Source organism: Lathyrus oleraceus, chromosome 2 (assembly GCF_024323335.1).
Source record: "Lathyrus oleraceus cultivar Zhongwan6 chromosome 2, CAAS_Psat_ZW6_1.0, whole genome shotgun sequence".
Lineage (NCBI taxonomy): Eukaryota > Viridiplantae > Streptophyta > Magnoliopsida > Fabales > Fabaceae > Lathyrus > Lathyrus oleraceus.
Window position 1 is genome coordinate 388374409 of NC_066580.1, and position 72089 is coordinate 388446497.

Below are 72089 nucleotides of genomic sequence, written 5' to 3' on the forward strand. Positions count from 1 at the left end.
TTTGTTTTTGTGTGGGTGCCAACAAGGTGGACTTTGACTTTTCTTGTAACTGTCAACCTGGGTTGGACTATTGGTTAGTGGAAGGATCTGACTTCCCGACACTCGATAGTTGATGATGTGATGATCGTATAAATGAATATGGATACTCTCGGTGCCCCGAGTTTGTTCTCTTGTTAATATGTTGTGTTTTTGTCTTTGAGAAGATCTCGTCTCTTCTTCTGAGATGTCTGGTTAGCATGTAACTGAGCATAGCGACATGATCAACGCATGATGATCATGCCTTGTCATGTCCTAAGGATTCTTGTCAACATATGATGTTGTACTGGGATGAACTTTTAACATTTTGGTTGTTATCTCTGACGGTTTCTAGTGTCTGACACAGTCTGCTTGACTGACTTGAAGATATGAAGGGAATTTGCCCCTTGCAACTTGTATTGCCCCTGATTAGCCTTTGAGGGACTTTCCCCATATGGGTTGAGTATTGAAGTGCTTTTCCTCCCTGATCAACCGATGCTTGGAGATTTGTCTTATGTTGGTAAAACCTTAAGTCAACCTAATCATTAGATTGCCCCTGATCCATAGAATTATGAGGTGGTTTCGATTTGTGTCAGTACCAAAGATCAAATACCTCTCGAATTTCCCCTTGTTGGAATTTCCTCGATGTCAAGTACTGACTGATAGTTAAGAATTGTTATTAAATAAATGGTGATTTTAATGCAATAGTCATGCAAGTTTTGAAAAATAATCATTCATTTGGAGTGTTGTGGTAGTGTGTGGCGAGTGGACCATGAGTCCAAACGCGGTGCTTGATTTTGCTAGCGTGTGAGTGATATAGTGAGAATAGAATATTAGCAAATCTCTGGGAGTCAGTTTACACAACCTTGTTACAGTATGCTTTCAGGATAAACCTTACTTCAATTAGGTCTTTTGAGGGTTGTAACGTGGCTTGGTTATCGGTTATTAAAACAAAAGGATAAAAGGCTCAAAGTTTATTTTAACCCACCCCTTCTTCATGATGATCTCCAATCCTACGTTCAGTTAATTCGACACACACTTACTATTGCGAGAGTTCAGCAGTGCAATATCCCTTGAAATAACAGTCATCTTATTTTGTTCTTCATGGATATTGGTGACCCTTTGATTTTGGTATGGTGGTCATGGATTCTTATTTTGTTGAGGAATTTTATTTTCTCTTTTGACTTTTGTCTTGATCCCTAACTTTGCATGGACCGCCTTGTTGAAGCTTTAATCCACCGGGATTGCCCCAGTTTTTGCCTAAGTCTCCTTTTTGGGTGTTGGACTTAGCGGGCTCTTTCTTTGATTTTTTTTTTAAAATTGTGACTGCCAAGTCATTGGTCATTGAAGAACAACCAACATAACTTTTGGATTTTGTATGGTTCCTTCGAAACTTCAGGATATGTGCGAAGAATATCATGTGATTGATCCTTGTGTGGGATATTTTATCTTGTAATTTGAATGCGTAGTCAGATTAACTGAACACTACCCTGCCCCAGGTTAAGCGTAAGGGTTTTTTAGATCCGAAAGAAACTCCTACTTCTAGGCTCGAAGTTGTTGACTAGGGATTAACTCCTTATCTCACCAGTGTTTGGGATTCTGAAACAATGCATGTACATCATCAGCAGGATTTTATTTGAAAGCATTCAATCAGCAATTATGAGTATTTTGTTTTCGTCATCCTCCTTCCAACATTTACTAATAAAAGTGCGATAAAGAAGGTGAAGTGGAAAAGTATGTGTTTGCGCTTTGCAAATGTGATAGATGAGTGAATATGAAAGATTGATTCAAAGCATGCATAATCATCCTATTAATAAGACCAAATACAAGTAACAATGTTTAAAGCATACAGTACTTAAACAAACAAGAACAAATTACAAGAATGCAAAATGGTAAAAAAAATGGCATAATGATTGCCTTCATTCAAAGAAACGGGCCTTCATCTCTTGATTCTTTGTTGGGAGTTGTTCTTCTTTTTCAGGTCAGTGAGAAGCTTTATCTTCGATCTTCACTTTGTTCCGCATGCGCTGGCATGGGGTTTGTTGCAACGTTTGGCCTAACTGGCATGAAGGTAACTACCTTACTATCAATAAGGTCCTGGACCTTGTGCTTGAAGGCCTTGCAATTTTCTACTGTGTACCCTGGGGCACCCATATGATACTCGCAATGAGCATTGGCGTCATAGCCTGGTGGATAGGGTGGAGTTGCAGGTGTTAGCTCCTTAAAAACAATTGATCCATCCTTTAGCAGGTAGGGAAGGATCTTGCTGTATGGTACTGGCAACAGATCAAAATGTCTTTCTGGCCTCTTTGCCCTCTGCTGGTTAGGTTGACGTTATTGTGGAGCACGTTGCTGTTGATTCTGATGTGGCTGCTGATAAGTTGGCTGTTGATAAGGCTGCTGATATTGTTGCTGATATGGTTCCTGATATGGTGGCTGATACAGTGTTGGGATGACAGCGTCAACCGGATGATAAGGCATAGGAACATATGGGTGTGTCCTATATCCTCCTCCTCCCATTATGGCGTTGTTCTGACCTTCTGGCTTCTTTGGGAGATTAGGATAGGGTTTCTTCATCCCACTTGAAGCATTGGTAGCGCAAGGTAACTTTCCCTTCTTGATCTGGCTCTCGATTCGTTCTCCCACGGAGACAACCTTAGCAAAAGTTGGGAAGCTAGATCCTACTATTTTCTCCATATATTGAGTATGAAGAGTTCCCATAAACATATCAATCAGCTCCTTATCAAGGAGAGGAGGTTGGACACGAGCTGCTAGCTCTCTCCAACGCTGGGAGTATTCCTTGAATGACTCATTGTTGCGTTGAGTCATATCTTGCAGTTGTGTGAGATTAGGTGCTAGATCAGTATTGTACTGATAATGCCTGAGGAAAGCTTCAGCAAGGTCTCTCCATGACTGGATCTTTCCTCTCTCTAGCTGTATATACCACTCCAAGGATGCCCCACTGAGGCTATCTTGGAAGTAATGAATCAGGAGTTGATCATTACTGATATGGGCAGCCATCTTGCGACAGTAAGCTCTGAGGTGAGTTCTTGGGCAGCTAATCCCTTTGTACTTGTCAAAATCTGGGACTTTGAATTTTTGTGGAACCATGAGGCCTGGTACCAAACACATATCGAAGGCGTCCAAACCGGGAGTAATGTGAACCTCCAAGGACTTGAAAATGACACTTGGATCTAGGAGACCTCAAACAACAGGTTTGACGGGTTGTGGCATGAAGAAAGCATCATACGGATCTTCATCACCCATCATAGATCCGTGTCGAGCAGATGTAGTAGAAATCCCATGGGAGTTCACGTTAACTAGGGGAACAGGAATGGGGATGGGTCTTCCTTTAGGATGGGCATGATTACCATCAAGGTTAGTTACTTCAGGGATGCTAAGCGATGGTGATCCAAACTGAGCAGCAACTTTCCTGGCTTCAGCGCTAGTCTTAGCATCTTTTTCCTTCTGGGCCAAGAGTAACATAGTCTCAAGCAAACGATCCATCTTAGCCTGCATGGAGTCAATGTCGGTCCTCATCGAAACCTGTTTTGCTTCAAGCTGTTCGAGTGTCATCTTGTAGTTACGGTGTGTCTGGTACCGGTGTCGAGTAGTCAGCGTTACTGGACAAAGAATAGAGTATGATGTAAGTTTTTGTTTCTGGACAATGTTATGCAATGCATGTTGATGATATGCAAATGCATGAAATTCTGCCATGTTTTTTCGCAAAGGAGCACCAACACTAAAGATCATTCATACGTCATGTACATCAGGATAATAGGAAGGAGCCCGGTTTTCTCTGATTAGAAATTCCCAAGGTAGGTTCTAAAGTTATGTTTTCAAGGAAGGAACTTAGACTCACGGATCATGTTCAAAGCTTCCTCGCAATAATGGGCTAGCCACATTGTGATGGGAGTTATGAACTGGTCTAATCTAAGTGGGATTCTCGTATTGTTCGAACAAGGTGTAGACCCTTCGGTTCAATACTACATAATCGCCAATCACGAAAACAAAACTTGGGTTTAAGGCGAGGTTCCCAGAGTCACGGATCGTATTTAAAATTTCCCCACAATAGTGTGCTAGCCATATTGTGATGGAGACTCCAAACATATCTACTCTAGGTGGAGTTTTTGTATTGTCCCAATGAGGTGTATACCCCTCGGTTCAATACTACACAAATCTAGGTTCTAAGTTCTTCTCAAAGCTCGGGTATGAAGCTTATCTCACAGCATCCATCATGCCCCATATCATAGCATCAAAACAAATTATATACAACACAAGCAATCCGAATAAGGTACAGAGAATCAACATGGAACAAAAGAATATTTTCTAACATTCATAGAAAAATCAGACTAAGTTAGGCTATACTCTCTCTTGCTTGGAGCAGGGTCCCCAGCAGAGTCGCCATCTGTCGCACCTCAAAAAAATGTGATCTCTCGCGATGGATGCGGAAAAATGTTGTTCGAACAGAGTCGCCACCGAACTTTATTTCTTCCAATGAAGGAATAGGAAAATATCGATAAAACCTTTGAGAAAATAGAATAATGGTCGTCGCAACCATATTTGAGTTCGGGAGTCGATTACGCAAGGGGAAGGTATTAGTACCCCTTACGTTCGTTGTACTCAACCTGTTATTTGCTTTCTTCCAGTGATAAAGATTATAGATATGGACGAAGACCTTAGAAGGGGAGAGGGAGGTTTTTTATTAGTGTGCTCTCAAAGATACATCAATCTCCTGCCTACGTATCCTTATGGTGCAATAAGGAAAACAGATCATTCGTAGTTCGGGCACTACGATTTGGTTGGTGTGTTTTGTTTTATGAATGACTATGTAGGTCGGTGTTCTAAAAGCTAAACATGAAGGAGAAGGGCAATCCAAAACGGAGCGGAATTTAAAATTTCTCCTTTAGTGATCCTCACGAATGGGCATGATTAGTGATAGAACTGTTACCTCTTGTGGCCATTGTAACCTTTGATGCAGATCTACGGAGCGATCACGAACGTTGAACGATGACAACGCCTCTACTCAGTCCACACGAACGGATTCCTTCAATCTCAGTACTAGCTGCTACGAATGAAGGCTTTGAGTGAGTGAGAGAGAGAAACGAAATTGCAACTGCACAAATGCTTCTACACAAGGGTTCTATTTATAGAACCACTTGTGTGGGCTGTAAGCTAAAAAGCCCACTCAAGTGAATGTGGCCCATATCTTATGATATGCCAAAATCACTTAAGCGCGTGGTACCTAACCATATTTCGTATTCTACTTAAGTACACCGTACCTTACGATATTCTACAATTCACTTAAGGGCACCGTACATTACAGTATTACTTAATTACTCTATCTCTCATCAATCCGTCCTTTTATGTGTGATCCTATAGGTTTTCGCGACATTGGCAATTATATTAAATCACGTATTTAACATAATAAATAGTGAGCGGTATCTAGCAACACATCATTGCTACCAAAGACACGAAAATGTCATGTGATCTGACAAATCCTTTTGTGATAATACTTATATGTACAATTACCCTTTTGCCCTTATGTCTATATTTAATACAAGGCATAGACCGTGTCATCCTTGTCCAGTTCAATATTGGGCCCGTAGACATTTATCCTATTACGCATGATGGGCAAATTCCATCTAGGTCACTCATGTCCCTTAGCAAGCTTCTTGGAGTACCCATTATCTGTCTTTATGGTCATCTAGTTATGGACAATGTTTGATCAACAATAAGTCACTCGACTCTACATCTAGGGTCCATAGTGGTTTCAGATCGAAGAGTGGTATACACCATTATCACCATGAGAATAACTTATGACACTTTGCATAACATTCTATATAGTATTCTCATAGCGGGTCAATTCAGTATAAATATTACTCTTAATATTCATACCTATGTTTAAGACTTGATAACTCCTTATCCATGATCCATGAGATGTGATCACCAGTCTATATACATAATAGTCTTAATGCTTTAATGTTATCCCACTTCACAATAAAGCTCGACTATGGATACTTTAAGAATAATGCCCTTATGTTTAATGTGATCTCATGATTAAGTCTCACTTGGTACATTAAACGGACTATCTATTCTAGGGACTTTATTAGACAAACATAATAAAGAAAAAATCCTTTTATTATTAATAAATAATTCGATACAAGTACCAAAAGTATTGGCCTCTAGGGCTTACACCAACAATCTCCCACTGGCACTAGATCCAATAAGGCATACCTCTAATGGCCATAGATCTAGTATGGCCATCATGCTTTTGCTGCGCAAGAGGCTTGGTCAGTGGGTCAGCAATATTGTCAAGTGTAGGTACTCTTCATATTTTCACATCTCCTCTATCTATTATCTCTCAAATGAGGTGATAAAGCCTAAGTATGTGTTTGGATCGTTGGTGAGATCTAGGCTCCTTAGATTGTGCGATGGCACCATTGTTATCACAATAGAGACCAATGGGATCCACATTGCTAGGAACTATGCCAAGTTCACTAATGAACTTTTTGATCCAAACAGCTTCCTTTGTTGCACTTGAGGCAGCAATATACTCGGCCTCGATTGTAGAATTAGAAACTGTGTCTTGCTTTGAACGTTTCCAGCTCACAGCACCACCGTTTAAGCAAAACACATAACCAGATTGCGATCTAAAGTCATCCTTATCTGTCTGGAAACTAGCATCGGTGTATCCAATTACAGCCAACTCTTCCTGACCTCCATATATCAAGAATGAGTCCTTAGTCCTTCTCAAATAATTAAGGATATTCTTGACAGCTACCCAATGAGCATCACTAGGATCAGATTGGTACCTACTCGTTGCACTTAAAGCATATGAGACATCTGGTCGAGTACATAACATGGCATACATGATAGATCCTATTGCAGATGCATATGGAATCCTATTCATGCAATCCCTTTCTTCCTTAGTTGAAGGGGATTGTCTTTTTGATAGACACAGAACATGTTGCATAGGTATGAATCCTTTCTTGGAATCATGCATATTAAAGCATCTCAACACTTTGTCTATGTACGTACTCTGACTTAGGCCAAACAGTTTTTGTGATCTATCTCTATAGATTCTGATTCCTAATATATAGGCTGCTTCACCTACGCCCCTCATAGAAAAGCATTTCCCCAACTAAGACCTTACTTGTTGTAGGGTAGGGACATCGTTTCCAATGAGTAATATGTCATCTACATATAATACCAGGAAAACGATCATGCTCCCATTAACCTTCTTGTAGACACAAGGCTCATCTTCGTTCTTGATGAATCCATATTGCTTTACCATTTCATCAAAACGAAGATTCCAGCTTCTAAAAGCTTGCTTCAATCCATAGATTGATCTTTGTAACTTACATATCTTTTGGGCTTCTTCTGGTATGTCAAATCCTTCAGGTTGTGTCATGTACACATCCTCAAGAAGATTCCCATTAAGGAAAGTAGTTTTGACATCCATCTGCCATATTTCATAATCATGATATGCAGCGATAGCAAGTAAAATCCGAACAGATTTAAGCATTGCAACTGGTGAAAAGGTTTCATCATAGTCAACCCCAAGAATTTGTTTATATCCTTTTGCAACCAGTATTGCCTTATAGGTATGTACCTTACCATCCATGCTAGTCTTCTTTTTGAAGACCCACTTGCATCCTATAGGGTTAACTCCTACAAGAGGCTCTACCAAGGTCCAAACTTGGTTTGTGTACATGGAATCCATTTCACATTTCATGGCTTCTAGCCACTTCTCAGACTCGGGACCAGTTATGGCCTCTTGGTAGGTCACAGGCTCATCTTGATCCATGAGTAATACATCACCTTGATCAGTTATGATATATCCATATCCCTCAATTTGGTGACGTATCCTGCTTGACCTACGCTGGTCTTGTTCTACTTGAGCAGGTTTCTCTTCCATAACTACTTGTGTTTCATACTATAATTCCTCCATAATTGTATCGATGCTTTGTGATTCTTGAATTTCTTCAAGCTCTACTTTCTTCCCACTGATTCCTTTGAAAATAAAATCCTTTTCTAGGAAAACTCCAGTTCGAGCGACAAACACTTTGCCCTCAGAAGGATTGTAGAAGTAATACCCTATTGTTTCTTTAGGATACCCCACAAATAAGCATTTGTCAGATTTGGGCTCAAGCTTAGTTGAAATTTTTCGTTTCACATAAACTTCGCAACCCCAAATCTTCATGTAAGACATATGTGGTTTCTTACCACTCCATATCTCATATGTGTCTTCTCAACCTTTTTGGATGGAACATGGTTAAGTGTGTAAGCTGCTGTCAATAGTGCATGTCCCCAAAAGGAGTTTGGAAGATCGACGTGACTCATCATGGATCGGACCATGTCTAACAGGGTTTGATTTCTTCTCTCAGATACACCAATCCATTGGGGTGTTCCAGGAGGAGTAAGTTGGGATAGGATCCCACACTCTTTCAGATGGTCATCAAACTCTAGGCTTAAATACTCACCACCTCGATCTGATCGAAGAGTTTTAATATTCTTACCTATTTGGTTTTGTACTTCATTCTTGAATTCCTTGAACTTTTCAAAGGACTCTGATTTGTGTTTCATTAAATACACATAACCATATCTACTGAAATCATCAGTAAATATGATGAAGTACTGAAAACCTCCTATGGATGGTATGTTCAGTGGTCCACATACATCAGTATGTATGAGGGCCAAAAGATCATTAGCTCTTTCACCTTTTCCTATGAATGGAGACTTTGTCATCTTTCCAATTAAACAAGATATGCATGTCTCATATGATTCATAATCAAAAGAGTCCAAGAGTCAATCTTTATGGAGTTTGGAAATGCGTTTCTCATTTATGTGGCCTAATCGACAATGCCAAAGGTAAGTTGGATTTAACTCATTAGGTTTCATCCTTTTAGTATTAATGTTATAAATAGGCATTTCAAGATCAAGGACATATAGTCCATTGTTCATTGTGCAGTAGCATAGAATATATCATTCAAATAAATTGAGCAACAATTGTTCTTTATTATAAATGAAAAACCAAACTTGTCCAAACAAGAAACGTAAATAATATTCCTGCTAATTACAGGTACATAATAACAGTTCTCTAACTGAATTATTAAACCACTAGGTAAAGTCAATACATAAGTTCCTATGGCTAAAGTAGCAACCTTTGCTCCATTGCCAACTCGTAGGTCAACTTCACATTTTTCCAAATCTCTACTCCTTTCTAGCCCCTGCACATTGGTACAAATCTGAGAACCGCATCCAGTATCTAATATCCATGATGCAGAAGTAGATAAGTTAATTTCAATAACAAAAATACCTGAAGTTGAAGTCTCTACTCCATTCTTCTTATCTTCCAGGTACTTTGGGCAGTTTCTCTTCCAGTGTCCGGTCTTACTGTAATGGAAGCAGGTGCCTTCCTTTGCTATGCCTCCACTAGGCTTCAAAGCAGCAACAATGGGTTTGGGTTTGGCAACTTCCTTGCCTTTCCCTTTATCACCCTGCTTGGTGGGTCTTTTGTTTTGTCTCTTACCATTTCCGATCATCAGAGTGGACTTCCCTTTTGAGTTCAGATTCTACTTAGAAGTTCTTAACATGGCTAGCAGTTCAGGAAGAGATTTGTCTATATCATTCATATTGAAATTTAGGAAAAATAGACTGAATCTATCTGGCAACGATTGTAAGATTAAATCAGTCGCAAGTTCCTTTCCGAGGGGAAAACCCAACCTCTCAGGGTTCTCCACATACCCAATCATCTTGAGCACATAGGGACCTACAGGGGCTCCCTCAGCTAACTTTCCTTGAAAAAGGGCTTTTGAAACTTCAAACCTTTCATGCCTTGCTTGCTCTTGATAGAGCATCTTCAGGTGTTCGATCATATCGAACGCTGCCATGTTCTCATGTTGGTTTTGCAACTCTGAGTTCATGGTAGCTAGCATGAGACAAGCAGTTTCATTGGCATCATCGAAATGCTTCTTATAAGCATCTCTTTCTGCCTTAGGTGCAGAACTAGGAGGTTCCTCTTCAAGAACAGGTTTCTCCAAGACATACAGCTTTCTATCATGTTTGAGGACAATCCTCAGAGTTCGGTGCCAATCCAGAAAATTTGTCCCAGATAATTTTTCCTTGTCAAGGATTGATCGCAAAATGTTGTTAGAGGTGTTTGTTGTCATGGTAATCTACATGAAAATAATGAAAATATAAGTATAAATAACATATTTAATTAGGCCTTTAATTAAATATGCTCCCACTATTTTACTCAAAACAAATGATCCTCGCCATTTGATTCGGAAAATCCCGTTGGAAGATTTTCTAGTGGGTCAAGATCCACATTTCACTTTGTTTTAAGTCCGCGTTGACGGATTACACAAAACTAGGTTATTTAGGTAGGAACTCCTTCCAATTGTATCTAATACAACTCTCGAATATTTTAGTTGGGTGAATAACTCCTTATTCCAATCCATCACATGGATCATTTCCAACTCTTGCTTCTAAACATATATAATCTTATTATAATTTGTTTAGTTAAGTTTGACCCATTAATTTAGCAATTGGATATTACAATTATCCCATCGCACCTTACTAATATAGAACATGCACCTCGCGTAGGCGAAACCTATATTATCCGATACTAGTCTTGATGAGTGCTAAACCTTGGAAAGCATAAACTTAATATTTAATTTGAGGGAATTTGCAATGATTCTGATCTCACCGGCTTATTTATCACATAAATCGTCTCTCACATGCATCAATATACATTCACATGCATCAACATACATAATGAAACAGTTATAGCCCCTAGCGCAATTGTTCTCCCAGGCCAATGAGAGAACCTAAGCTAACCTAACAACGATCTAAGCTTCTCCAAGCAATATCTTCAAGGTTGTCCTCCTTTGATATTGAATTTTTCTCTTTCTTCATAACATTACATTACATAAAAGAAACTCGTTTTACATACGAGGGAATGATATGAGAAAAGAAGTTACATTAAGAGATTAAAAGAGAGGCACGACACGCAGGTCGTATTTTAAAAACCCAAAACAAAATAAAGGAAAACTAAGGCCATAACCGATCACCACAAGACAATCATAATAAACACATTATTATTATTAATTTTAATTCTTTTAATTAATTAAAACCAAATTAAATTTCAGCGACCAATCACACTACACAGAGTTAGCCAGGGGTCCGCTGCCCGGTCAACGGGAACGGGGGTCCAAAACTCAGCGGAATTTAAAATTTCTCCTTTAGGGATCCTTGCGAATGGGCATGATCAGTGATAGAATTGTTACATCTTGTGGAAATTGTAACCTTTGATGCAGATCTACGGAGCGATCACGATCGTTGAACGATGATAACGCCTCTACTTAATCCACATGAATGGATTCCTTCAATCTCAGTGCTAGTTGCTACGAACGAAGGCTTTGAGTGAGAGAGAGAGAGAGAGAGAGAGAGAGAGAGAGAGAGAGAAACGATATTGCAATTGCACAAATGCTTCTACACAAGGGTTCTATTTATAGAACCACTTGTGTGGGTTGTAAGCTAAAAAGCCCACTCAAGCGCGTGGTACCTTACCATATTTCGTATTCTACTTAAGTACACCGTACCTTAGGATGTTCTACAATTCACTTAAGGGCACCATACATTATGGTATTCCTTAGTTACTCTATCTCTCATCAATCCGTCCTTTTGTGTGCGACCCTGTAGATTTTTGCGGCATTGGCAATTATATTAAATCACATATTTAACATAATAAATAGTGAGCGGTATCTAGCAACACATCACTGCTACCCAAGACACGAAAATGTCATGTGATCTGACAAATCCTTTTATGATAATACTTATATATACAATTACCATTTCGCCCTTATGTCTATATTGAACACAAGGCATATATCGTGTCATCCTTGTCCAGTTTAATATTGGGCCCATAGACATTTATCCTGTTACGCAGGATGGACAAATTCCATCTAGGTCACTCATGTCCCTTAGCACGCTTCGTGGAGTACCCATCAACTGTCTTTATGGTCATCCAGTTACGGACAATGTTTGATCAGCAATAAGGCACTCAACTCTATATCTAGGGTCCATAGTGGTTTCAGGTCGAAGAGTGGTATACACCATTATCACCATGAGAATAACTTATGACACTTTGCATAACATTCTATATAGTATTCTCATAGCGGGTCAATCCAGTATAAATATTACTCTTAATATTCATACCTATGTTTAAGACTTGATAACTTCTTATCCATGATCCATGAGATGTGATCATCAGTCTATATACATAATAGTCTTAATACTTTAATGTTATCCCACTTCACAATAAAGCTTGACTATTGATACTTTAAAAATAGTATCCTTATGTTAAATGTGATCTCATGATTAAGTCACACTTGATATATTAAACGGACTATCTATTCTAGGGACTTTATTAGACAAACATAATAAAGAAAAATCCTTTTATTATTAATAAATAATTCTATACAAGTACCAAAAGTATTGGCCTCTAGGGCTTACACCAATAAAACGTTGGCTTGTCTACTCTCGGCGTCGGCTTAAGCACCGGTTTATTATGCGCATTAGAAATGATTAATAGTGTTTTTTTAAAAGAGTTTTGGTCACGCGGGGGTGACAAGTTGAGTTGATGTGTTTGATATTTTGATTGGTTTCGATCGCACGTGGGGCGAGAAATTGGATTTATTATGTTTGATATTTTTGAAGAACGACGAAAGATTGAGCAATGTGGTGCACACCAATCGTCCAATTCTTTCGAGGAATAACAAGGCGAACGCCTTCTACTCCTCTTTTCGTTTGAATTATTTTGAAAGTTTGTCTGTGGATGTTGAATATGCATGGTAATGAGGCGTACCAATCGTAGTGCCCGAACTACGAGTGCTCTGATTTCCTTATTGCACCATAAGGATATATATGCAGGAGATTGCTATATCTTCGCAAGCACACTAATAAAAAACCTCCCCTTTCTCCTTCTGAGGTCTTCATCCATATCTATCATCAATTCTAATTACTCGAAGAAAGCGAATAACATTCAACTTACATTGAAATAGAAAATTGGACTAAAAGGTTCCCGTTGAGTACAACGGACGTGAGGGGTGCTAATACCTTCCCCTTGTGTAATCGACTCCCGAACCCGAATATGGTTGCGATGACCATTATTCTATTTTCTTAAAGGTTTTATCGATATTTTCCTATTCCTTCATTGGGATAAATAAAGTTCGATGGCGACTCTGTTCGAACAAAAATTTTCCGCGTCCATCGCGAGGGATCGCATTTTTTCCGAGGTGCGACAAATACCTGTGCCAATCATCCAAGGATCATGGAACATTTAGAGCAAGAGAACATAGACTTAAAGGATGAGATTGCCCGTCTGAATGTTATGATGGAGTCAGTCCTAGCTACTCAAAATCAATATTCTCCAACGCCTACATCTCTTCCTCCTCAGAGGGCGGTCATATCAAAGGTTATTTCTTCAATGCGCCTGCCGCTCATTTCGCTCCTGCCATGCCTGCCGGATTCCCGTGGGGAATACCGCCCAAATTTGTACCTGAAGGTTTTGCGCCTACTTTTGCTTCCATGCCGACATCTAGCCCGGTCATGTTAGTGCCACTACCGATTATTCACACTCTGCCTCGTGTCGAGGACACCATCTATTATTTCGAGTCGTCTGAGTGTCCGGTTGTTTATGAGAAGATGGATGAAATGAAAGACCAATTCCTTGATCTACGAAAGGAGTTGAAGAACTTGAGGGGAAAAGATTTATTCGGTAAGAGTACGGCGAAACTTTGCTTGGTTCCTAATGTCAAAATCCCAATGAAGTTCAAAGTCCATGACTTTGAAAAGTATAAGGGGGATACTTGTCCGCTCAGTCATCTCGTCATGTATGCTAGAAAGATGTCAACGCACACTGATAATGATCAGTTACTGATTCATTATTTTCAAGACAGTCTGACTGGTGCCGCTCTGAGGTGGTACATGGGTTTGGATAGTGCGAGTGTCCACATATTCAATGATTTGGGTGAAGCATTTGTGAAGTAGTACAAATATAATATGGATATGGTGCCAGATAGGGACCAATTGAGGTCATTGTCTCAAAAGGACAAGGATACATTCAAGGAATACGCTCAACAATGGAGGGAGCTAGCTGCTCAGATTACCCCTCCTTTGGAAGAAAAGGAGATGACCAAGATTTTTCTCAAGACCCTGAGCTCATTTTACTATGAGGGCGTGATTGTCATTGCCCCCAATGATTTTACTGAAATGGTAAACATGGGGATGAGGTTAGAAGAAGGTTGCAAGAGGGACGATTGTCTAAAGAGGAGGTTTCGTCTAGCAAGAAGTACGACAGTGGGTTTGCCAGAAAGAAAGAAGGCGAGACTAATGTAGTATCTATTGGGAGGCAAAGGAGGCCTCATGTTAGAAGAAGTCCACAACCCCGTCAAAACCATCATTAAGTATCATCTATTATTCCAATATTTTCCAACAATCAATCAATGCCAATTCAACAACAACGTCAACAACAGCCACCGCAAAGAACAAACAACTACAACAACAATAATACCAACAATCATCAACAACAATAGAATTTCGAGAGGAAGAAGGTCTCTTTTGACCCGATTCCTATGTCTTATGCTGAATTGTATCCATCATTGGTTCTCAAGAACCTTTTGGAACCGAGAAATCCTCCGCAGATTCCATAACCACTTCCATGGTGGTACAAGCCAGAGATTCACTGTGCCTTTCACCAAGGGGCTCCTGGCCATGATATTGAGAACTGTTAACCCCTGAAGTACGAAGTTTGAAGTTGGTTAAAAGTGGGATGGTGTCCTTTGAGGACCGTGCTTCGAATGTCAAAGATAACCCACTACCTGCTCATGGTAACCCTTCTGTTAACATGGTAGATGGTTGTCCTAGGGAGTTCAAAGTATTTGATGTCCGTTTCATTAGAAGGTCCTTGGTGACGATGCACAAAGATATCTGTTTGGTAAGTGATTATGAGCATGACCATGATGGTTGTGCAATTTGAAGTGTTAACCCCCGAGGTTGTGTGGTTGTGAAGAGAGACATCTAAAGGTTGATAGACGAAGGTATGATCTATATTCTTCAGTCCCATCACTTAGGTGACGATGTGAATGTTATAGTTCCTGTGTTCAAGACACCAGAGAGAGTGCTGATTCAATTTGACAGTAGCAGCAGTAATGGTGTCAGCAATAGATCGGTATTGTCGTTGGTTATACAGTTAGCGGGTTCAGTCCCGTATGTATCCGATAAGGTTGTCCCTTATGAGTATAATGCTACTATGTTAGAGAATGGTCAAGAGGTTTTGTTTCCTATGACCAGTTCTGTTGTGAGCATTGTTGATGTTACGAAGGTGACCCGTAACGGTCGAGTTTTTGGGCCTGTGTTCCCGAAGAATGATAAAGATGTATCTTCCAGTAAGAGTGTTGAAGTACCTGCAGTTTATCCGATTAGAGCATGATGTAACGGTTGATTAGTTTAATCCTATTGTGGCTAACATCACTTCTTGCAACAATTTGAGCTTCTGTGATGAGGAACTTCTTGAGGAGGGTAGAAATCATAATTTAGTGTTGCACATTTCAATGAACTACAAGGAGGACGCCCTGTCAAATGTTTTGGTTGATACCGGTTCTTCATACAATGTTCTTTCTAAAAATCAACTCTTTCTAAATTTCGTATCAGGGAGCTCCAATGAGATATAGTGGCGTGATCGTCAAGGCATTTGATGGTTCTCGCAAGACCGTGATCGGTGAAGTGGACCTTCCTGTGAAGATAGGTCCGAGTGATTTCCAAATTACTTTCCAAGTAATGGATATCCACCCGGCCTATAGCTGCTTGTTAGGAAGGGCATGGATACATGAGGCAGGAGCCGTTACGTCAATGCTACATCAGAAATTGAAGTTTGTCAAGAATGGAAAACTTGTTATTGTCGATGGGGAGAAGGCTTTGTTGGTAAGCCACCTGTTATCTTTCTCTTATGTAGAAGATGAGGACGAGGTTGGAACTCTGTTCCAAGCTTTATCTATTGATGAGGAAAAGAGAGTTGGAGAACCTACGTGCTCCTTCAAAGACACTCAGAAGATTGTTGAAGATGGTATTTCTGACCAATGGGGACAGATGGTAGAGGTCACCAAGAACCAGAGCAGAGCTGGTTTGGGATTCTAACAAGTTTCATCTGAGACTAGAGCTGAAGGTGTGCAACCCAATTTTCGTAGCGGAGGGTGCATTCATGGTAATGAACAACACTTAGCTGCCATGATCGAGGGTGATGAAGATGAAGTATGCACCAATTTTGTGATGCATGGAAAAGCTTGCAACAATTGGACTGTTGTTGATGTTCCTGTTATTATGCATCATTCTAAGTAATTGCTTTTATTATTTTTGAAAATCCTTCTCCTGTACCTAAGGGAGAAGTGAACATTGTTTGGCATTTTCAAATTTGATCATTAATAAAATTCAATTCTATTCATCCACATCTATGATGTTTTTATTTTTACTTTTTGCTTTTCTAAAAATGGTAATCACAAAAAACATAATTAAAATATAATTTGTCCATCTGCATAATATTTGGTCACAAATCACTTCTCTAAAATCAAAATATCAAATCATTATGCATATTGGTTTTTAAACCTATTGAATACAATGATCCTACTCCTTCTCCAAACTTTGATTTCCTTGTGTTTGAGGCAGAGGAAGAAAGTGATGAAGAAGTGTCTGATGAATTGTCTCGTCTACTTGAGCACGAGGGAAAAGTCATTCAGCCATTCGAAGAGAAGATTGAATTAGTCAACTTGGGTTCCGAGGATGATGTGAAGGAAGTCAAGATTGGATCTCAGCTGTGTCCAGAGGTTAAGAAGGGGTTGATTGATCTCCTTAGAGAGTATTCAGATGTGTTTGCCTGGTCCTATCAAGACATTCCTGATTTGGATTCTGAGATTGTGGAGCATAGATTGCCGTTGAAGCCAGAATGGCCGTCAGTCAAGCAGAAGTTGAGAAAGACTCTTTCTGACATGGCAGTGAAGATCAAAGAGGAAGTGCAGAAGCAGATTGATGCTGGTTTCCTTGTTACCGCTGAGTATCCACAATGGGTGGCTAACATTGTGCCCGTTTTGAACAAGGATGGAAAAGTTTGTATGTGTGTTGATTATAGAGATTTGAATAAAGCCAGTCCGAAAGATTATTTCCCTCTGCTACACATTGATATGTTGGTTGATAATGCAGCTAAATTCAAAGTCTTTTCGTTTATGGATGGATTTTCCGGATATAATCAGATCAAGATGGCAGCTGAGGATTTGGAGAAGACCACATTCATTAGACCCTAGGGATCATTCTGTTATAGAGTGATGCCTTTCGGTCTAAAGAATGATGGTGCAACTTACAGAGAGTAATGACTACTCTTTTTCATGATATGATGCATAAAGAGATATAAGTCTATGTTGATGATATGATTTCCAAATTTATTGATAAAGAGGAACATGTTAAGCATTTGTTGAAGCTATTCCAGCGTTTGAGGAAGTACAAACTCCGCTTGAATCCCAATAAGTGTACTTTTGGTGTTTGTTCCGGTAAGTTGTTGGGCTTTATTGTCAGCGAGAAGGGTATTGAAGTTGATCCCACCAAGGTCAAAGAAATACAAGAAATGCATGTGCCAAAAACTGAGAAGCAAGTTAGAGGTTTTCTCGGTCGCTTGAATTATATCTCGAGATTCATTTCACACATGACTGCAAGATGTGCGCCTATATTCAAGCTTCTTCAGAAAGATCAGTCTTGTGATTGGACCGAGGACTTCCATAATGCTTTAGATAGTATCAAAGAGTATTTGCTTGAGCCTCCAATTCTGTCTCCGCCTGTTGAAGGAAGACTTTTGATCATGTATTTGACTGTGCTTGAAGAGAGTATGGGTTGCGTTCTAGGTCAACAAGATGAGACTGGAAAGAAAGAGTATGATATTTACTACCTCAGTAGGAAGTTCACCAATTGTGAGACTCGGTATTCTATGCTTGAGAAGACTTGTTGCGCATTGGCTTGTGCTGCTAAGCGTCTGCGTCAATATATGTTGAATCATACCACTTGGTTGATATCCAAAATGGATCCAATCAAGTATATTATTGAGAAGTCTGCTTTAACCGGTAGGATTTCCCGTTGGAAGATGTTATTTATTAGAGTATGATATTGAATACCGATCTCAGAAAGTGATCAAAGGTAGTGTCTTGGATGACCATTTGGCTCACCAACCAATTGAAGATTACTAGTCAATACAGTATGACTTTCCTGATAAAGAGATTTTGTACTTAAAAATGAAAGATTGTGATGAACCACTGCTTGAAGAAGGGCCAGAACCTGGTTCCCGTTGGGGCATGGCATTTGATGGAGCTGTTAATCAATATGGTAATGGCATTGGGGCAGTAATCATTACTCCTTAAGGCACGCATTTTCCATTTACAACTAGATTGACTTTCAAGTGTACAAACAACATGGCTGAGTATGAAGATTGCATTGTAGGGCTTGAAGAGGCCATTGATATTAGAATCAAGTATTTGGATGTTTATGGAGATTCAACTTTGGTTGTGAATCAAATCAAAGGTAAATGGGAGACGAATCTACCCGGTTTATACCATATAGAGATTATGCGAGGAGGATTTCAACTTTCTTTACAAAGGTTGAGTTTCATCTTATCCCTCGAGATGAAAACTGGATGGCAGATGCTCTTGCAACATTGGATTTAATGATTATGGTGAAGTACTGGAATGAAGTTCCCAATTTAACTGTGATGCATCTTGATAGGCCAACTCATGTATTTGCTATTGAAGAAGCCAAAGATGAAAAGTCATGGTATCATGATATTAAATGTTTCCTCCAAAGTCATATTTACCCGTCAGGGGCATCTTTGAAAGATAAGAAGACTTTGAGAAGATTAGCCGGTAATTTCTACCTGAATGGTGATGTGTTATACAAGAGAAACTTCTATATGGTTCTGCTCAGATGCGTGGATAGACACAAAGCAGACCAATTGATGACTGAAGTCCATGAAGGTTCCTTTGGTACTCATTCCAATGGATATGCTATGGCTAAGAAGATGTTGCGAGCATGTTACTATTGGCTGATAATGGAATCTGACTGTTGCAAGTTTGTGAAGAAATGCCATAAGTGTCAAATTTATGTAGATAAGATTCACGTTCCTTCGACATTGTTGAACATCATTTCTTCCCCATGGCCCTTTTCCTTGTGGGGAATTGATATGATTGGCATGATTGAGCCTAAAGCGTCGAATGGACATTGTTTCATTTTGGTGGCTATTGATTACTTCACAAAGTGGGTTAAAGCAGCATCGTATGCGAATGTAACCAAGCAAGTTGTTGTGAGGTTTCTCAAAAATCAGATTATATGCCGATATGGTGTGCCAAGTAAGATCATTAATGATAATGGTTTGAACTTTAATAATAACATGGTGGAAGCTCTTTGCAAAGACTTCAAGATTTCACATCATCTTCTCCCTACAGACCCAAGATGAATGGGGTTGTTGAAGCTGCAAACAAGAACATCAAGAAGATCATCCAGAAGATGGTCGTGACGTATAAAGATTGGCATGCGATGCTCCCATTTGCTTTGCATGGGTACCGTACATCTATTTTCACTTCAATAGGGGCAACCCCTTTCTCACTTGTTTATGGCATGGAAGTTGTGCTCCCAGTAGAGGTAAAAATCCCATCATTGCGTGTCTTGATGGAAGCCAAGTTGACTGAGGTTGAATGGTGTCAAACCAGGTATGGCCATCTGAATTTGATAGAGGAGAAGAGATTGACTGCCATGTGTCATGGTTAGTTGTATCAACAGAGGATGAAGAAAGCTTTTGATAAGAAGGTCGTGCCTCGTGTATTCAGAGAAGGTGACCTTGTGCTCAAGAAGATTCTATATTTCAAGCCAGATTCTAGGGGTAAATGGACTCCTAATTATGAAGGCCCATATGTTGTTAAGAGAGCCTTCTCAGGCGGTGCTTTGATTCTTACAACTATGGATGGTGAAGAGTTCACACGTCATATGAATTCAGATGCAGTCAAGAAATACTTCGCCTAAAAAGAAAAGAACAACTCGCTAAGTTGAAAACCTAAAAGGGCGGCTTAGGCAAAAATGAGCGTCTCGGTGGATTGAAACACGAAAGGGAAATCCAGGCAAAAATTAGAGACATAAAAACAGAAAAAATCATCCCGATAAATTGAGTATCCCACCTTGGGGAAATTTATGCAAAAATTAGGGATTATGGCAAGTAATCACATCCTGCTGATCTTGAGTTTTGAAGACATTCTCGAGCAAATCGGTCAATTCTGATTCACCATCCCCGATGAAGTCGCCAAGAGTACAGTGGACATCAAAAGTTGGTAGAAGGATTAGTGATCATTGTATTTAATGTAGCCCATTTCCATGTAAATTACCATTTTTCAACTTTTGTAAAGATCTATGGAGTCTTGTCATTTACAAACTACCATTCCATTAAATAAAGTTGAACTTTTTATCCAATTGTTTATACTCTTGTTTAATTCACCCAAATAGATTTAAATTTTATTATGATCATTTTTGAAATTAAATTTTTTAATTAAAACTATATTTTCTTAAATATATAAAAATAGTTACTTTAAGCAATCGATATCATTTAAAGGAACATCAACAACGGTTTGAAGAGCGATAAGCCCTAAATGCGGAGCAATATTGGTTCTCCCCAAGCAGTGGGCATAATCCCCATTTCATCCCCGACAACATTTCAGTAGCCGAGTTCTGTTGGTTCCCCCATCCGATTTTGTTGGCCTCCCTTGAGTTATAGGCGTGTTATCTCGGCAGTTTGCACGATTTCGGAAGATTTTGGTTTCTCCGCAAATCGTCAGAGTTACTCCTGATGTTGAGAAGCTATTGTGTTTGTCCCCTGCAGGGTTGTCTCCTATTTGATATAGTGTTGACCTAAAATTCCCCGCATACTGTGTAACAGTATCCTCAGCAGATCCTCTCCTTGTGCTTTACCCAGCCAGGATTAAGCCTTCAAGACGTTTGTTTGTTTTTCTCCAGCAGTTATTTCCCTCCCGTGAGGACTGGCTAGGGGTTGTATCGATGATTCAAATCAGTGACACTTGTATCCTTTGTGATCGTTTTGTCAGCATAATCATCATATATACATATACATATACATATACATCCATATAACTTCATTATTGCATTGTTGCACTTCGTGATTCATTGTTCATTTTGATCCTCTGCTATGGCGATATACCTTTTTCCCCATGCAGATTTGGTCTGTCTGTCCTCTTTCAATTGTAGTGTCAGCCCATTAAGCAGAAAGACTTTAACCTTTATCCTTTCCCCATTGAGTTATTTCGTCGTGGATGATTATCATTTCAGCTTCCTCCCCAGTTGATTATCTGGATGGAACCACTCCCCTTGAGTTATATCCTCATTGGGTTGAGTCCTTTGATTGACCTTTTATTTCTAGATCTTACCTAGATAGAAGCTTTTGGCCCCCTGAGAGCCTATTACCCAGTAACTGGTAATATTCTTCTCATGCTTGTCACTTTTGCCCAATACCCGACAAAGGTAACCTTGCTCCCCCAGCGGATTCGTTTTCATGTCTCCTAGGAAGTATATCCTTGATATGTTCATCCTAACCGATGAAAGATATCTTTTTCCCCTTGTTTGAGTCTATCCTTGATATGTTCATCCTAATCGGTGACGGATATTCTCTCATTTTGGTATTCTACCCAATAATCGGTAGTTGTAATCCCTATTTTATTCCCCAGAGAGTTAATCCTTGATATGTTCATCTTAACCGGTGACGGATTTCCTTCTCTTTGCGGTTTTCTGCCTAGTAACCGGTAGTTGTAAATCCTGCTTTTATCCCCTTTGCAGAGTTTATCCTTGATATGTTCATCCTAACCGATGACAAATACTCTCTTTTTTGGTATTCTATCCAACATTTGATAGATGTAATTCCTACATTTTCAGGTAGTTTATCCTCGATATGTTCATCTTAACCGGTGACGGATATCCTCCCTAGAATCCCCAGGAAAGTATATCCTTGATAAGTTCATCCTAACCGATGATTGATTTTCTTTCCTTTGAGTTTATCCTTGATACATTCACTTTAACCGGTGACAGGTATTCTCTCTCTTTGGTTTTCTACCCAGTAAATGGTAGTTGTAAATCCTATTTTGGCTTTTCCCAGCAGTTTATTCTTACCCAGTAATCGGTAACGAATACACCTCCTGGATTGCCCTCAGCGAGTCATCCTTGATATGTTTACCCTAACCAGTAACGGATGTCCTCCCTGTCAGATTTTTGTTATCTCCTTACCAAGTAACCGGTAATGGATAAAAGATTTCTACTCCTCTTGTGTTGAAGATCTTTTCTTCCCCAGTCGAGTTTGAGTGTGCACTCCCTTTGTGGAATCGTTGTTTCCTTCTTGGTTTGAGTATTTCAGCTTTGTTCTGATTTACCCGTTTCCCCTGCAGGTGTCCCTTTTGTTACTCAATTGAGTCTTTCCATCGATTCATTTTTATGGAGTCTCTCGAGTCCCCCAGTTGTTCTTAAGTCGTAGACTGGCCTACACATAACCCTTTTCCCCAGAGTGTCTGTCTCCCTAGTGAGTTTTTCTTTCAGAATTCATTATACTAGTGTGGACTTTCGGTCTCTCCGGATTCTTTTCCTTTGTGGTAACATTTCCCCACAAAGATTATTTTAACATTCATTTCATATGCATCATGAGGTCTCTTAGGGACCAAAATTTGTTTCTATATGTTGTTATTTAAGCCCATTCTAATGAGTCGATGCAAAGATTTTAACCTTCATCTCCTCAATTAGAATGTCCTTAAATAGGGGCAGCTGTAAGACCCTAATTTTTACCATAAGATCCCTCATGCTATCTCATCATATGCATTAACCTTGGGATCATACCTTGGCATCCTCCTTATCCCTCATTCATTGGGTTTCCATTGGGAGAGATCACCAAGCATCATGTTATTGTATCATACTTTTTATTTTATCACCTTTACTAACCAAAATACAAAAAAGATGTCTTTGTATAAACTAACTCTTTTGTAGGTAGGGCATGTGCTCACCTTTAATCTATCAAGCTCACATCTAGGGTTTAAGACCCTCAATGCAAGGAGCTCAATCAATATTGGTCTACTATGGCTCTAAGATTCATATATGAATCCCCATGATCTTCACATGTTATTTTGATCAAGGAATCTTTAGGAGTTTGGAGTTGGTTTGCCTTGGAAACCCTAATTCATTTGGGTATCTTGTGTAACTTCTTCAACAAGCTTCTTTACCAGTTGATCAAATATTTCAAGGGATACTTCAAATTTCATCATCTTATGCATATATAATCCTCCATGAGTCTCAAGAGTCAATAGAATGGCAAGCTAGCAAGATGGTTCATGGTGGTTGACAAGAGGAATTCATTTGATCAAAACTGGGTTCCCTAGACCCTATCTCCTACAATTTTTTCCATATGAAAATGATTCCAAAATAAAAGTTACTCTAAATGACATTACAAACAACTTTCATGTTGAGGTCTAGAGCTATGTTTGCTTTGAACGTCTTTTTTTATGGTGAAAGAGTATAGGTCATTTTGTCTAAACCCTAATTTGGAGGTCAACTTCCCAAGGCCATAACTTGCTCAATTTTTATGAGATGAAAGATTTACAAGTTTTAAAATCCAATTTAAGATGTCTAATTCAATTTTTATGTTTTTAGGATGAGCGAATTCAACTTTGATGTGCATGTGATATGAGGATACATCGCTGCTGGAGAGACTTGGCTGAGGCCTTTGTAAAGCAGTATCAGTATAACGCGGACGTGGCGCCTGACAGAACTCAACTCCAGAATCTATCTCTCAAGAGCAATGAGTGTTTCAGAGAATATGCTCAACGCTGGAGAGAGACGGCTTCGCGTGTTCAGCCTCCGATGTTGGAGAAGGAGATGGCCAACATGTTCATGAATACTCTGCCCGGATCTTACTTGGAGCGTCTGGTGGGTTACAACGCCTCCAACTTTGCTGATGTAGTCTCTACCGATGAGAGGGTGGAGAACTACTTGAAGACATGTAAGATCCAGAATGGAGTTGGATCATCATTAGGGACAAAGAAGCCGTTCATTGGAGGACAGAAGCGGAGAGAGGGGGATGCAAACTCTTTGTCTTCATATCAGAGCAGGGGTATCCGGAGGAACAATTTTCAGAATTACCATCAACAACCTTATGTTGCAGCCGTGACCATTCCGGCTGCAGCACCAATACAACAACAACAACCACAACGTCAACCAAATCAATACCAACAGCAACAGGGTAACAGACCCGCCTATCAACAGAGGCAAAAGATGATGGATAGGAGTTTCGACACTCTTCCGATGTCGTACGCTCAGTTGCTTCCTAGCCTTCAACAATTACAACTTGTGCAGTTACGCACTTTGGCTCCTCCTGTTGGGAGACTTCCAGTGGGTTACGACGCCAATGCTAGGTGTAATTTCCACTCTGGGGCACCTGGCCACAATATTGAGAACTGCAAAGCTTTTAAGAACGTAGTTCAGGACCTCATAGATTCAAAGGCCATCAACTTTATGTCGGCTCCTAATGTTGTCAACAATCCCATGCCGCAGCATGGTGGTGCAAATGTTAATATGGTGGAAGGAGAAGCCAAATCCGTCAAGGATGTGTTGAAGATGAAGACTCCGCTATTGGAGATTAAAGACTACTTGCTGAAGGCCGGTATTTTCCCCAGTTGTGGGAGCAGTTGTTTGGGTTGTGTTGCACAGAGCGGAGGTTGTTTGAAGCTGCAGCAGGGTATCCATGCCTTGCTTGACAATGGTATCCTCCAAGCTGAAGACTTGTTTGTCCAGGAGTCTGTTGAAGGGGTTGTTGAAGAGGTGTTTGAAGATGTTGTTGAAGAATTCACAAATGTTGATCATGTTGATTGTGTAATTCCCATTGATGTATTTAATTTTCCCAATGTTGTTGCTGATATTCCAAACAAAGTGTTTAATTCTGATGTATCTGTTGAACTTGGTTCCGATGTTTCGGATGCTTATGTTTCAATGAATAAGATTTCTGAGTATGACTGTGATGTTGCCACTATCACAATTTTCTACCCAACTGCTCAGATCAGTGTGCCAGAAGCGCAACCAGTACCGCCAGCGCGACCGTGTCAATCCACTATGACCATTACGACCCTTGGTCCTTTACCTTTCACCAGCGAAAGGGCCATTCCATGGCATTATGGGGGGAGTGTGTACACACATGATCAGGGAGTGGAACAGCCGCTGAAAATAGAAGAGGTGCAGGATCATAAGTCTGAATCTGAAGTTGAAGTAGAAGATCCCACAGTGGATAATGTTGGTGGAATTGGGCGATTCACCCGAAGTGGTAGACTGTTCTCACCACCGGTTACCCAACCTGATAGTGCTGACGCCGCGGAGAAGGCCAAAGGAAAGCAAGTTGTGAATGAGGGTACCTCTGCACCACAGGCTGGCTTTGACCCTACTTTAGCGAAGGATATGGACGAGCTCTTGAGAATTATAAAGAAAAGCGACTACAAGGTAGTTGATCAGTTGATTCAGACGCCGTCCCAGATATCTATCCTCTCACTCCTGCTGTGCTCGGAGGCACACAGGGAGGCACTTCTGAAGGTTCTTAATGCTGCATATGTGCCTCAGGAGATCTCAGTGAACGAACTAGAAGGGATCGTTGCAAATGTTCATGCAAGCAACGGGTTGGGTTTTACTGATTCTGACTTGACACCAGTTGGACGCAATCATAATAAGGCTTTGCACATCTCGATGGAATGCAAAGACACTGTGTTATCACATGTTCTGGTGGATACATGTTCCTCTCTCAATGTGCTACCCAAGAGAGCCCTGTCAAAGTTAGACATAGAAGGTTTAATCTTGAAGCCTTCCAATCTTGTGGTGAGAGCCTTCGATGGCTCTAAGAGGTCGGTGTTTGGAGAGGTAGAATTGCCAATTCAGATTGGATCACAAACCTTTAACACCATCTTCTATGTGATGGATATCAGTCCTTCGTATAGCTGCTTGTTGGATCGTCCTTGGATCCACAATGTTGGGGCACTCTCTTCAACTTTACATCAGAAGATCAAGTTCCTGGTTAACGGAAGGATTATCACTGTCTATGGTGAGGAGGACTTTCTGGTCACTAACCTGTATATTCAAGTATGTAGAGGTAGAAGGTGAAATTCATGAGACCCTGTGCCAGGCCTTTGAGGCAGTTCAATTCAAGGATGCAGCTCCGGTGGAAGAGGTTAAAGCAGGTGCCTCTATCTCGTCCTTCAAGCAAGCGCAAGCCTTGGTAAATTCAGGTGTTGCTCCCGTTTGGGGACGTCTGTTAGATTTACCTATTAAGGAAGACAAGTTCGGGATTGGGTATCAGTCAGCTCTGACTGCTACAACTTTAACGCCTCAGACTCGTCAGGGGCCGATTACTTTCTCCAGCACTGGCATCATTCAGTATGGTCAGATCTCTCCAATCAACGAAGAAGATGGGGATAGTGATTGCGACATTGACAACTGGGTGCGTCTGAGGGCCCCGGGTGAAGTCATCAACAATTGGTCTTCTGAAGAGATTAACCAAGTCACTCTTCTTTAAGAGTAATTTTCCCTGTTTATTCATGCATATCCAAGTCTTACGTTCCGCCCAGGGCGTAATGGCTCATTGTAGGGCTCATCTATGTGATACCTGCATTTTTTTTATCATAAATAAAGGATGTCTTTTTGCATTCAAATATTTTGCTCATTGTCTTTCTAATTTCACAGTTTTCAAAAATCAAAAAAATAAATACATTTTAGCAATGCTTTGTTTAGTTTTCACTTTTTTCACACTCATAAGCACATACCATCACTCATGTAGATGCACGTCACCGGATCCTATTGATAACGGTTCTGCTATGACTTGCTACAACTTTGAAAATCCAATCTTTCAAGCTGAAGAAGAGGGTGATGAAGACTGTAAACTCCCTGAAGAACTTGCCAGGTTGTTAAAACAGGAGGAAAGGGTCATTCAACCGCATCAAGAGTCTATTGAAGTGATTAATCTCGGCACCGAGGACGCCAAAAGAGAAATCAAGATAGGGGCTGCTTTGGAAGATGATGTGAAGAAGGGGATGATTGAATTGTTGCAAGAGTTTGTTGACATCTTCGCTTGGTCAAGATAAAGGAAGAGGTGCAAAAACAGTTGGATGCAGGGTTCCTAGCAGTTACAAATTATCCACCATGGGTTGCAAATATTTTTCTAGTACCTAAGAAGGATGGAAAGGTACGGATGTGTGTTGACTATCGGGATCTGAACAGAGCTAGCCCTAAAGATGATTTCCCATTACCTCACATTGACGTTTTGGTGGATAACACGGCTCAGTTCTTGGTATTCTCCTTCATGGATGGCTTTTCTGGCTATAATCAAATTAAGATGGCACCAGAAGACATGAAGAAGACAACTTTCATAACCCCATGGGGCACCTTCTGCTACAAGGTGATGCCGTTTGGTGTGAAAAATGCTGGGGCAACATATCAACGAGTTATGGTAACTCTTTTCCATGATATGATTCATCATGAAATCGAGGTTTATGTTGATGATATGATTGCCAAATCTCAGACAGAAGAAGAACATTTGGTGAATTTGCAGAAACTGTTTGAGCGTTTGAGGAAATTCGAGTTGAGGCTTAATCCGAACAAGTGTACTTTCGGGATGAGATCTGGAAAACTGCTGGGCTTTATTGTTAGCGAAAAAGGGATCGAGGTGGATCCGGACAAAGTGAAAGCGATACAAGAAATGCCTGAGCTAAGAACAGAAAAATAAGTTTGTGGTTTCTTAGGGAGGTTGAACTACATTGCAAGGTTCATCTCTCACCTAACAGCCACGTGTAAGCCAATATTCAAATTGTTGAGAAAAGATCAGGCTATCAGGTGGAATGATGACTGCCAAAGGGATTTCGAGATGATAAAAGAGTATTTGCAGAATCCTCCTATCCTCATGCCTCCATTCCCAGGGAGACCGCTGATTATGTATTTGACAGTACTGGATAATTCCATGGATTGTGTTCTCGGTCAACACGACGAGATAGGTAGGAAAGAGCATGCCATCTACTACCTGAGTAAGAAATTCACAGATTGCGAGTCGAGATACTTAATGCTTGAAAAGACATGTTATGCACTTGCATGTGCTACTTAGCGACTGAGATAATACATGCTGACTCACACAACCTTACTGATCTTCAAGATGGACCCAGTCAAGTATATATTCGAGAAGCCAACTCTCACCAGAAGGGTTGCTCGTTGGCAAATGGTACTGACAGAGTACGACATCCAGTATACATCCCAAAAAGCCATCAAAGGGAGTATTCTGTCAAACTATCTTGCTCAATAGCCGATTGATGATTATGAGTCGATGAAGTTTGATTTTCCGGATGAAGACATCATGTTCCTCAAGATGAAAGACTGTGAAGAGCCAGTTGTTAAGGAGGGACCTGATCCAAATGAAAACTGGACTTTAACGTTTGATGGGGCCGTCAATGCCAAAGGAAGTGGAATTGGTGTTGTCATTACCACTCCGAAAGGTGCCCACTTGCCTTTCACCGCTCGTCTGACTTTTGAGTGCACCAATAATGAAGCTGAGTATGAAGCGTGTATCTTGGGTATTGAGCAAGCAATTGATTTAAGAATCAAGACTCTGGACATCTTCGGAGATTCATCTCCAGTGATCAATCATGTGAATGGTGATTGGAATACTCTCCAGCCTAATCTGGTCCCCTACAGAGATTACACGAGAAGACTATTGACTTTCTTCACAACAGTAAAGCTGTATCATATACCTCGTGATGAAAACCAGATGGCAGATGCTCTTGCCACTCTATCCTCCATGATCAAGGTGACTCGGTGGAACTACGCTCCCAGGATCGATGTTATGCGTCTTGATAGGGCCGCGTATGTGTTTGCTGTTGAACTGATAGTTGATGACAAGCCTTGGTATCACGATATCAAGTGATTTCTGAAGAATCAAGAGTACCCTGCAGGGGCATCCAACAATGATAGAAAGACTTTGAGAAGATTGGCAGGCAACATCTTCTTGAACAAAGACGATGTGCTGTATAAGAGGAACTTCGACATGGTTTTGCTCAGATGCGTGGATAGACACGAAGCAGACATGTTAATGCAGGAAGTTCATGAAGGCTCCTTCGGTACTCATGCCGGCGGACATGAAATGGCTAAGAAATTGTTGAGAGCGGGTTATTACTGGATGACCATGGAATCTGATTGTTTCAAATATGCTCGAAAATGTCATAAATGCCAGATTTATGCTGATAAGGTGCATGTGCCGCCAAATCCTCTGAATGTGATGTCTTCGCCGTGGCCGTTTGCTATGTGGGGCATTGATATGATTGGAAAGATTGAGCCGACTGCTTCAAATGGGCATCGCTTCATCCTTGTTGCCATTGACTATTTCACCAAGTGGGTCGAAGCAGCGTCATTTGCGAAGGTCACCAGACATGTGGTTGCCCGATTCATTAAGAAAGAAATCATTTGTCGTTATGGGATTCCCGAAAGAATCATTACTGATAATGGCTCTAATCTCAATAACAAAATGATGAAGGAGTTGTGCAAGAACTTCAACATTCAACATCACAATTCTTCCCCTTATCGTCCTAAGATGAACGGTGATGTTGAGGCAGCAAATAAGAACATAAAGAAGATTGTGCAGAAGATGGTCGTTACGTACAGAGATTGGCATGAGATGCTACCCTTCGCCTTGCATGGGTACCGTACTTCAGTACGTACATCGACCGGGGCAACCCCTTACTCCCTTGTGTATGGTATGGAAGCAGTCCTACCTGTTGAAGTGGAGATTCCTTCTCTAAGAGTCCTGTTGGATGTCAAGTTAGACGAAGCTGAATGGATTCGAACAAGGTTCAACGAGTTGAGTCTTATCGAAGAGAAGCGAATGGCAGCCATTTGTCATGGGCAGTTGTATCAGAGTCGGATGAAGAGAGCCTTTGATTGGAAAGTGCGTCCTCGTTGCTTCCAAGTTGGAGATTTGGTGTTGAAAAGGATCCTTCCTCCTCACACAGATCACAGGGGCAAGTGGACTCCTAACTATGATGGACCATATATTGTCACCAAGATTTTTGATGGCGGAGCCTTAATGCTTGCAACTATGGATGGTGAAGACTTCACTTCCCCTGTGAACTCAGACGCAGTTAAAAAATACTTCGAATAAAATAGACCCGCTGGACAATAAAAAGGATAGTCCAGGCAAAAAATGGGCATCCCGGCGAACCAAGAAAATGAAAAGGTTCGGGAAAAAATTAGGGATTAAATGAAAAGATTGCACACCCGGTAAGTTGAAAACCTAAAAAGGCAACTTAGGCAAAAAATGGGTATCCTGGTGGATTGAAAACCCGAAAGGGCGATCCAGGCAAAAGTTAGGGATTAAGCGAATGACTGCGTTCTGAGTAGTTATGAATTTCATCTCGTGTCGACAACTGGAAACTTTCGAAGGATAGGAAACAGTCCAATCATCTTTTTCAGAAAGCTGATCATCTGGAAGATCTTGAAGACGAGCGAGTCATAGCAGAATTGGAACCCGATGGAAATCCATTTCCCATTGTCATTAGATTAATTTCTGTTTTTATCTTTTGTGCGATTACCTCTTTCCAGGGATTGCTTCCTGATGTAAATGCCTATTCAGAGGCCATTCAATCAATAAAATCACGTTATTCAGTATATCTCTATTTTCATTTTCATTTTACTGTTTTGTTTGCAAAAATGACGTTCGAATTTTTGATAAACATTGCATCATGAAACATAAAAGCTTTACAGGTACATGCTCAGTAAACACTTAAAATTGCTGTAAAATTTTAAGTACTTTGGATCGTCTATTCAGAATAGGTACACTCGGGGCATTTCCTTAGAGTTCCCAGCAGATGATCGCGGATGTTTTGCTTCAACAGTTGGTACTTGGTATCTTATCCCAGCAAAGTTGGTCCACGCATTGGATTCTTCAATCCCCAGCAGATTCTCACTACTGTACTCCCCTAAGAGTGTGTTTCAGACTATACACTCCCTAGTAGAGTCGACAGTGCCAGACTGTATATCCCCAGCGGAGTTGACAGTGCCAGACTGTATCTTCCCAACAGAAGCGGCTGCTCCTCAAAGTTCGATGCCAGATCGATGATCTCGACGCCAGACCCATGGTCTCTTTCCTTGAAGCATAATCTCGATACCGTATCGGTGTGTGCTTCCCCTGCTGAGTCGTTTCTCTCGCAGATTATGGTTGCCAGAACCACCGTCATTTTCCTCAACAACAAGCTTTTAGTGCCATTCTCTCCCCAGTCAGAGTCCCGGTATATTGTTATTGCCAGAACACCGCGTGGCCGGTCGTTTCCCCACAGAGTTCATTGTGTTGTGTATCTCCAACAACATTGCCAGGGTCCAGAAGATTGTGATCATTTCCCCAGCAGAATTTCTTGCCTCGACTTGGCGTTCTCTCTAACCTAGCATTTCGCATCCCTGCATGTAGAATCATATCGCATTGCATCCTCCTAAACCACATAACATTTCCATTTTCATGGAGCATTACGCCATCGAAAAATTCAAACATACGCATGTAAAGCATAAGACATTCTCGGTATCCCAAGTGATAAGCCAAAATTTTGTTTCCAGACTGAAGTTTGTTCATGACTTGTCCTTATCATTCCCAGCAGGGGTCGTTGGCCCACGTGCCGCCTCAATTATCATTTTCCCTATTTCTGCCGATGCTGACAGGCATGAAATTTTCCGGTATTCAGACCGAAGCGACATTCAAGCCAGTTTTCCAATATTCAGATCGAAGTGGCATTCAGGCCAATTTTCCGATGTTCAGATCGAAGAAGTTTCCGACGTTCAGGTCGACGCAACTTGTGGCATTCAGGCCAGTTTTCCGGTATTCAGACCGAAGTGGCATTCATGCCGGTTTTCCGATGTTCAGATCGAAGAGGTTTTCGACGTTCAGGTCGATGCAACTTGTGGCATTCAGGCCAATTTCCGGTATTCAGACCGAAGTGGCATTCATGCCAATTTTCCGATGTTCAGATCGAAGAAGTTTCCAACGTTTAGGTGGACGCAACTTGTGGCATTCAGGCCAGTTTTCCGGTATTCAGACCGAAGTGGCATTCAGGCCAGTTTTCCGATGTTCAGATCGAAGAAGTTTCCGACGTTCAAGTCGATGCAACTTGTGGCATTCAGGGCAATTTCCGGTATTCAGACCGAAGTGGCATTCAGGCCAGTTTTCCGATGTTCAGATCGAAGAAGTTTCTGACGTTTAGGTCGACGCAACTTGTGGCATTCAGGCCAGTTTTCCGGTATTCAGACGGAAGTGGCATTCAGGCCAGTTTTCCGATGTTCATATCGAAGAAGTTTCCGACGTTCAGGTCGATGCAATTTGTGGCATTCAGGCCAGTTTTCCGGTATTCAGACCGAAGTGGCATTCAGGCCAGTTTTTCCGGTATTCAGACCGAAGTGGCATTTAGGCCACTTCCCGGTATTCAGACCGAAGTGGCATTCAGGCCAGTTTCCCGGTGTTCAAACCGATGTTTGATAATCCAGTGTCTTTCGATGCTCAGATCGAAGACATTTCCAGTATTCTGACTAATGAGCGGCATTCAGGCCATGGTTATTTCTGTGTTACCATTTATTTTGGTATTTAGGATAACATTCCTTTTTCGGTGTTCAGACCGACTCTCACCGTGCCAGACGGATTCTTTTTCAAGACTACCTCTTTGCGGATTCTGACAGGCATTATTACTTCATTTATTTTCATTTCAGTGTAAATTTTCAGGCTTTTATCGTATTCAATCCCTTGATACCTCGAAAGTGCGAAAGTCGTTGCTATCTTCCTTTCGGGTTTCCAGTTGATTGAATAGGGGCAACTATAATACCCCAAAATTTACCCTTCATTTTTTTCTGGTAGCATGGGATTATGTTTCACACTTCATTAGCATCATACTAGTTCATACTCATTGCATACTGCATTAGTGACTTGGGAATCAGGTTTTGAAAGGGGCCCACACAAAGCAAGATTGAGAATTGGACTTCATTCTCCAAGTATGCAAGCCTCAAGGATCTCAAGGGGGTTCCATATGTCTTATTATGGTCCTCAGTTTCATCAGTGGAAGATTCAGAGCTCTCAGAGTGTGCATCTGGATTTAATCAGAAATTAGGGTTTCATGGCTACTTGTAACAGGTAATGTTTGGTTGGAATTAGAGGGGCTCATCCATGTCATGATTAGAGAGGCATCTTGGCCTAGGAAGATTCACAATTATCTCAGAAGGATTCATTGGCAAGCAGTGCAATCAGTGCCCGATCAATTTTGCCCTAAACTAGGGTTTGGTATAAAATCAGTTTATTTCCGATTCTTTGGTTGAAACTCTTTTCCATATCCCTCCATATGTCTACAAGGGTCTACATACAAAAAAATCAGCTCTTTATTTGAGCCAGAGGTGCTTCAATTGATCAATGGAATCAGGAATCAGACAGTTTGGGAAAAGTCAACTATGGGGCCAGAAAAGTCAACTCCTAACATTTTTAGGGTGAAATCTCAAAATCCATGCCTAAGGGAGCCTACATGTTAAATTTGATCAAGGTTGGATCATGGATTCATCATTTAATCAGGAATTGAAAAAGTTACTTAATTTGGAAATGGTTGACTTTCCATTTAGGGCAAGTTTTCATGATTGTTGCACCCACTTTAAGCCCATTTTCCATCAAGACAAAAGCTCCATTCGAAAATTTCTCCAACATGAACGTTGTTCCTCTTGTTCCAAGCTTTCTAGAGATATAAAGTTTTCTCCATTTGGATCAATATTGAGAAAGTTATGCCTAGTCAAAGTGAGACATTTTTTTAAGACACTTAGAAAAATTTCTAAGTCCCAAAATCTGTAAAATTTGTCAAGATTTCTTGGCCAAATTTCTTGCCTTTCAAGGCACCATTTGAAAATACTTTCTTCATAAAAATTGTACCTTACCATGTCCTCTTTCACATCCTTTTGGAATCATCTCATTTGGATCATTGGTTTGAGAGATACATTCACCTAAAGTGGGCATCATGACTTGGTTTTCTAGGCAGCATTTAGGCCAAACTGGCCCAATCAGTTTTGCAGTTGTGATGACATGACTTTGGGGCCACTTTTCACATTCTTCCATTCATCATTTCCATTTGTGCCCAACATGAAAGATGTTAAGCTCCATGTACTCTTTCTACTGTTTGCATTGTCTTGCCATTTGGTCATGTGCTCATCAAGATACAAAGTCACAAAGTGCTCATCTTGGACTGCTTTTATGTTGCACAAGCCAAACCAAGTTGTGTTGTAGCCAGACCCAAAACCGACCAGCCCACATTCTTTACCTCATTTGACCATGTACTTTTGTTTCTACTAACTTAAGTTTTGCCAAAATTAGAAGCTTGCTTTCACCACCTCACTTTTTGCATCATTTTGCACATAATCAAAACCAAACATTTCTGCCCATTAAGGACACTTTGATCCAACATATATAAGCATTAAAACCCTAATCTGAAGGGAGAGCATAGTGATTTTTCGAGCAAAGGCCAAGGCAAGTTCACAAGTCTATTTTTTCATTCCTCTTCCATTTCACAAGCTCTTGAAGTAAAAGCACCAAGAGGCACCATTTCTTCTTCCATTCCTCCATTACCAAGAATCAGTGGACTGATTTCCACTAGGTAAGCATTCTATCACTCTCTTCCATGGCCATATTCATGCTTGTTGATTACTGTTTTTTCATGCTTACCATGCTCATCATGCTTATCTTGCTCATTACCATGCTCAACACCATGCTCATTTCCATGTTAATATTGTGCCCTACTTGCTTCTGAAGTCCTCAACATGAGGCATTGTTTGGGTTGCTTAATTTATGTCATTGATTTCTTCATATCCGTGTGCATGTGGCCATCTTGTGGTCGATATTTCTCTATGTTCAAGCCATTATTTTCACTAGAATAAGACACCATGGTGTTCTACTCATTCTATACTTGAGTATTGATTTTTATGTCGTGCCATTTGGTGAATCATGGAGGTTGCATTTTGTTGTTGAAAGTTGGAGAAATCAACTGCATGTTATCGTGTTTTACTATGCATGGCGCTAGGGATTTTGTTGTGTGGAAGAAGACGATACGTGTCGTCTCATAAACCGCTAGATCATGCGCGTTTCTTTTAATCACATCCGTCCATTCTTTTTTTGTCATGTAGTGACTTAACCAAACTTGACCAATTGACATAAGTCACATGATTTATTTAATTAAAACGTACTTTGCATGTGTCACGCCCTGTTTATTTTGATTTGGAATGGGCTTCCTGCACACTTACTTTCAACACCCCACACGCCAGGCCCATCACCATTATTCCATTCACATTTTATTTTCTTTTCTTAATTCTCATTTATTTTTCTGTTTTGTTTTTTTATTCTTAAAAATATTTTATTTATTCATAAAAATATAAAAAATATTTTTCACATTTTTTAATGTTTTATTTAATTTTATTTTATTTTTATTTTCATATTTATTTAATGTTAATATTTCATTTTAATTATTTATTTCAAGTGGATCATTATTAGCATGCTTTTTTTTGTGATTTTTGTTTTCATGACTTAAAATTATTTTTAGATTCTGATTTTTGGGATGAGGGTTGACCAATGTCTCATGGTCAACCTGACCTTTTCTTGGAATTTTATTTCCCATTTTCAATTTATTTTGGATTTATTTTTGACCTAGTCTTGTTGGTTGACTTTTGATTTGACCTTTGCCTTGTTTCAATTAATTCCATAACCAATTTTCATTATTTTTAAAATCTTTATGGGGGATGATGGTGTCCTGACCCCACCTCATTTAGTTTAATTTTTCATAATTTTCTTGATTAATTTGCTATTTATTTCATATTTTTTAAGTTGACTCGATTGTTCAGTTGACTTCTTTATGATTGATGTTTGACTTAGGGATTGCTTATGGCAATTGAAGAGATCTTTTGATCCTCCCTTGTTCATCTCATATGCCATGTATTAGAGGTCTTTCATCTTGATTTTATTTGATCCTTGCATCATTTCCCGATTAAATTATTCAGTGGACCCTTTTGTGCATATTTTCATCTGTCTGATTCATCTGTCATTTGTTATACTTGTTTCTTTCATCCATGCTTCCATTGTTTGATAGTCTAACATGTTTATACTTCTCATGCATTGTCTAATGCTCCTTCATTTCATTCTTTGATTATTTGATTTGATTATATACCTGTTTATTTATCTGACTTGATTGATAAATGTTGCCTACTTGTATGATGTATGAGGCATATATATTCTTATTGTTTGATTGCCATGAACAACCCCAATTCATAACAAATGTACCCCTCTCCCATGAAGTGTATAATGTTTATTCTTTCATTCTTTATTCATCTGTTAATACAAGAATTAAAACGAACATCCGATAACCATTTCAAAGCAAGATCAAAACCTCGAACCAACATCGAGTAATCATTTTCAAAACTTAACAGAACCAGCATGTATTCATCCATCCTTTTGTAAGTCGATTGCTTCATGCATCGCCATTTCTCTTGTAATTCGATTGCTTCATGCATCGCCATCTACCTGTAAGTTGATTGCTTCATGCATCGCCATCTACCCTTATCCGTGGCCCCTCTCCCTGCTTCATCCGTCGACTCTTGTTCTGTTTAGGTAGCACCCATTAGGTAGAACTCTTTGTATGATAACATAGGTAGAACTCCCTTATTCCTTGCATACTAACATTAGGTATATGTTCCCATTTGTAAATCCTAACACGTAGGTCCACATTGCATGACAACTTTAGGGCAGAGCTTCCCCATTTTTAGACCTTTTGTGCGTCTCTGATCTCATGGTATGTCAGTCTGTTCTATTGCAAAGAGGTAACTGCCTAAGACTTGATTCAGCGAGCTACGACACCTATTGCTAGGACGTGAACACATTGCTCACTCTCCTTTGACATAGTTGGTGTCCTCCTTTGTAATCATTGCTTGCTTTCTCCCTTGTTGTGATTCTTTGCTCTTGCCCTAGTTGCAATCGAGACCGTTGTTCCCGTAGTTAGCTGAACTACGTTTTGCTCTGATTCTCATTCCAGATGAGATACGTAGGCATAAGACGCGATGTCTTAGCGAGCACACTTCTCTTTAGCCCATAGGTAGCCGAGCTACGAAGACTCTGATTCTCATACTTAGATGAGATACGCAGGCAGTGGATGCGACATCTTTGCGAGTCATTTTCATTTTCTTTTGACCCCTCTTTTTAGTGAATAGTACATTAGATAAACCTACACCCTTTAGACTAGAACAACAAGAGTGGATCCCGTAGAGTACTACGGATGCGTAGGGGTGCTAATACCTTCCCTTCGCATAAACGACTCTCGAACCCTATGATTTGGTTGCGAGACCTTGTCTTTTCCTTTTTCTTCAGGTTTTCTTCGATCGTTTCCTTTCCCTCCTTTGGGATAAATAACGAACGGTGGCGACTCTTCTGTCTTTCTTTTTTTCGCTGGTTGTTTCGTTTCGCATTCTTTTAAGTTGCGACAGAAGTATGAAGTACAAAAGCTTGTAAAGAGTGGAATGGTGTCCTTTGAGGACAGAGTGCCTAATATGAAAGCTAATCCATTGCCTGCTCATGGCAATGCTACTATCAACATGGTGGATGGTTGCCCAGGAAATTTCCGAGTATTTGATGTACGAGGTATCTGTAGATCGTTGGTGGAAATGCATAGAACCTTGTGTTTGATCAGTGATTGTGAGCATGACCATGATGGTTGTGTGATACACAGTGTGAACCCTCGGGTATATGTTATTGTCAAAAGGGATATTCAGAGGTTGATGGATGAAGGACTTACTCAGATTTGCCAGTCGAGAGATATGGATGATGTGAATGTAATTGTGTCTGTGTTCAATCCCCCTGTGCGGGTAATTATCCAGTTTGATAGCAGCAATAGCAACAATGTCAATAGATCGGTATCGCCATTGGTTATATGGTTAGTGAGCCCTGTTCCGTATGCATCTGATAAAGATGTGCCTTATCAATACATCACCATAATGATAGAAAATGGTCAAGAGATTCCTCTTCCAGTAGCAAACTCAGTGGTGAATATTGCTGATATTGCAATGGTGACCCGTAGTGGTCGTGTGATTGGTCCTGTTTTTCCAAAAGAGGTGTGTCACACCCTAATTTTGGCCGGATAGTAAAAAAGAGAACTTCCATTAGGCATTCATAATCATAGTTTGTAATGCATAGAATCAGGGCTTAAGGGTCCTTATTTGGCCAAAACTTCATCAACCATAATCATGTCAAGCCTTCTTTTGGTGGCTCCTCAAACTTTAAAGTTCTTCATCTCTCATTAGTTTGTTTCCAGTTGCACAGGATGATTGAGTTTTTCACTGGTTCATGGCCATTGATTCTATTATAAGCTCTTGGTCGCATGAGATTTCACTTGTTTTCCTTCATCTATGCATTTTCATTTGATCACTTCAAGCGTGTGGTTTGTTCACGTTTGTTCATCTTGTGTCCATTGATTTATGTTAACTCGTTTCTACTTAATTCCTGATAAGGCATAAGGGTTTTGTATTATCCACATGTGGCCAACGGTGTGGTCATGGTCTTTCCATCATATGTTCATGGATCTTTGGTTTAAGTCATAGTCATGATTCACACGTCGATTTTCTATAAATTTCATTTTAATAATCTAAGTCATATATGCAATTTTATTCGAATCTATTGTCTCATGAACGAGTTTTAGATGTTGATTTATGTGTGACGATCGTCTAAAGACCCATATGTGCATAGAATTCATTTTTTTATAATTGTTTGACCTTCAGTCCACACAATCGGTCCAAATTTGCAAATCTAATAGTTTACTTTGTTTCATGCTAAGCCACACTTATTTCCCTTTTTTTGGTTTAAGTTCTATAAAACAGATTACAATTGGAGAATGTTTACAAATTGATTAACTTAACCAAAATAGGTTTGTGTACGTAAATGAAAAAAACTATGTACATAAAACGAATACGAGGAGCGATGCACTTGCTTATGAGATTTCTTATACATTACTATTCCAAAACTACCATTGTAAACACAATCTTCATTACCAAATCATGACCAAGATTATAGTACCAACGTAAATCTATACCTAATGTTAGAATATTTTCACCTAATCAAAACACCCTAATTCAAACTCCCTAATGGAGCTGGTACAACAGACCATCTTTCCCACTTGGAGTTGCTTCGCCATTGTGACCTACAAAAAGATAAAAGCTTAAATCAAAACTTTTGTATAACATTACCACCATAAGCTCTTAAAAGCTTAAAACAATTAAAATAATTTAATTAAGTGAATAATTTGCACAGGGGACCACAAGAAACGCCAAAGGACGTACTCGCTACAGACAACAATGACTTCATTCGTACCAAATTCACAAATCTGGATCCCCACGAAATATGGGATGCACAAAGGATATCCTAACGGATGTATCCTAAGATTTACCAGCAAATCATTAAGAAAATATCCTTCACGATCTCCCTATAAATACCAAGCCTTTACGCCGGAAGAAGGACACCGTTATTCTGCCAAAAATCCACCAGCACCTTTTTCATTAAAGCTCACAAGTTTTCAGGTCTAAATTAGAGTTTCACCCTGAAACTCTAAAGATAGAAGAGCTCAGAACTAGCAAAGCCATTGATATCATTCAGAAAATAGAAAAAGAACGGAGAAGAGGAAGACGGAGAGAGATCAAGATTAGAAAGAGGCTTATCTCAGACATAGTGAAGAAGGCGTCACCGACGATTGGACTCCGACCAAGTATAACTTTTTTCCTTTCCTGTTTAAACTCTTTGCATCATCTTGTTCGCCTCGACAAGTTGACTAAAACCCCCTTTATAATTGTTTGAAATCTCCGTTGTTGTGGCTTCATTTGCAAATTTAGGGTTTTGCCTTTGAATGTTCGTTTCCAACTTTTTTTTTCGTTTGGCTTAAGGAGAAGTGTAACACCCCAAAATTTTCCCTCCTCATTCATGCATTTATTTAGCATTTCATCATGTCAATCAGAATTAGATCAAAAAAAAAAAACGAAAAAAAAAAAACGAATTTTTTTTTTAATTAATTAATTAATTAATTAATTAAATAAATAATTAAATATAATAAATTTTTTTTGGACTTGGACCTTTCTCAAAAGCCCACTAAGCTACCAATATTAGCCTATAAATACTAGAGTTTCATTGAAACAAAAGCCACACAGAAGAGGAGAAGAAAGAAGAGAAGCAAAATACTCTGAGGTTTCCTTGGAACAAAACCCTGAGGAAAAAGATAGTGAGAGAAGACCTAACGGAGTTCAGAGCAGCCTCCAAACCCCGAAGGGAACTCAACTACACAGAATCACCTCTGCTTCACATAAACCCTGAAGATTATTTTGTAAACCTCACGGGTGCAACTCAATTTCAATCAAGCTCTCCAATCAGGGCTCACATGACTTTTGCAGGGATAACTTGAGTGGTTTCCCACTTTATTTGTGGGATAACCCCTGGAGGTTCATTCCGATTACCTGTACTGACTCACTTTTCTTTGATGGCATTAGCTTGGAAGGATCTCACGGTTTCCCATTCCTCCAATTGCTGTTACTTCAGATCTTTATCCGCGTGGTACTTTTACATTTTTCCCGCATTTTACTGCTTTCCTAGCTGGAAGACCTCGATAGGAGGCAACGTTTGAGCCCCTTGGTGGCATTTTACTTTGAGATACATGTTTTGTGTTATGTATTCATATCCTTGCAGGTAGCGCGGTTCCTTCGTCAAGGACTGCCTTTTTTCCCTCGAGCATCCCAAACCCTAAAACCCAAAGCAACACGCTAACTCCTTCTACTACAGGCGAGTAAGTCTCCAAAGGTCGAGCATCCGGTAGATTGCGTAGTAACGTCGTTCGTCCAAAACCCAATCCATAACCCCGTAGTTAGCCGAACTACGTTTTGCTCTGATTCTCAGGCCAGATGAGATACGTAGGCATGAGACGTGATGTCTTAGCGAGCACACATCCCCCAACCCATAGGTCAGCCGAGCTACGAAGACTCTGATTCTCATATTCATATGAGATACGTATGCAGTGGATGCGACATCCGCGCGAGTCATTTTCATTTAACCCCTTTTTTTTGGTAAACAGCACAAGATAAACTCACACCCTTTAGACGAAAAACACAAAAGTGGATCCCGTAGAGTACTACGGATGCGTAGGGGTGCTAATACCTTCCCTTCGCATAACCGACTCCCGAACCCAAGATTTGGTTGCGAGACCCCGTCTTGTCCTTTCCTTTTTTAGGTTTACTTCGAGCGTTTCCTTTCCCTCCTTTGGGATGAATAACGCACGGTGGCGACTCTCCTGTCTTTTTCTTTCGCCGATTGTTTTTTTTCGCACTGTATTTTTCAGGTTGCGACAGCTGGCGACTCTGCTGGGGACACTAAGAAGTTGACCTCTTGCTGGTCCATCTTCCCTAAGCGAGTCCCTCCTAGCTTTTGTAGTTTGTTTGTTTATTGGGTGTTCATGCTTTTGTGCAGTTATTTATTTACCTGCTTTACCTTATTGCATTGTGTACATATCATTGTTGTATCTGTTGGCTGGCTATGGCTGCTTGGTGATCTTTGTGAGATGAGTTCTATACCCGAACTCGAGTGCACTTAAGATAGGAGAATGGCATAGTCCTGTCAACTTGTGTGGAGTATTCCTTAGCGAGTTGACTTGCAAGCGCATTCACTTGGTGGAGGTCATGTTGAGATCAATAATGTCACATAAGTAAGTTGTGGTTAGACATTACTTGTTCCAATATAGACCTAAGAAGCCGGGGACCTTAGTTTACCAAACCCATCTTGGCCTATTCGTAGGACGTAGTGCGAAAGTCGTTCAAATGTAAGATTTGATACGATTGTTACGCGATACTACACTCATAAGAGTCTCTCTTGAGAATATTGTTGGAATACGAGTAGTCGTTCCTCTGATAATATCCGAAAGATGGGATTATGACTATGGGAACCTTTTGTAGAACATGTTTGGCAGGTTTAAACCTTAGTACACTCCTTTTGGGTGGTTCTTAACCTAAACTCCATGCTCGTGACTTGCAACAAACCCTTGATTCATGGTTAATCCGATCAGGTATCTTTAATATCAATGAAACTCGAATGTTGATAAGGTGTAAACCATAATCCACCAAAATGGGTGGTTGATATTAAGGATAGCATGATCCATCCCATGACCTTTGTTTGGTGTGCTCTTAATTTCTCTCCAGACAGTGCAACCTGACAGATGTTCAAGCGGATCCATCAATTCTGATTGACATGCCTTTGCATTGCATAACATCATCTGCATATTTGCATCCAACATCTCATGCTTATTCATTTGCAGGATATTCCCTTTCAAAACGGGGGTGCCTTAAAACTGAACAAGCAGTGCATCGCATACCATGCATATTAACCCTTGTCTGTTTTGCAGGTGTCACCGTAGTGTCTAATGTTTGTTCCCTGTATCAGGCAGTTATTGGTCCCAAGCAAGTACACAGATACCCGACAAAGGAAAACCGTCCACGACTAGCGATGGACCAAGTACAGAAAGAGCTGGCTGATATGCGTGAAAGGATGGATCAGTTCATGACATTGATGACTGGTATGGCAGAAGGCCAGGCGAAGCTGAAGGAATTGGTTGAGCAACCGAGACACAATCCGGAGGTGGAGATACCAAATGTTGAGGGAAACGCTGATAACCCTGTGAACACTGGTAACGCGGATAACGCAAATGCTGATGGAAACCCGGGTGATGTTGGCAACACAGGGAATGTTGGAAATGGTATTGGCGGAAGGTGCAATGTGAATCAAGGAATTCGGATTAACGGGCACCCCGTTACTGAAGATTATCAGTATGATCAATTTTCTTTGCACGACGAGGCCCTCGAGACCACTCGCCGTATGGATGAGCTTGCTGAGAAGCTCAAATCTTTGGAGTCTCAAAATTCCTTAGGCTTTAATGTCACAAATCTTGGTCTGGTTCAGGGAGTAAGGATTCCTCACAAGTTCAAACCCCCTACTTTTGAGAAATACAACGGGGCTTCTTGCCCACGCACTCATCTCCAATCTTATCTGGGAAGGTTGGGAGCTCACACGGAAGATGAAAAGCTGTGGATGTACTATTTTGAAGACAGTCTAACTGGAGCTTCTCGTGAATGGTATTCTCATTTGTCTCGTACTACCATCAAGAGCTGGAAAGACTTGGCAGAGGCTTTTGTCAAGCAATATCAATACAACTTGGACATGGCTCCAAATCGGACCTTGTTGCAAGGTATGTCCCAGACTGCCAAGGAGACCTTTAGAGAGTATGCTCAGCGTTGGAGACAGATTGATGTGTCCATCCAACCCCCTATGTCTGAAAGGGAGATGGCGGACATGTTCATGACCACTCTTCAAGGCAATTATATTGAGAGATTGGCTGCTTGCCCGTCAATCAGCTTTGCAGAGATAGTAATTGCTGGAGAAAGAATCGAGAGTCTGTTGAAGATGGGCCGAATTCAAGACAATAGTGCTTCCAAGAGACCGTTTGCTGGTAACGGTCAGCGAAGAAAAGAAGGCGAGACAAGCGTTGTGTATGCCAGCAAAGGCAGGGGCAGAGGACGCCCTACTTATTATCAAGATCAAGTGGCCGCAGTCACCATTCCAACACCTGTTCCTCAACCGCAATATCATCCGCAACAACAACCCAGGTACAACAATCAACAACAAGGAGGTAATCCGGGTCAGCAGAGACACTATCAACAACGTCCAAGGCAGACAGACCGGGTCATCGAGCCAATCCCAATGCCTTATTCAGTATTACTTCCCAAGCTGATTGACATGAATCTGGTTACATTGAGAACTCTGGCCCCACCAATCGATCCCAATAATTTGCCTAGAGGTTATGATGTCAACGCCAGATGTGCTTTTCACTCCAACGCACCTGGCCATACTACAGATAATTGCAAGGCTCTCCAGTTAAAGGTACAAGATCTGAGAGATGCCTAGGCTATCAATTTTGCTCCGGTGCCTAATGTTATTCAGAACCCGATGCCGGCTCACGGCGGGCAGAGGATTAATGCTGTTGATAGTGGGGAAACTTTGAATTTGGTTTCTGATGTGACTAAGGTGAAGACTTCGCTATCGGTGGTTAAAGACCGACTTCTGAAAGGACAGATTTTCCCGGGCTGTGGGGAAGAGTGCAGAAATTGTCAAGCTGCCGAGAACGGATGTGACAGTTTGAGAAGGGGTATTCAGCAGCTGATAGATGAAGGTTGTCTTCAGTTCGATCAGGCTCGTCCGGTGAAGAATGATGTATCGATAGTGACGTTTTATTTCACTCCTGAAGAAATATATGTTCCCGAGAGACTCGCTCCAACAATAATATATTTCCCAGAAAGTACAGAACCAGCAGCAGTGAACATCGAAAGTTCAGCACCAGTTGCAATTTACTCTGACAGCCCTCAACCGACTTTGGTTGGTCCAATCACCATCACGATACCAGGACCTGTTCCGTATGAGAAAGACAGTGCTATCCCGTGGCACTATGGGGCTGATATCTACTTCCAGGGGCAGAAAGTTAACGAAGAAGACATTGACATTGGTAGCTCCGCTGTAGACAACGTTTGAGGGGTTGGTGGCTTCACTCGCAGTGGACGCCTATTTGCACCATCAACATTACGCGTGAATACTGAAGTCGAGGCAGCTGCCAAGGCTAAAGGGAAACAGGTATCCACCGAAGAGGTTACTACTGAGGAAGATCCTCCTAAGACCGCATTCGAGAAGGAAGTGGATGAGTTTATGAGGATTATCAAGAAAAGTGACTACAAGGTAGTCGACCAGCTAAATCAGACACCCTCAAAGATCTCCATTCTCTCACTATTGCTGTGCTCTGAGGCGCACAGAGCAGCCTTGTTGAAAGTACTGAATATGGCCTATGTTCCACCGGAGATAACTGTTAACCAGCTGGAGTCGGTAGTTTCCAATGTAAACGCTAGCCGGGGTCTAGGTTTCACCGATAATGACCTGACACATGAGGGCAAGAATCACAACAAAGCCTTGCATATCACAATGGAGTGCAAAGGGGTGGTGCTTTCCCATGTTTTGGTTGATACAGGCTCTTCTCTGAATGTTCTTCCAAAGAAAGCCTTAATGAAGTTGGATTGCGATGGCATCATCCTGAGGCCAAGTAACTTAGTTGTGAGGGCTTTTGATGGCTCTAAGAGAGCTGTCTTTGGCGAAGTTGAGTTGCCAGTTAAGATTGGACCGCAGGTGTTCAAGAGCACCTTTTATGTGATGGATATCCAGCCTGCCTACAGCTGTCTGCTAGGTCGGCCTTGGATTCATGCTGTCGGTGCTGTTACTTCTACCCTCCACCAGAAGCTCAAATATGAACTAGAAGGTCAGATCGTCACTGTATGTGGTGAAGGGGATATTTTTGTTAGCATCTGTCTACATTTAAGTATGTAGAGATGGACGGCAAGATGCATGAGATGCTGTGTCAGGGCTTCGAAACTACAAACATCAATGAGGTCGCGCCCGAAGCTGTCTTTTCACCTGAGTTTGAGAAGGTCGGGACTTCTATCTCTTCATACAAGCAAGCTGTCGAAGTGGTTAAAGCTGGTAATGCCCAAGGCTGGGGAAAATTTGTGGAGCCAGTCATCAAAGAAGACAAGTTTGGATTGGGGTATGCTCCGGGATCTCAGAAGAATGAAACCGGTACTCTCTCCAGCGGGGGTTTGGTTTCTCCCCACGTCGTCAATGCTGCAGATGAAGACAAGGCTGACAGCGGCTGTGACTTAGATAGCTGGATTCGCCCGTGTGTCCCAGGAGAAAAGCTCGACAATTGGTCGTCTGAAAAAACCGTTCGGGTTACTCTACTGAAATAGTGATTTTTATTTTTTTTCCTTTATTACATGCATAATAAAGTCTTACACTTTGCCCAAGGTGTAACGGCTCATTTGTAGGGCCATCCATTTAGTTACGTTTCGCAATTATTTTTATCATCAATAAAGGACGGCTTTTGCAAACAATTTTGTGTTCTCTTTCTTTCAGTTTTTTTTACTTTTTACAAAAAAAAATGGCAATGTTTCTTTTTTCGTTTTTCCTTTCTTAAAAAAAAAAATCTCTCATTCTAAGGTAAAGCATGATCCTCCATCATGCGGAGCCGACCACCCGGATCTCACTGCTAACGACACTGTTATGGCCAAGTATGACTTCGACAATCCTATCTATCAAGCCGAAGAAGGGGCTGAGGAAGATTGTGAATTGCCTGAAGGGTTAGCCAGATTGTTGAAACAGGAGGACCGAGCTATTACACCTTATCAGGAGGTGATTGAGACCATCAACGTTGGTACCGAAGACGACAAGAAAGAGATCAAGATCGGGGCCAGGCTACAGGCCGAGAGGAAAGACCGTTGATCATGTACTTGACTGTGTTAGAAAGGTCAATGGGTTGTGTGCTCGGTCAACATGACGAGTCAGGTCGAAAAGAGCATGCAATATACTACCTTAGCAAAAGTTTACCGACTATGAACAAAGATACTCATTGCTCGAGAAAACTTGCCGCGCTTTGGCATGGGCTGCTCGCCGACTAAGACAGTATATGTTGACTCACACGACTCTATTGATATCAAAAATGGATCCAGTCAAGTATATTTTTGAAAAGCCATCACTTACCGGAAAGGTTACTAGGTGACAAATGATACCGACAGAGTACGACGTCCAATACACTTCACAAAAAGCCATCAAGGGAAGTGTCTTGTCAGACTATCTTGCAGAGCAACCGATTGATGATTACCAACCTATGAGGTTTGACTTTCCTGATGAGGACATCATGTTTCTCAAATCGAAAGATTGAGAGGAACCACTCCCGGAGGAGGGGCCTGACCCTGAATCCAAATGGGTTATGATGTTTGATGGGGCGGTCCACGTCAATGGTCGCGGAGTTGGTATAGTGTTGATCACACCGGAAGGGGGTCCATATGCCATTTGGTGCCAGAATAACTTTTCCCTGCACCAACAATGAAGCCGAATACGAAGCTTGTATCCTAAGACTTGAGGAAGCCGTCAATATACAGATTAAAACCCTAGATGTATACGAGGACTCAGCTTTGGTCATCAATCAAACCAACAGGGAAATGGTGCTATGCTGGAACTACGTACCCAGAATTGACATATCTCGGTCAGAGACGAATGAAGAAAGCATTTGGTCAGAAAGTGCGCTCTCGGGGGTATCAAGTCGGTGAATTGGTACTCAAAAGATTTCTTCCTCCCAACACAGATCACAGGGGCAAATGGACACCGAACTATGAGGGTCCGTACGTGGTTAAAAGAGTTTTCTCTGGCGGAGCTCTGATGCTAACAACCATGGATGGCGAAGACTTCCCGTCCCCTGTCAACTCAGACGCAATTAAAAAAATACTTCGCATAAAATAGACCCGCTGGACAGTAAAAAGAATAGTCCAGGCAAAAAAGGGGCATCCCGACGAACCAAAAAAAAGAATAAAGAGGTTCGGGCAAAAATTAGGGATATATAAAAAAAAAAAAAAGAGTACACCCGGTGAGTCGAAAACCCAAAAGGGCGGCTCAGGCAAAAATGGGTATCCCGGTGGATTGAAAACCCGAAAAGGGGGCGATCCAGGCAAAAGTTAGGGAATAAGCGAATGACTATGATCTGAGTTCATCAGTGTTATATCACCGTTTCATTCAATCCGGCAATCTTCGAAGGTTAAAGATCTACTAATCATCCACTTCAGAAAGCAAGATGAGCAGAGCGTCTTGAGGACATACGAACCATAGCAGAGTCGAAACTCAGTGGGACCCCGTTTCCACATTGCCATTAGGATAGTTCTCTTTTTATAGCGATCACCTCTTTTCAGGGATCAGCTTCCTGATACCCTCGCCTATTCCTGACACAAATTTTCTCCCCAGTAAGAGTCGAATAATTCAGTTAAAGAGCCTCTTTATTTTTCATTTATCAGTTTGTTTGCAAAAATATCCGAATTTTTGATAAAACATATTGCATATGAACATAATGGTGGCTTTTGCAGATGATTTGCACAGGAAAACATTTAAAATTGCTTTGAATGTGCTTAATCCCTAACGGTGAATTCAAACCGAGTAATTCCCCCGAGGCATACGTGTATTTTTCGTTGCAGGTCACAGGAACCGGATGCCAAGTCATGAATCCTCATCCCCAAGCGGTTGACAAAGTCTCTCCTCAGCAGAGCATGTTCCCCAACAGAGTTGACAGTATCCAGACTGTCTATCCCCAGTAGAGTTGACAGTATCCAGACTATATATCCCCAGCGGAGTTGACGGTGTCAGACTGTATCTTCCTAGCAACAGCGGAGTGGTTGCATGCCCAACGGACAAGAGGGTGGTGTTCCCAGTGTTCATCTCATCCCCAGCAGATTATTTCTAACCGATTTGTTCTAATCCCCAGCTTGAGGACGATTAGCAAGTTCATATCCCCAGCAAAGGTTGTTTCCTACGACATTTCCCCAGGAAGTGTTTTCCCCACAGACTCTCCTCACAGAGCCTCGCCGAGAAAAGTTTCCATAGTTGATACTCCCCCCGCAAGGTCAACTTTTCAAGCAGCCAATTTATTTTTGGTGGCTCATTGGTCCCGGCAGACGGATCATTCCCCACAGAGCATTCAAGGATCGATACAGCGATCTGTTCCCTACCGGAGTTTGCTTCCCCTAGCAGATTTCTTTTTTTCTTTTACACCATGCATAACATTTGCATTTGCATGCATATCATATCAAGCATACACATAAGCTGATAAACAGGTTCTTCCAAGCAGACTGAAGAATTACTTTACAACCAAGGTCATGAGATCCAGCCAGAGGATCAAGCGTGAGTGATCCAGCCTGAGGGTCATTTTGAAGATTCAGCCTGAGGGTCACTTTTTGAAGATTCATCCTGAGAATCGTTTTCCCGTGATCCAGCATGAGAGTCATTTTTGAAGATTCAGCCTGAGAATCGTTTTCCCAAGAGTCAGCCTGAGGCTCAATTTGAAGATTCCCCAGTGAAGTCGCCTACAAGCTTTATTTCCCCAGCAAGTCTAATTGAGGAGTCGTTACAACATGTTCTAGCACGAAGAATATGTAAGAAGCCCAAAAGTGGAATATTCTCGAAGCTTCATATCTAATATGAAGGTTGGGTTTAGATTTCAAAAGAAGGTCAACCAGCGCATGCCTCAGATGCGGGATCCTAATGACGGGAATTTATCATCAAAACAATCCAGATCTAGCCAGAAGATCGAAGTAGATTCAGCCAGAGAATCGAAACAAAGGAGATCTAGCCAGAAGATCGAAGAAGATCTAGTCAGAAGATCGAAGTCAGGTTTAGCCCGAAGACCGGAAATAGATTCAGCCAGAGAATCGAAACAATTCAGATCTAGCCAGAAGATCGAAGTAGATTCAGCCAGAGAATCAAAGGAAATAGATGTAGCCAGAAGATCGAAGAAGATCTAGCCAGAAGATCAAATTCGTATCCAGCCCGAGGATCAAAATTAATATCCAACCAGAGGACTAAATTGAGTATAGGTTCAGCCAGAGGATCAACACTCCAGATTAAGCCAGAAGACTGATTCAGATCCAGCCAGAGGATCGGAAGAAAAATAAACAGCGCGGTGTATTTCCGCGTTTTTGTGGTATTCTCGGAGCACAAATTTTCGGTCTGTCTTTGGTATTCAATCACAGCTCACCCCGTTTGTCTGATAAGCTGTTCGCTTTCATCCTACTCGGGTTAGCTGATGTTTGAATAGGGGCAGCTGTAACACCCCAAAATTTGCCCTCCTCATTCATGCATTTATTTAGCATTTCATCATGTCAATCAGAATTAGATCCAAAAAAAAAATTAAATAAATAAATAATTAGCATTTCATCATGTCAATCATGTCAATCAGAATTTCATCATGCATTTTTTTTAATTAATTAAATAAATAATTAAATAAAAAAAATATAATAAAAAAAATTTGGACTTGGACCTTTCTCAAAAGCCCACTAAGCTACCAATATTAGCCTATAAATACTAGAGTTTCATTGAAACAAAAGCCACACAGAAGAGGAGAAGAAAAAAGAGAAGCAAAATACTCTGAGGTTTCCTTGGAACAAAACCCTGAGGAAAAAGATAGTGAGAGAAGACCTAACGGAGTTCAGAGCAGCCTCCAAACCCCGAAGGGAACTCAACTACACAGAATCACCTCTGCTTCACATAAACCCTGAAGATTATTTTGTAAACCTCACGGGTGCAACTCAATTTCAATCAAGCTCTCCAATCAGGGCTCACATGACTTTTGCAGGGATAACTTGAGTGGTTTCCCACTTTATTTGTGGGATAACCCCTGGAGGTTCATTTCGATTACATGTACTGACTCACTTTTCTTTGATGGCATTAGCTTGGAAGGATCTCAGGGTTTCCCATTCCTCTAATTGCTGTTACTTCGGATCTTTATCCGCGTGGTACTTTTACATTTTTCCCGCATTTTACTGCTTTCCTAGCTGGAAGACCTCGATAGGAGGCAACGTTTGAGCCCCTTGGTGGCATTTTACTTTGAGATACATGTTTTGTGTTTTGTATTCATACCCCTGCAGGTAGCGCGGTTCCTTCGTCAAGGACTGCCTTTTTTCCCTCGAGCATCCCAAACCCTAAAACCCAAAGCAACACGCTAACTCCTTCTACTACAGGCGAGTAAGTCTCCAAAGGTCGAGCATCCGGTAGATTGCGTAGTAACGTCGTTCGTCCAAAACCCAATCCATAACCCCGTAGTTAGTCGAACTACATTTTGCTCTGATTCTCAGGCCAGATGAGATACGTAGGCATAAGACGTGATGTCTTAGCGAGCACACATCCCCCAACCCATAGGTCAGCCGAGCTACGAAGACTCTGATTCTCATATTCAGATGAGATACGTATGCAGTGGATGCGACATCCGCGCGAGTCATTTTCATTTAACCCCTTTTTTTTGGTAAACAGCACAAGATAAACTCACACCCTTTAGACAAAAAACACAAAAGTGGATCCCGTAGAGTACTACGGATGCGTAGGGGTGCTAATACCTTCCCTTCGCATAACCGACTCCCGAACCCAAGATTTGGTTGCGAGACCCCGTCTTGTCCTTTCCTTTTTCAGGTTTACTTCGAGCGTTTCCTTTCCCTCCTTTGGGATGAATAACGCACGGTGGGGACTCTCCTGTCTTTTTCTTTCGCCGGTTGTTTTTTTTCGCACTGTATTTTTCAGGTTGCGACAAGAAGTTCTATGTAGTTTTTGTTTGAAGAAAGTTCTATTTAGTTTTTTTTATTAGGGTTTCCGATCTAGGATCTTGGTTGGCTTTTTGTAGTTTTTATGGCCGGATCCGTAACCGCGAGCTTAAAATAGGAAGATTAGTGTTTAGGTTTTATGTTTTGGGTAGTGGTTCGCCGGAGAAGAAGATGGCGCCGCCGCCGTTGGCCGGCAACCACCGCCTTCTCTAGTAGGTTATGAACGGAGAAGATGAAAGGAGTTGCATAGCAAATATGGTTCTTTTTTAAGAGAGAGAAACGCTTTGACAAGTGAAGCGTTTAAACTCTGTTTCGCTGGCTTTAGGCAAAGCGGTGTGGCCGTGCGGTGATGACAAGTGTCTCCACCATTGGGACACTTGTCACCGGGTCTGTCACTGGCTTGTTTGGTAGCGTACGTGAAGACCCACAGTACTATGGTATTCCAATTCATCGTGACGCTTGGTTTAGGTTTGACTGGGATAAGTCCTGGGATCGTGTGGTCGCGGTTTAGGGACTTTAGGTCAGCCTCCCTCATTGGGAGAAATCTGTTTCCAGCGGTGGGCGTCCAGTCCGGGCCCACCTTGTCTTTTTATTTTTTAGCACCCCCATTTTCGGATGAGGGGCCATTTTTTATTTATTGTCTATTTTGATTGGGCCTAAGGAAGGCCCGTCTCCTTTTCAAGATTGCTGTTTTTTTTATATGACTTATTCTTATGCAAATTTATTAGACATTTTAAGTTATATAACTAATTAAGGCTTGATCAAGTAATTAAATTCCATTTTGATTATGTGTATAATTAGTTTTTTTAGTTCTTTTTATGTATGTTATTTAGCTTATCCTATTGATCGTTTTCTCATAGGATTTATCTATATTGCATTTGCTCGATTAATTTATTCATACTAATTGTTTAAAAATATTATTCTTCAAGGATGTACGGTTGGTAATTAATCCAAGCATTATATTAAACCACTTATTTCTCAACTCGATGTCGAGCCCATTTCACGAATACCCTTGTAAGTCGTTTGCTTTTAGGCATCGCCATCAACCTCACATAGCTTACTCTTGGGCTTTCTTACAATGATACCTATTCGATTTTAATTAATCGAGTGGAAGAACAATACACTAAAATAAAATTCATTTCATTCATAAACACAAATTTAAAACCTCGATCCAATGTCGAGTATCTTTCATCCAAATCGAATTAAAATACCCAATCACAATCAAATACCATTTCATTTGGAAATGAAAAGGGGGATGGCTTTGAGTTTTCAATTCCTCTCCTCATTTATTTGAATACGAGTTCTCTTACTCGGTTAGTCAAATAGTCGTCACTTCTATCCACTTAAGCACAAACAAATGAATCATTTTATAATAAGAAACGAAAAAAGGGAGATGACTTTGAGTCTTCAATTTTTCTCCTCGATTATTTGAGTACAAGTTCTCTTACTTGGTTAGTCAAATGATTGTCGTTCCTCTACAAATTTCCAAACCCCGATTAAATCAAAACACTTTCATAATAAGCTAAATGAAAAGGGAGATGACTTTGAGTTTTCAACTTCTCTCCTCAATTGTTTAAATAAGAGTTCTCTTACTCTGTCAGTCGAACAATTGTCATTTTCCCAAACTTCTAACTTAATCAAATCATTTTTCACAATAAACTATACGAAAAGGGAGGTGGTCTTGAGTTTTCAATTCCTCTTTTCAAATGCTTGGATATGAGTTGTCTTACTCAGTCATTCAAGTACTTGTTGTTTATTCTAAAATACATCAACCATACTTAAACCTATTTTCATAGATACTCAGATGAAAAAGAAAGTGGTCTAGAGTCTTCTATTCCCTTTTCCGATTATTAGGATACGAGTTTTCTTACTCGACCGTCCGAGTAATCGCAATCCATTCAAAATACCTTAACTATTATCAACTCCTTTCATAATAAAGGATGAAAAGGGAGATGGTCTAGAGCCTTCGATTCCTCTCCTCGACTATTAGGATATGAGTTTTCTTACTCGACTATCCGAGTAATCGTCATCCAACAAAATATCTCAACACATCAAATCTATCTTTTGCTCGCCCACGTGCGATCGAAACCAATCAAAACATCCAACAAATTATATCAACGTGTCACCCCCCGCGTGTCCAAAACTCTATTAAAAAAGAACACTGTCAATCCTTTCTAATGTGCACAATAAAACAATGTTTAAGCCTCCACCAAGAGTAGACAAGACAACATTTAGTCATTAGAGCGCCGACCTACACAGTCGTTCATAAAACAAAATACACCAATTAATCGTAGTCCCCGAACTACGAATGCTTTGATTTCCTTATTGCACCACAAGGATACGTAAGCAGGAGATTGATATATCTTCGCGAGCACACTAATAAAAAACCTCCATTTTCCCCCCTTCTGAGGTTTCCATTCATCTCTTTTCAATATATTTATAACCCGAAGAAAACAAACAACATAAGCTAACACTCAAATCGCAAATTAGAACTAAAAGGTTCCTGTTGAGTACAACGGACGTGAGGGATGCTAATACCTTCCCCTTGCGTAATCAACTCTCGAATCCAAATATGGTTGCGACGACCATTATTCCTTTTTCAAAGGTTTTATCGATATTTTCCTATTCCTTCATTGGGATAAATAAAGTTTGGTGGCGACTCTGTTTGAACATAATTTTACCGCGACCATCGCGAGAAATCGTATTTTTCGAGATGCGACAGATGGAGGCTCATCTGGGGACTAGCTCCAAGCAAAAGAGAGTGAAGCCTAATTTAGTTCAGTTTATGTATTGTGTGTTAATCTTGTTTGTTTGTTTGTTTGTTTGTTATTTACTCTGTTATTAATCTTCTGTCATAATTATTGTCTGGTGTTTTATTGGCTATGCATTATTGGGGTTCCATGGTTGGTGGTACTTTGTGAGATAGGCTCTCCACCCGAGTCTGAGAAAAACCATAAGATTAAGTTGGTGGTTGCATAGTGGACGCCCACAAGGAGTCTTCCTTGTTGGTAAGATACGTAGACCCCGCCTAGAGGAGATTCTCTTGAGATATTATTGCCCGACGAGTCTTCGTCACGACGATAGTATTCTCAAGTTGGATCAATGACTCTAGGGACCTGTTAACCCACTATATCCAACGGTTATGTAGTATTTACCTGAAAAACCTTAGACTTATTGGGTTAATACGAAAGCCCCAATCAGATGAGATCCCTTGGGCGTATTACTACCTTACAGTAGTGTTCCCAACCTCGATCAATGACTCTGAGAACCTTATTAGAACCTTGGACTCGAGAGTTGTGTAGTATGGACCCACTAGGAGTTTTCCTCTTCGGGACCATACGAAGGCCTCACCCAGACGAGACTCTTTTTAGGGACGTTATTGGCGGATGAGCTTTTGTCATGACAATAACCTTCTTAAACAGTGATTGATGACTTTCGGAACCCCCTAACTTTAGGATCCTCCCAAAAGGGTTTTGTTTAGTAACCGAGGATACCCACTCTCATGGCCTATATGTTGACCTACCTATGGCATGCATACCATTATTCATAACATGACATTCATATTATTTTATTTCCAAGGAATCTGAGTATCATAAGTTGCAGGAATTCAAGAAGCATGGAATCAAGCAAGAGAAACGTTTACTCTTTCAAGTTTAAAGATCCTGATCTAAGAAGCTTTCGTGACCTGGTCTCCTAAATGCACCCGGTATACATAATCAATTTTGGGAAGAATTATGGCAATCTTCTCAGCATCCTCAACCAACGAGTGGACCATACAGCTTTAGTCACTTTGGCCCAATTCTATGACATACCTTTAAGATGTTTCACATTCCACGATTTCTAACTAACACCAACGTTGGAAGAATTCGAGCGTCTTGTTAGGATTCATATGAAGAACAAGCCACTGTTTGAAGGAACAGATGAATCTTTGCCCCTTAAGATTATTGCTAGCACGCTTCACATGGACGAAAGAGAAGTAGAGGCTAACCTAGAGACCAAAGGGAATACCAAAGGATTTTCACTAAGCTTTCTCTTGGAAAGAGCTCATACCCTACTAAAATCAGAAATTTGGTACGCTTGTTACCCCGCTATTGCGTTGGCTATCTATGGCATCATCATGTTCCCAAATATGGATGGTTTCATAGACATGGCTGATATTTGCATCTTCCTCACCGGAAACCCAGTACCCACCTTGTTAGTTGATGTTTACTTTTACATGATCCATAGGTACACCAAGAAGAAAGGAATGATTGCTTGTTGTGCTCCTTTACTATATCAGTGGTTTCTTGAGCATCTTCCGAAGACAGGTGTTTGGGTAGAATAGACAGATACTAGTTGGCCTCAGAGATTGGGGTCGCTCCGATCTGAAGATCTTTCTTGGTATTCCAAAGAATACATCAACATGGACATCATATTCAGATGTGGAGATTTCCCTAATCTACCACTTATTGGAACTCAAGGATGTGTGAATTCTAACCCGGTTTTGTCACTAAGACAACTTGGCTACCCGATGGAAGGCCCTCCAGAGGCAAGGTTTTTGGAAGCTTTCTTGTTGCTTGGCTTTGGGGTTGAGAATCCTAGCTTGTTCCAACGAATCAGAGAGGCTTGGAAGAATGTCAATCAAAAAGGGAGAGTTGATTTAGGGAGAGCTAATGGGATTACAAAAGAACCATATTTTCATTGGGTAAAGGAAAGGGTAGAGATGATCAAAATGCCATTCGTCACTCGGATACCTGAACCTAAGCTCACCCATATCCCTATCGAAGAAGTGGATGAACTCAAGACCACCATGGCAAAATTAGAAAGAGAGAATGAAAAGTTGAAGTTAAGACTCCAACAAGTCATCAATGAGAAAAACACCATGAAGTGGGAGCTTGAGAGAAAGGATGTACAACTTCAAGCACATGTGGAAAAGTTCAACAAAGAGAAGCATAAGAGGAAAAAGATCAAGGTGGGACTAGAACAAGCTGACCTTTGTCTAGATACTCTTAAGGGTCAATTACGACAAACCCAAAAGGAATGTCAGGACAATGAGCATTGGTGGCATCTGGCCACAAAGGAAAACAAGACGATAAGAGATACACTTGGGGCTCAGATAAAAGAACTCACCATTTTTATTCGTCATGCAAAGGCTGAAGCGGATCAAGAACGCCGACTCAAGAATATAGCCACCGAAGCCTCTAGGGTTTCCCCCATGATATGGGAGGAGAAGTGTCGAAAAGTGAGAGACGCAAAAAAGTCTGCCAGCTATTGGAAGAGTCAGCTAGAGTCATTACACCAAGACAGCTCCATATGGTTGAAGGAACAAGAGTATGTGATTGAAGATTATGAATCCTTTAAGAAGACCATAGACTTCTTGCAAGGGGATAGGGATAAGTTCCGGGAAAAACTCGATGGGCTGGTAGGGTTCTGTAATTGGGCGGCTAAAGAATTACCATGGAAGTTAAGAGACGCGGTTGAAGAGTTGAAGGAAGATAACACTCCTCCCGCCATAATCAGTTTCATTTTGCTCTGTAGAGGGTTGGTGAAGAGATTCAAAGAAGAGCTAGAAGAACTCCAAGCCAGAAAGCCTGCAGTTTAATTTTCCTATGTCTTATATTTTGTTCCTTTGACAATGTATTTTGAACTATGGCCTTTTGGACCCCCTACGTTATGTACTTGAATGAATGATGTTTAAAATTACTCCATGATTTCTATTCTAAGTATTTCTTGTTTCTCCGAATTACTGACAACTAATTAAACTCGAACGATTGCCTGAAAATAAAAAATGCATAACATTCGCATCCTCATTATGCATCACGCTTCATAAAAACTCAAAAAAACTATCCCAACCCTTTTTTACCCTTTATCCAGCAACGCTGACTAATCAACACCGATACGAGACGCGAAGCAATTACAAGATGACGTTAGAGCAAGTTGAGGCTAACCAAGTTACCATGAGGACAGACATCAATGCGATCCAAGAGAAAATGGATCAACTGTTAGAAACAATGCTCGCAATCGCCCAGAGAGAGATGGTTGTGGATGCAGAAGCTGGGGCAAGGAGGAATGATAGCACATCAGGTTTGGTCCAACAAGACGAGAGCTTCACCCACACCAAGAAGAGTCTGGTTCATATACTGGTAGGAAGCAAAGGGGGTGGGGATCGCGAAGAGCCTTCTGATGCGTCTGCTCATCATGGATCCAACATGGGAGATGACCTGTACGACGTTTTCTATGTGCCTGACCAACCAAAGCCCAAGATACTTCTAGATCCTGCTGTGGATAGGCTTTGCGCCTTGTAAAAGAAGATCAAAGCTATAGAGGGGAATAATATCTTCGGTGCCGCTACCATGAATATGCGTTTGGTTTTAAATTTGGTCATCCCGGATAAATTTAAAACTCCTAATTTCGAGAAATACAAAGGCCAGACTTGCCCAAGAAGTCACCTGGTAATGTACTTCAGGAAAATGGTTGCCCATATTGAAAACGACAAAGTGCTTATACACTATTTCCAAGACAGTTTAAGTGGAGTGTCTCTAAAATGGTACATGAGCTTAGAGCAAGGGAGGATTCAAAACTGGGAAGATTTGGCTGACACATTTCTCCGTCAATACAAATATAACTTAGATATGGCGCCCGACCGAATGCAGTTACAAGGGATGGCCATGAAAGAAAAGGAGTCATTTAAAGAATACACCCAACGATGGAGAGAGTTGGCTGCTCAGGTAGAGCCACCATTCTCTGAAAAAGAAATGACTGGAATATTTGTGGACACACTAAAGGACCCATTCTTTGATAGATTGGTAAGTAGTGCAGCATCCGACTTTGCGCAACTAGTCACAATCGGAGATCGCATAGAAAAAGGGTTAAGGGATGGAAAGATTCCAGGAGTTGTGGCAGCCCCTAACGCACCGAAAAAGTATTCTGGAGGCTTCTAGAAGAAATGAGAAGGTGATACGAACGCTATATCCAGAGGCTATAAGGGGAAGCAGCAGGCTTCATATGGCCAAGTCTCCGCCGTGGTACCCATACCTTATCAACAACCCATACAGCAACAACAAATGTGTCAACCACGGCATCAACAACATCGTTAGCAACAGAACACCGCGCCATCAAGGCAATTCAAGCCAAGGCCTCCAAGAAGGAAACTTGATCCTCTAACAGTACCTTATAGCCAAATATTCCCATATCTGCAAAAGGAGGGTCTTTTGACATTGAGGGAGCTAAAATCGGCTGTTTTTCCATATCCACCAGGATATGATGCTAACGCCCATTGTGAATTTCACATGGGAGCGCTCGGCCATACCCTGGAGAATTGTTTTGCATTTCAGAATCGGGTACAAACTTGATTGAAGCAAAGGCTTTCACCTTCACTCCAAGACGCCCGAACGTGAACACTAACCCCATGCCAACACGTGGAGATGCTTCCGTCAGTGCCATTGAGGAGAGTGATCAAGGTGAATTGATTCTCAAAGTAGAAGAAATTCAAACTCCTATCGCCATGATAGGAATACAGCTGCTAAAGAGTGGTCTAATCCCGATGGAGCTAGTTGATGAAGAGAACGATAAAAAATTGAGGAATTTTATACAACGGATGGTGGATCAAGGCGAGTTGTAGATCAATCGCCGTGGCAAAAGTAAAAGTGAGGAAGAGATAGTAGTGCTGGATATCCCTTATGATGAGGTTAATGTGGAAATCCCTATAAACCCATTGGTGAGAGTTTCTAGCTCCGTTCGCAAATGAAGATGAGAAGGCAGTCCCATGGATATATCAGCCCAGAGCTTTTAAGCAAGGGCAGGAAAACCAACCCTTGGTGATCAATGAACCAAACGTCACCTCGATTATGGGGCCAGATGGAATGACGCGTAGTGGTCGAGTGTTCGCGCCAAGGACTACTGATGCTTCTACAAAAGCTAAAGGGAAGGAAGTTGTTATTCCTATCCAAATCCCCGTCCCTAATCAAGAAATGCAAGAAATGCACCTGTCTCCTAAAGCTGCAGTCACTCGTGAAGAGGCCGAGGAATTTATGAGGATAATCAAGAAGAGTGATTATAAAGTGGTGGACCAACTGAATCAAACACCTTCAAAAATCTCCATGTTATCTTTGTTGCTCAGCTCAAAAGCACACAGGAACTCGTTCTTGAAAGTGTTAAGCGCGACACATATCACGAAAGACATAATGATAGAACAGTTTGACGATTTGATAGCTTGTGTAACCATTGGAAATTTTTTGGGGTTTAACGATGATGAATTCCCGGTCGAGGGAAAGAACCATAACAAAGCCCTACATATCTCCTTGAAATGCATAGACACTATACTATCAAGGGTATTAGTAGACACAGGTTCCTCACTGAACGTCATGCCAAAGACCATTTTGATAAAGCTGCCAATGGAAGGGATGAATATGAAGCCTAGCACCCTAATTGTAAAGGCATTTGATGGCTCAAGACGAGCAGTGATAGGGGAGGTTGACTTACTGATCAAAATAGGCCCAACTATTTTCAATATCACATTCCAAGTCATGGACATACATCCCGGTTATAGTTTCCTACTTGGGAGACCGTGGATTCACTCTGCAGGCGCTGTCACTTCCATTTTACATCAAAAGCTAAAATTCATTACAAATGACAAGATGATTGTGATTGGAGGGGAGGAGGATATCTTGGTTAGCCACTTAACATCTTTCCGGTATATCGAGGTGGATGGCGAGATAACCGAGACACCATTCAAATCCTTGGAAGTGGTAAATATGATGGCTGTCCAGCAGACATTGGAGACCCCGAAATCAGGACCGTCCATGGTCTCGTGACAAGGAGCTAAGGCTGTTATGGAAAGTGAAAATGCTCAAGACTGGGGCAAAATGGTGGAAGTGCGAGAGAAGCGGGACAAGTTTGGTTTAGGGTATGACCCGTTATCAAATGAAATCGGTAACCAACACGACAAAGAGAGGATTCCTCCAGTAGAAGAAACGTTCACCAGCGCTGGCCACATTTTTGGCAACCAGGTGGCAATGATCAATAATGAAGTTCGTGAAGAGGGGGTGTCTAGATGGATACGACAAGTCGCACCTAATGAAGAACTGACAAACTGGAAGGATGTGGAAGTCCCCCAATTTTTTCAAAAGTAATTTTATTATTTTAGACAAAACCTTGTGCTCTGCCCAAGGCACAGTGGCGTGTTGTAGGGCCTCCTTTATCTTTCAAGAAGTTTTTATATCATTAATAAAATGGTGATTTGCATTAAAAATCTTGTTCCTTTCATTTCGTTTTTTCTATTACAATAAAATGGCATCATTTTTTATGCATGCACTTTCTAAATAAACTGCATAAATCATAACATGCAGAGACACCACCGAGACCATTGATAACGACACTGCTAGGGTCTGGCATGATTTTGATTGTCCAATCTACCAAGCTGAAGACGAAGTGGGGGAAGATTGCGAACTCTCTGAAGAGTTGGCCAGATTACTCAGACAAGAAGAGAAGGTCATTCAACCACACCAGGAGGACGTCGAAGTTATCAATCTGGGAACAGAAGAAGTCAAGAGAAAAGTAAGGGTAGGCGCCATGCTTCAAGATGCAGTGAAGACGAGATTAATAGAGCTCCTCCACGAATATGATGATGTGTTTGCATGGTCATACCAAGATATGCTCGGATTAGACACTAACATCGTGACCCACAAGCTTCCCCTTAAAGAAGAATGCTCTGCCGTCAAACAAAATCTAAGAAGAACTTGATCGGATATGGCTCTCAAGATCAGAGAAGAGGTGATAAAGCAGTTTGATGTCGGTTTCCTGGAAGTCGCTAAGTACCCACAATGGGTTGCCAATATTGTACCGGTACCGAAGAAGGATGGGAAGGTCCGTATGTGCGTAGACTACCGAGACTTAAACAGAGCTAGTCCCAAAGACGATTTTCCATTACCTCACATTGATGTATTGGTAGATAACACAACTCAGTTCTCTATATTTTCCTTTATGGATGGCTTCTCTGATACAACCAAATTAAAATGGATCCCGAGTACATGGAGAAGACCACGTTCATTACCCCTTAGGGCACCTTTTGTTACAAAGTGATGTCGTTTGGATTAAAGAACTCTGGGGAAACATATCAACGTGCTATGGTGACTCTCTTTCATGACATGATTCATAAAGAGATTGAGGTGTATGTTGACGACATGATTGCCAAATCCCAGAAAGAAGAAGAGCACATCACTAACCTGGAGAAACTGTTTGCTCGTTTGAGGAAGTTTAGGTTGAGACTTAATCCTAACAAATGCACATTTGGGGTTCGATCTGGTAAGCTTTTAGGCTTTATTGTAAGTCAGAAGGGAATTGAAGTAGATCCCGACAAGGTTCGATCCATTCAGAACATGCCTGCACCCAAGACTGAGAAGGAAGTTTGTGGTTTCTTGGGAAGACTGAATTACATTGCCAGGTTTATCTCCCACCTTACTGCCACATGTAAACCAATATTCAAGCTTCTAAGGAAAAATCAAGGTGTGGAGTGGAATGATGACTTCCAAACAGCCTACGATAAAATCAAAGAATACTTATAAGAGCCGCCGATTCTGATGCCTCCTACAGAAGGGAGACCTCTCATCATGTATTTAACAGTGCTCGACAAGTCCATGGGTTGTGTATTGGGACAACAAGATGAGACTGGTAGAAAAGAGCATGCCATGTATTATCTGAGCAAGAAGTTTAATGATTGCGAGACCAGATATTCATTAATCGAGAAGACTCGTTGTGCACTCGCATGGGCCGCTAAGCGTCTCAGGTAGTACATGCTAACTCACATGACTTGGTTGGTATCTAAAATAGATCCCATCAAGTACATATTCGAGAAACCAGCTCCTACCGGTAGGATTTCCCGATGGCACATGTTGTTATCAGAATACGATATTCAATATGTTGCGCAAAAGGAAATTAAAGGAAGCGTATTAGCAGACCATCTTGCTCACCAACCACTAGAGAATTACTAACCTTTGAAGTTTGACTTCCCAGATGAGGACATCATGGTTATTAAGGATGCTGAAGACTCTGAACCACAGGAGAGTCTTGAATGGGGAGGTGTTGTACAAGCAGAATTATGACATGGTTTTGTTGAGGTGTGTGGACAAACATGAAGCTAATCAGCTTATGAAGGACATACACGAAGGGTCCTTCGGCACACATGTAAATGGGCATGCGATGGCAAAGAAGATCCTGAGGGCCGGTTACTACTAGTTAACAATGGAAACTGATTGTTATCATTACACCAGAGCATGCTACAAATGTCAAATCTATGCTGACAAAATACATGTACCGCCTACCCCACTGAATGTTATAGCATCACCTTCGCCTTTCTCTATGTGGGGCATCAACATGATCAGAATGATAGAACCCAAAGCATCTAATGGACACAGATTTATCTTGGTGGCCATAGACTACTTTACCGAATGGGTTGAAGCCGCATCTTATGTGAACGTCATGAAGCATGTAGTCGCCCGTTTCTTAAAAAACAACATCATATGTCGATATGGGATTCTCAACAAAATCATCATTGATAACCGGTCCAATCTCAACAACAAGACCATGGAGGAGTTATGCACAACGTTCAAGATTGAGCATCACAACTCATCACCATATCAGCCTAAGATGAATGGGGTTGTTGAAGCTGCGAACAAAAATATCAAGAAAATCACCCAAAAGATGGTTGTCACGTACAAGGATTGGCATGAGATGCTACCTTTTGCATTACACGGTTATCGTACGTCGGTACGAACTTCAACAAGGGCAACCCCGTATTCCTTAGTATACGGCATTGAAGCAGTTCTCCCTATAGAAGTAGAAATTCCCTCGATGAGAGTATTGATGGAGGCTAAGTTATACGAGGAAGAATGGGTTCAATCAAGGTTCGACGAGCTCAACCTTATTCAGGAGAAAGGCTTGAAAGCGTTAGGTCACGGTCAACTCTATCAAAGGCGTCTTAAGAAGGCATTCAACAAGAAAGTCCGTCCCAGGGTATTTCAAGAGGGTGATTTGGTGCTGAAGAAAATCTTGCCCATTCACAAGGACTCCAGGGGGAAATGGACACCAAATTATAAAGGTCTATTTGTGGTGGTTAGAGCCTTTTCCGGAGGCGCTCTAATCTTGGCAACTATGGACGGTGATGAATTGCCACTTCCCACCAATGTTGATGCTGTTAAAAAGTACTTTACCTAAAAGAGTGGAATAATAAAAGCCGCTAAATCGAAAACCTGAAAGGCCGATTTAGGCAAAAATGGCTATCCCGGTGGATCGAAAACCCGAAAGGGAGATCCAGGCAAAAATTAGGGATAACAAAAAGAGATTGACCCGCTGAGTTGAAAACCCGAAATGGCGGCTCAGGCAAAAATGGGTATCCCGGTGGATCGAAAACCCGAAAGGGCGGTCTAGGAAAAAGTTAGGGATTAATTCCAAGGCAAAGAGTTGTACTTTCAGGCGTCTAACATATCCCTCGAAGACAAAGAGTCAATCTATCTAACTTTTCAAAAGCGAGGTGCTCGTACTATCAAAGACATAAGGATCATAGCGGTGTGGAAACTCAATAGGAACTCAATTTTATTGTCGTTTTGTTTCTATGCACAACAATTACCTCATTAAGGAGTTGCATCTTTATGTAAAATCGCCCATTTAAGGGTCAAATCAATAAAAGAGAAATGTTCTCGGCAAAAGTTATGCCCAAAATTATTTTGTATTTTATCTGTTTGTTTGCAAAACACCTTTATTTTTTATAAACATCACTCTTAAAGATTTTGGATAAAATAAAAACACATAATTAAATGAAGTGATAAAGTTGCTTTTGAAATGGTAAAAGGGTAAATCTCTTAGTCTCCAAGTTTGTTCTTGCTTTTCATAGAGGTGTGGGACTGTTTGCAGACACCTATGTTCATTCCAATTGTTGATCAAATGCCTCTCATAGATATACTCATGGTATAGCCAAACATCGGCAAGTCTCTAATGTATTTCCAGCGGAAACATTAATAAATCATGGTTGGAGTATCGCGTGTTGAAAAGTCTGAACCATTCAATGGCTTGGAGCAGCCCAAATATACTCCCAAAATCACCCAGTGGGGCATCAAATCTTGATCTCCATCATAACAAAAGTCCACACCGTTGGCATCATCACTAATGCAAAAACGCCTTAACCGTGGCATATCCCACATAAATCGCATGTGCCATTTGCATACCCGCATAAATCGCATGTGCCATTTGCATCAATTACATACATCATCTTCCTACCTAAATAGGAAAATTCACCAAGAAATAATCATACCAATCATTGGCATACATATGCATAAGCCTTATACGATTCGCATTCCTATATGCACATCCTAAATATCCCCAGCAATTGCATAATGCATACACCTCATGCATCACCCCATGCACGGTATTGCCATCCAAAACGGAGCATCATACAAAAACCATAACCAATATTAGGATTCGGGGTCATTCAATTCAACAGAGTTATTACCCTGCATGTGCTGGGGGAGTTATTTCTCAGCTAGTTATTCTTCAACTTTATGGTTGATAGTGATATTCCCAGCATTTTCTTTGCTAGCATTGCTCCCCGAGCAGAGGTTACCCTAAAAAGTCTCTTATGAGCTTTTTTTTCCCTGCAGAGCATTTCTAGTAAATCTCCCTAAAAAGAAGTATTTTCTTAAATATTCCCCCAACAGACGAACATTTGAGATGCTGCTTCATCAATATGAAGAGTCTCATTCCAGATTTTTTTAGAGATACTTCTCTAGTATCCTTGAAGAGTCTTAGATTCAATTAAGACATCATTCCTTTGATCTGGAATATCTTAATTCTATCGTATAAGATGCTGCTTCGACTCGATACGGAGAATCTCATTTTGCTGTTTGAGATGTTGCTTCATCAATATGAAGAGTCTCACTCCATATTTTTTAGAGATACTGCTCTAGTATCCTCGAAGAGTCTTAGATTCAATTAAGACATCATTCCTTTTGTCTGGAATATCTTAAGTTATCGTATAAGATGCTGCTTCGACTCGATACGGAGAATCTCATTTTGCTGTTTGAGACGCTGCTTCATCAATATGAAGAGTCTCATTCCAGATTTTTTTAGAGATACTGCTCTAGTATCCTTGAAAAGTCTTAGATTCAATTAAGACATCATTCCTTTGGTATGGAACATCTTAATTCTATCGTATAAGATGTTGCTTCGACTCGATACGGAGAATCTCATTTTGCTGTTTGAGATGTTGCTTCATCAATATGAAGAGTCTCATTCCATATTTTTTTAGAGATACTGCTCTAGTATCCTCGAAGAGTCTTAGATTCAATTAAGACATCATTCCTTTGGTATGGAATATCTTAATTCTATCGTATAAGATGCGGCTTCGACTCGATACGGAGAATCTCATTTTGCTGTTTGTGATGCTGCTTCATCAATATGAAGAGTCTCATTCCATTTTTTTAGAGATACTGCTCTAGTACCCTAGAAGAGTCTTAGATTCAATTAATACATCATTCCTTTGGTCTGGAATATCTTAATTCTATCGTATAAGATGCTGCTTCGACTCAATACGGAGAATCTCATTTTGCTGTTTGAGATGCTGCTTTATCAATATGAAGAGTCTCACTCCAGATTTTTTAGAGATACTGCTCTAGTATCCTCTAAGAGTCTTAAATTAAATTAAGACATCATTCCTTTGGTCTAGAATATCTTGATTCTATCGTATAAGATGTTGCTTTGACCCGATACAGAGAATCTCATTTTTGCTGTTTGAGATGCTGCTTCATCAATATGAAGAGTCTCATTCCAGATTTTTTAGAGATACTGCTCTAGTATCCTCAAAGAGTCTTAGATTTAATTAAGACATCATTCCTTTGGTCTGGAATATCTTAATTCTATCAGATAAGATGTTGCTTCAATATGATACAGAGAATCTCATTTTGTTGTTTGGGATGCTACTTCATCAATATGAAGAGTCTCATTCATTTTTAGAGATGCTACTCTCATATACTCGGAGAACCTTAGATACGGTTGGGATACCATTCCCTTACCAGGAACCTCCCAATTTTATCAGATAAGAACAAAATTCGGGTCTTTTTAGCATTTAATAATCTCTCACCACGAATGTATGAAGACCGTTGTCTTTCTTACTTTCTAGTTCAAGGTAATTAAATAGGGGCAGCTGTCACACCCCAATTTTGGCCGAATAGTAAAAAAGAGGACTTCCATTAGGCATTCATAATCATAGGTTGCAATGCATAAAATCAGGGCTTGAGGGTCCTTATTTGGCCAAAACTTCATCAACCATAATTATGTCAAGCCTTCTTTTGGTGGCTCCTCAAACCTTAAAGTTCTTCATCTTTCATTAGTTTGTTTCCAGTTACACAGGATGATTGAGTTTTTCACTGGTTCATGGCCATTGATTCTAGTATAAGCTCTTGGTCCCATGAGATTTCACCTGTTTTCCTTCATCTATGCATATTTCATTTGATCACTTCAAGCATGTGGTTTGTTCTCATTTGTTCATCTTGTGTCCGTTGATTTATGTTAACTCGATTCTACTTGATTCCTGATACAACATAAGGGTTTTGTATTATCCACATGTGGCCAAAGGTGTGGTCATGGTCTTTCCATTATTTGTTCATGGATCTTTGGTTTAAGTCATAGTCATGATCCATACGTCCATTTGCAATAAATTGCATTTCAATAATCTAAGTCATATATGCAATTTTATTCAAATCTATTGTCTCATGAACGAGTTTTAGATGTTGAGTTCTGTGTGACGATCGTCTAAAGACCCATATGTGCATAGAATTCATTTTTTTAATAATTGTTTGACCTTCGGTTCACGCAATCGGTCCAAATTTCCAAATCTAATAGTTTACTTTGTTTCATGCTTAGCCACACTTATTTCCCTTTTTTTGGTTTAAGTTCTTTAAAACAGATTACAATTGGAGAATGTTTACAAATTGATTAACTTAACCAAAAGAGGTTTGTGTACGTAAATGAAAAAAATTGTGTACATAAAACGAATACGAGGAGCGACGCACTTGCTTATGGGATTTCTAATACATTAATATTTCAAAACTACCATTGTAAACACTGTAAGAACAAAAATTGTTCTACAACAGATTCCAAGATTTTGATGATAACAAAGGACGAAACCAAAAATGGCACTCTAACAAAAAGTTTATAAGTGTGCAGGAATCTAAACAAAAAGAAAGGAATCTGATTGCGTCATCAGATACAGAATCATATCAGATACAAATTATCAAAAGCATCTGAAGTAGTAACGCACTCAAGATGTTCTAACTCTGAGCAAATCAGCAAAAACATCAGAGGCATCTGAACAAGGAGTACGCTCTAGAAGTTCTGACTCTGAACAAAGGTATATCTAAATTCCAGAAGCTCTCAGCGTCATCTGAAGACATCATCAGAACCCTAAGAGATCAAAACATCAGAAGCTCCGAATCCACAGAGCAAGATCTCAGATTAACAGAGTCACATAAAACCTTGATTATGGATTTCCTAAATCAGAAAGAGTAACGTCAACTTCGAATTTAAATGGAAAGGAACTATTATTGGAAAGAAGTTATTCAGGGAGACAAAGTTGTTTTGGCAAGAAACAACATAAGTTATGGCATTAATTCCTATTCAAGATGAAATATCTGCCATCAAGTTCAACGGTCCCTTCATCTCTATATAAAGGACAACAAACAGAATTGAGAAATACACCAACACGCATAAACTCCTTCTCCTCTCTCTCTCAATCTTTCACGAAGCTTTTGCTTAGAACGTGAAACATTCTTTTGCTCTTACTGTTGTAATATTTGCTTTATCCTAGAAGCACTCTAGATTACAAAGTCTTTTTATCTATTACTTTATTTCCTCAAGTGACTCTGCGCAGTCTGTATACTTGAGAGGACTAAGAGATCTTTCTCTTAGACGTTGGTTGTAATAATCTTTCAAGATTAATGGATTAAGTCCTTATTGAAGGTGAAATCACCTTGGTCGGGTGGACTGGAGTAGCTGTGTGTTATAAGCGAACCAGTATAAATTCCTTGTGTGGTTTTATTCTGAAAAGGCGCTTATTTTCCAAAACAATTCAAACCCCCCTTTCTTATTTTTCTCACCTTCAATTGGTATCAGAGCTTCGGCTCTGTTATTGATTTTCTAATCAAACACTTAACAGTGTAGAGAGATCCAGAACGAGAAAAACCATGGCCCACACAAATGAAAGAGACAGTTACAATGCTAAGCCTCCTGTCTTTGATGGAGAAAAATTCGACTACTGGAAAGATAAGATTGAGAGCTTCTTTCTAGGCTATGATGATGATCTCTGGGACATTGTCACAGATGGATACAAACCTCCTGTCACAGAGGATGGAGTTGAAGTTCCCAGAAGTATGATGTCAGATGATCAGAAGCGAGTTTTCAAAAATCATCACAAGGCCAGAACCATACTTCTCAATGCTATATCTTACAACGAGTATGAAAAGATCACCAACAGAGAAACAGCCAAAGACATACTTGACTCCCTGAGGATGACTCATGAAGGAAACTCGCAGGTCAAAGAGACAAAGGCTCTGGCGCTTATCCAGAAATATGAAGCCTTCAAAATGGAGGATGATGAAGCCATAGAGGTAATGTTCTCTAGATTCCAAACTCTTATTGCAGGTCTCAAAGTTCTAGACAAAGGGTACACAACTGCAGACCACGTCAAAAAGATAGTCAGAAGCTTGCCAAAGAAGTGGAGACCCATGGTCACTGCTCTGAAGCTGTCTAAGGATCTGAACAATATCAGTCTTGAAGAGCTTGTCAGTTCTCTCAGAAGCCATGAGATAGAACTAGAGGAAGACGAACCTCAGAAGAAGAACAAGTCTGTAGCATTAAAGTCCAGATCTGAAAGACGCAAATCTGACAGAACCAAAGCATTCCAGGCCGAGACAGAAGATGCAGATGACTCTGAACAAGAAGATTCTGATGAGGAAGAAGAATTGTCCCTCCTGACCAGAAGAGTTAAACAACTCTGGAAAAAGAGGAACAACAACTTCAGAAGACCAAAACCCAGAGGGGATCGATCAGAATCAACCTCAAAAGGTAAAACTAACAAAGATATTACTTGTTATGAATGTAAAGAAACAGGTCACTATAGGAATGAATGCCCCAAGCTAAAGAAAGATAGTTCCAGAAAAGAAAGTTTCAAGAAAAATACCTTCAGGACAAAGAAAGGATTAATGGCTACCTGGGATGATAGCGAATCTGACTCATCAGAATCTGACTCTGATGAACAGGCCAATGTGGCATTCATGGCTACCACATCCAGGAACAGTTCAGATGAAGAATCTGAAGAGGTATTTTCTGAACTCTCTCGATCTGATCTAGAATCATGCTTGTCAGAAACTCTTAGTTCATATCAGAAATTAAAACAAAAGTTTAAAGCAATAAAAGGCTGTCTTGAAGAAAAATTTGAAGAATGTGGCAAGCTTGAGATGACAATTCTAAAACGAGAAGATGAAATCAGATCTTTAACATTACAAAGAGACGTTGCAAATAAAAATCGTTTAGAACTGGAAGAAGCGTTATCTCAAGCTCCACAGACTTCAAATACAATAATTTATAAATATGAAGAAGCCTTTCAAGAATTTGTGAAAAATGGGATAGGAAGGAGTGTTATGGCATCCATGATTTATGGAGTCACTCAAAACAATAAAAAGGGAATTGGGTATGATCCTAAGGAAGATAAAACTTCTACTAGTGACCAACTCAAATCTCCATTTTCATATCACTACACACACACACAAGAACAAAAATTTGAAAATGCTAGAAAACCCAAAGTTATAAGAAACTCTGGGAAAACTAATCAGAAAGGACCCAAGAGACTCTGGGTTTTAAAAGATAAGATTGTTTATGTTGCAGATATCCTATGCAGCAAAGTTCAAACACCAGTCATGGTACCTGGACTCTGGATGCTCGCGACACATGACGGGAAGAAAGTCTATGTTCCAAAGCCTGGAACTTAAAGACGCTGGATTCGTAGGCTTCGGAGGAGATCAGAAAGGAAAGATCAGAGGCTCCGGAACTATTGGTAATGATACTCTTCCCTCTATATCTAATGTCCTTTACGTAGAAGGATTAATGCATAACCTGTTATCCATAAGTCAATTAAGTGATAACGGGTATGACGTAATCTTTAATCAAAAAACATGTAAAGCCATAAATCAAAACAATGGTTTTGTCCTATTCACAGGCAAGAGGAAAAACAATATTTATAAATATAATCTTTCTGATTTAAAAGAACAAAATGTGAAATGTCTGATGTCTGTTCACAAAGAGCAATGGGTATGGCATAGACGCTTGGGCCACATTAGCATGAGAAAACTATCTCAGCTAAATAAACTCGAGTTAGTCAGAGGCCTACCTAAACTGAAGTTTTCTTCAGATGCTCTATGTGAAGCATGTCAGAAAGGAAAATTTTCAAAAACCTCTTTCAAAAAGAAAACTATTGTTACCACCTCTAAGCCTCTGGAACTTCTTCACATTGATTTATTTGGTCCTGTGAAAACAGCATCAGTCAATGGAAAGAAGTATGGACTAGTCATTGTTGATGATTTCAGTCGCTGGACATGGGTGAAATTCCTAAAGCACAAGAGTGAGTCACACTCTGTATTCACTAGTTTCTGCTCCAAAGTGCAAAAAGAATTTGACTCTAAAATTATTAGAGTCAGAAGTGATCATGGTGGGGAATTTGAAAACAAAAATTTTGAGGAATTATTTGACTCTAATGGAATATCCCATGATTTCTCCTGCCCTAGGACTCCAGAACAAAATGGAGTTGTAGAGAGGAAGAATAGGACACTCCAAGAGATGGCCAGAACCATGATCAATGAAACAAATATGGCTAAGCACTTTTGGGCCAAAGCTGTAAATACAGCGTGTTATATTCAGAATAGAATCTCCATAAGACCTATTCTGGAAAAGACTCCCTATGAACTGTGTAAAGGAAGAAAACCAAACATTTCATATTTCCATCCATTTGGATGTTCTTGCTTTATTTTAAACACTAAAGAACATCTGAACAAGTTTGATTCCAAAGCACAGAAAGGTATTATGTTAGGATACTCAGAACGCTCTAAAGGCTACAGAGTATACAATACAGAAACCAAAATTGTGGAAGAATCAATTCATGTCAGATTTGACGATAAGCTTGACCCTGAAAAGTCAAAGCTAGTTGAAAATTTTGCAGATTTAGAAATCACTCTTGCAGGATCTGATAAAGCTCCAGAAGCAACTGCCACTCAGAACTCTGAGGAAATTAATTCCCCAGTAATCCCAAAGAAAGCTAAAAGTCGCATCAACGTATCTGAAGATTTGATTCTGGGCAACAAAGACGAACGTGTCAGAACCAGATCTACCTTCAGGACTTCTGAAGCGACGCCTCTAGGACTAGTGTCTCTGATCGAGCCTACGTCCTGTGATGAAGCACTTCAAGATAACGACTGGGTTTCAGCTATGCAAGAAGAGTTAGATCAATTCACAAAGAATGATGTCTGGGATCTTGTTCCCAAGCCCAGAAGCACTCACGTTATTGGAACCAGATGGGTTTTCAGAAACAAACTGAATGAGAAAGGAGAAGTCGTCAGAAACAAAGCTCGACTGGTAGCTCA